Source organism: Carassius gibelio, chromosome B25, assembly GCF_023724105.1.
Source record: "Carassius gibelio isolate Cgi1373 ecotype wild population from Czech Republic chromosome B25, carGib1.2-hapl.c, whole genome shotgun sequence".
Taxonomy (NCBI): domain Eukaryota; kingdom Metazoa; phylum Chordata; class Actinopteri; order Cypriniformes; family Cyprinidae; genus Carassius; species Carassius gibelio.
In genome coordinates, this window is record NC_068420.1 from 18,430,060 (window position 1) to 18,498,039 (window position 67,980).

The 67,980-nt window shown below is 38.0% G+C and overlaps 2 protein-coding genes across 3 annotated transcripts; both read right to left on the reverse strand.

Moving 5' to 3' along the window:
* Positions 1–30,325: 30,325 nt before the first annotated feature.
* Positions 30,326–37,730, reverse strand: LOC128014447 (insulin-like growth factor II). The gene is made up of 4 exons (XM_052598026.1): positions 37,521–37,730; positions 36,137–36,287; positions 34,083–34,264; positions 30,326–33,225 (listed from the first exon to the last, which is right to left on the reverse strand). The coding sequence occupies exons 1-4, from the start codon at positions 37,587–37,589 to the stop codon at positions 33,004–33,006; spliced, it is 624 nt and encodes a 207-aa protein (XP_052453986.1). The 5' UTR covers positions 37,590–37,730; the 3' UTR covers positions 30,326–33,003.
* A 2,112-nt stretch (positions 37,731–39,842) lies between these two features.
* Positions 39,843–48,486, reverse strand: LOC128013814 (tyrosine 3-monooxygenase). 2 transcript variants are annotated; one of them, XM_052596985.1, is made up of 13 exons: positions 48,347–48,486; positions 47,340–47,543; positions 46,282–46,456; positions 46,100–46,188; positions 45,690–45,757; positions 45,551–45,601; positions 45,298–45,443; positions 43,331–43,466; positions 43,091–43,160; positions 42,957–43,013; positions 42,778–42,873; positions 42,554–42,687; positions 39,843–41,597 (listed from the first exon to the last, which is right to left on the reverse strand). In XM_052596985.1, exons 1-13 carry the CDS (start codon positions 48,428–48,430, stop codon positions 41,438–41,440), a joined length of 1,470 nt encoding a protein of 489 aa, XP_052452945.1. In that variant the 5' UTR covers positions 48,431–48,486; the 3' UTR covers positions 39,843–41,437. The 2 variants fall into 2 exon arrangements, 1 of the variants encoding a protein (XP_052452945.1); XR_008183414.1 differs by having other exon boundaries at positions 41,448–41,597; positions 42,789–42,873.
* Positions 48,487–67,980: the final 19,494 nt, after the last annotated feature.

A 67,980-nucleotide genomic window follows, 5' to 3' on the forward strand; every position in this document is an offset into this window, starting at 1 on the left:
TCACAATCTAAGTTGAATTACTGAAATAAATGACCTCTTCCATGACATGCTAATTAAATGAGATGCACCTGTAAAAACAGGAAAAGGGAATAAGGAAATATATATATATATATATATATATATATATATATATATATATATATATATATATATATATATATATATATATATATATATATATATATTAATAATCTCCTATTTTCCCCTATTTATTTTTGAGCTAAAACTGCTTAGAAGCACATTTCAACTTTAAGTAAAAAAAAAAAAAAGTTAATGTATTTAACATATTTGTGACTTTACATGTTATAAATGTGACTTATTTCGCAATTATTGCTTTATTTTTCACAATTTAAATTTTCTTATAACTTTGGTATTTTACCCATAAATTATTCTGTATTGTAATTTCTCAGTATGATAAAGGCATTGCACAAATGCCAAACAATTTCAATTTAAAAGGAACAAAATGCTAAATTGCAATTCAGAGAAAGATTGGATTTTACCTTTAGGTGCCATAGTCCTTTCAAACTATTTGAAATCGGTTTCCTCATTTGAATTGTACATACGTACGTTGAGCTTACAACTAAGCTCAACATGTTTCTGAGAACACTGTGGAAACCTCAAATATTTACTTGAAGCATCTGATAACAGCCAAATACTGAGAATATGAATAATGGATGCTACTAAATCCTAGAGTTGACGTTAATGCTGTGTTTGTGCCAGTAAGAGATATGCTAGATTGGTTTGGAGCTCATCTGCTCCACCCACGGCCTTAACGTGTTTCTCTTGGCACCTGTTGGAAACAACATTTACGAAACACACACTATTAATAAAACAAGAATTCTCCTCGTGTTTTCTTTGATTCTCTATGCTATCCACATAGTTGTTTTTCCCCATTTCCTTCACATTCTTTAATTGTTGAAATCTGCACTGTTCATGGATGATGCTCCGAATTCCAGATTTCGAAACGGTGCCTGACGCTGGCATTACTGGAACTCCTGGCCGCTTAGGAATGTGGAGTCGAGCGTTTCGAGAAAGTGATGTGCAAAAACAAGTCACCCTTATCCGTGCGCTTTTGGAAAGAAAAACACGGAAAACTGATAGGACTCCTGAGATTGTGAGGATATTTGCTGAGTAATATGTTTTTCTTCTTGGCTTCCACTGATTGTTTTCACAGAAGGGTCAACATTTTTTCAACATGTCTGATGTTATTTATTTTTATTTTTTGGCTAAGGTAAAAATGTTATGTTTATATAGAAATAGAAGAATATTATGGATGGTTTATGCTTGTTTTGAACATCATAATTTGTGGGGGGCAAACTTTCTAAATGCACAAAATCATCCCTTTTTTCTGGCTCTGTTACTGGAATCCAAGTCAAAACTAAAAAACATTTTCAAAACAAATTAAAGTAAGAATAAAACAAACAATATAAATCTGCAATTATGTTAATTATTTATAAAGCTAGGCTGAAAGTTGCTCTTTGCAGTGGTTCTATTTTAATAGCCTTGCTGTAATGGGTTTTAAAGGTACAATCTATAATGACAATAACAGCCCCACTTGCGCACCGGGACTTGGATTCAAGTTGTGAATTTTGACAGGCCCACTGTAGCTATATATGAGATTAATGCTATTTTTGAAGTTATACGTCACTGTAATACCAGTAATGACCTGTCACATTAAGCATTTATGGACTGATTTTTAAAAAATATGGCCTCATTTACACGTAGTTTTTAAATGTTACCAGTATGCACAGTTGGAGTTTAAAAACCAAGATGTTAATATTAACACCAAATGTAAAAGTGTGTTATTTAAACAGATGTCTTCATAGAAGAATGATAAGATTCTGATCTGGAACCTAAATATTTCCAGTGCTTTTTAATATGCGCAACTACCCATGGCTCTGGCAACCATTTTCTAAATTGTTACATTCTTCTGTTTTTGTTGAAACTCTTACTGTGATACCATCACATTTACCTCATAAGTCTAGAGATAATACACCTTAAATTCTATCAGAAAGACTCAAAAAGAAGGTAAACGTTTACATGGTATTTATTTTGTAAAGTGCTTATAGATGATGGCGAGTTCCAATAAATCATGTATAGGTATATAAAAGTTCTTTGGCATAGGCCTCATCCTTTGTCTAAATCCAGGGGATGCGGATTCTGATAATTGTCTGTATGATGACTGGCCATGTACTGTATGTGAAAAGCCATGATAGGCTGGACATGAGGTCAAATGAGAAAGTAACCACCACCACCAGTAGCATACTAAAAGGACCATACAAAAATAAAATGTGTAGTATTGAGATACCACATTCTTTGCATCAGCAATTACAGGGATTCTAGACCACCACATTGTTTTTTGAGGGATGTGATGGTTAGAAATCTCTAAACTGTAAAAAAAAAAAAAAAAAAAAAAAATACTGTGATTTTAACTGTAAAAATGCTACAGTAAAAAAACGGTTAACTTTCCATACTATATTTGGTGAATAATTGAGATTACATTTAACAATCACAATGGCCAGCTATCCAGTGCATTGTGATTGGCTGAATGCCTCAAGTGTGTGATGGAAATGTTACGCCCCTCACCACACTGTGATGTGTGTCCTGGTCAGAACACTGGCGAGACAGGACAAAAACAATAAAACCCATCACAAACAAGCCATTTCTTGCTTGCAGTGGGGACATAAATTACTCATTATAATGACTTACACTGTCTATTTATCTGTTGGGTTGCATCCCATCGTGTAAACATAAAAACCTTGTCTGCATTTGTGATCGGAGAAACAACAAACAACAAGTGCAAAAAAATATATAATAAATACTTTTGTCTCACTTACGGTATCTGTCATATATGTGGAAGCCTTTCCGGCGGATGACGCAGCACATATGAGATCTCTGAGATAATCCTAGTCTCGCAAGTTTGTTTAAAGGAGCAAAGGAATCAAAGTTTCCTTACTTTAGAAAAGGAAAACCAGTCTTCTCTTGGTTTATATCGAAATCCTCCAACAATTTTCTTTACAAATCTTCGGTTTGTACTTCTAATTCGTGACCAGCATTTTGTTCTGTTCTCTCTCCAAATTCGTCACCAATCACGCAATGCAACGTACTACGACATCTGCAGGAATAGCTTCCACATATGACAAATACTTGAAGTGAGAGAAAAGTGTTTATTATGCATGAAATTTGGGTATTTTTCTTATGAAAACACATTGATTTACTACAGGAGGCCTTTATTCACCTGGTGAGCGGTGTGAGGCATGTTTTACTATGAAGACGCACACTTTATTTGACGACTTGTTAACTGTTCAATTGCAACACCCACTGACTGCAATGATAGAGCTTGGAATAGCCAGGACAATTTTTTATATAACTCCAACTGGATTAATCTGAAAGAAGAAAGTCATATACACTTAGGATACTTCGAAAGGGAGTAAACCACACGCTAACTTTCATTACTGAGTAAACTAACCCTTTAATGATGGATTTCATTTCACAAGACTTAAACTGATGCACTGGGGTGGATTTTTGTTGTGTTTTTATTAGCTGTTTGGACTATTATTCTGACGGCACCTGTATACTGCATAGGATCCATTGGTGGGCAATGGGTGTAATGCTAAATCCTTTTTAGCTAAATAAATTTTAGTGAAGAAACAGACTCATCTACAAGTTGGATGGCCTGAGGGTGCATATATTTTCAGTACATTTTTAATTTTTACATTTTCATCCACTGGTTCTTGAGAAGCAAAAAAAAAAGCACTGTCTAGCAAAGTATTTATAAAGGGACATCAAATTTGGTAAAAAAACTTGAGGTTAACGTTATATTTTACCATTAAGCAATGCTATGGCACAAAACAACATGCTTTGCAAAAAAAAAAAGGAGGAAATGACCACTGTGGTTTAGCTGTCCTTTGTCCCTCAAAGCTAAACTGCCTGACTGTAGCATGCTGAGACTGATGTGTAAGAATCAGCAGCTTTTGACTGTCTGGTTTTCATTCACATTTATTACCATCTACAACAGCACTGGCTGACCTACTCTAACATAAATAACACAGCGTAGGTTTGGTGGAGACGAGTAAATGTTCACTTAAGGCCAAAAATTATATGCCACATGAACTGTACACACGCACAGTCTGTCTGCTATGCAGGAAATAATACATGTTTACCTGTCCTGAAAATCCAGTCACATTTTGGATTGATTGGCTTAATAACATTACTAACTATGGGTATTTTTACAATTATTGGGTGAAATCTGTGAGAAAGTAAAATAACATTGTTTATTAGTTGCACAAATGTTGAATGGTTTTTGTGCCTCTTTATAACAGGTCTGCTAGTAGCACTGCAAATAAAAGAGGTATTGACTATAATTTTAAACCTTTACTTACTTTAATAATGATAATTCATCATTCAAAGTACCAGTTTGACAGAAAGAAACTTATGAAGAAACCAAAATGTGAAGCTGGTAAAACGGCTAACTAAGGGCAGGATAGGTCAGTATGAATTTTATGCTTGTTCAGGCTAGACTGGTAGTGGTCCCTGTTATCTGAAAGTAGTGTCAAAAGCATTCATTATCTGTTGTATTAGCCTGTTACATTTACCATGGCCCAGCACAGTTAACATACTTCATCTATTCATCTCACAATATTTTGTAAGCTACTTGTGATACATAATTTCCTACAGTTCCTGTAGCTCAAACAGTAGTTTGTGGTGAGGTCAGTGCTAAAGTCATGGGAATCAATTCCAATGGACTGATAAAATGTATACCTCTGATGCAATAAAAGTTGTTTTGTCTGTCAAATGCAGTAAGGTGATAAAGACAGTATACTTATACTTTGTAAATAATATAAATAATGCCTTTTGATACAGTTTGAGGAGTCTGTTATCACTATGATTACCTGCTAAGAAGAGCACAACATAATGTAATTACACTGATTGTAACTTTTATGGTTCCTGAAGTGTTGTTTGAAAATACTTTCGAAATAAAGTTTATCTGAAGTGCTATTTATGACCCCCCTCATTCAATTTATACCTTAATTTATAACTGATATTCATTTTGAATGATGTTTTCTTGATAATTGACTTTTGGAGGCTTTAAGCATTGTTTTCATGACTATGTTTTATATAAACTGTGCATTTAATTCTTTTCAGCAAAAAAAAAAAAAAAAAAAAAGACTATAGTGATGTCATGGACACAGTTGGTTTCCACCAACTATGACATCACCCAGTAAAACTGTAAATAGCTTTTTCAGCTGCAGAATTGTTCATTTTATAAATTATTTCCATTTTATTTTCTATGTACTATATGTGTGATGTATTAAATCCAGTATATATAAATGTACAAATGATGATTATAATAATGATGTTCACTATTTTATATGATGTAAAAATCCAATGACACATTTTAATGTGGGCTTGAGATCATTTCAGATCATTATGTCAACTGTATATAGATGGCTCATCTCTTTTTGTTAATTGCCTCTCATGCGGTTGGTTGCTGATTTTTACATTCTAATAATACCAATTGCTCCAGAACAATCAGATACTGTGCTGCCACTCATCATTAGTCACAAAGTCTTGTGTACAGCTCACAAACAGAAAAGACGTTGTAATTCGTGGTGTGAAAGTGTACTGGCCAGCCCTTTATAGGAGCAGTTCTGGATGCTGTCCCATGTGCTTTAATGGACCATTAAAGTGAAACTGACAGTTTTCAGAGAAAGGGGTGGTGCAGGAAAAAAAACTCTATTCCAAAATCTTCCAGTCAGCCAGCACAATGAACTGAACCAATAAGCAAGCTGTTGCTATTGCTATACTTTGCTAAACTTACCACCTTGTGTAATCTCTTCGGCTCTGCTCGCCTTGCTTACTCCTTGAGGAATTTGAATGGGCAATTCCGGCACAGGAAGTGGGAATGCTAACAAGGATGCTAAAGACCACAGTCTGTACCATCACTTGCTAGTGCACCTCTTGAGATAAGGGGAGTGAGGTCAACCTGCTAGAGCCCTGCACAGGCCAAAACCTCCAGCCCTTACCTGGCCCTGGCCTATGGTGTTCAAGCCCTAACCCAGCTTCAGCCTGACAACGTAAGCAATTTTTCAGCCCAAACCTGACCCGACCCAACCCTGTCCCATATATACCCAGTTTGTTTCTATCTGTTTCATGGAATCCTTGTTTTATGTCACCCTGCTTTCTCATGTTCCCTAGTGTTTTTTGTGTTTCTTGTTTTTGGACTGCCTTTATTAATATTGACCTCTTGTCTGTCTGGACTACGATTTTTGGATTCTCCCTAATAAACACTGCATATTGGATATCTGTTTGTGTGTATGTTCGTGACACTACCACCACCAACAACCATATCCACAATCATGCCATATAAATACAGACTGTCCATTACAGAGAAGCATAAACATGCAGTAGGGAATATAACCAAACTACAAGATCCAGCAGCAAATAAGTAATTAAAGATTTATGGCTTACCGTTCCTTGATGTTATGTAACTGAAGAAAAATGTTTCAAAGAACTTTTTGCCAACAAGCTAACGTTAAATAAAAAATTATAAATAAATAAATATCTTGAACTGTAGACATGTATTCAAGTTCCTGGGAACCACCATCTCGGAGGAACTGTCCTGGGCCACAAACACCTCCAGCCTGGTCAAGAAGGCTCACCAGCGCCTTTTCTTCCTCAGGACACTGAAGAAGAACCAGCTGTCTTCATCCATCCTGGTGAACTTCTACCGGTGTGCGATCGAGAGCATCCTGACCAGTTGCATCACAGTCTGGTATGGGAACTGCTCAGTGGCTGACCGCAAGGCACTGCAGAGGGTGGTGAAAACTGCCCAGCGCATCACAGGGACACCACTTTCTGCTCTTGAGGACATCCAGAGGAAACGCTGTCTACGTCGAGCTCGCAGCATTCTGAAGGACTCCTCTCACCCTGACCACGGACTGTTTAACCTCCTCCCCTCCGGAAGGCGTTTCAGGAGCCTCCGGACAAGGACCACAAGATTCAGGAACAGCTTTTTCCCTAAAGCTGTCTCCTTGCTGAACTCTGCCCTCTGACACCCCTCAACACCCCCCCCCCCCACACCACACACATAGACTCCTCCCCCTCTTCAACACTGTGACTGATTTATTTATTTATTCACAACAAGCAAAAAACAGTAACTTGTTATTACTTGCACTACTGTCTGTACATCCAGGTACACTGTATAATCCATTTGCACATTGTAATATTTTCTATGCACTTTACTCTCCATTGCAATACTGTAAATTATGTTCATAGTTCTGCCTATAGTGTACATACACTTTTACATAGCCCATCTGTATAGTATGTTCATAGTACACTTATCTGTATATCGTGCTTAAAGTATTTAATATCTGTAAATTATGTCCATAATACTTACCTGTATAGTTATTGTACATATTATAGACCTTTATTCTGTACTTACTGCTTATTGCACTTCTGGTTAGATGCTAACTGCATTTCGTTGCCTTGTACCTACATGTGCAGTGACAATAAAGTTGAATCTAATCTAATCTAATCTAATCTAATGTATGGTGGTCATCATTCACTGTTTATTCACGCATGTTGCGAAGAAAAAGAATTACTGCTTCTTGCAGACATGCTCAACACATGATGGGTGAGTCTTAATCAACAAATTAATGGTCTCATGGTAACTCCAAATCCCAGTTGTCATATTCCTTGCAGGTTGTAAGGTGGAGGTATTTGTAGACCTCATTCACAGCTGTGTCATCACCCTGGGTGACTTGATTCTTCCACTCCAATTCAAAGTCTGACAACGCTCTTTTTATTTTGCTGCCGGTGAAGGAATATCTGCTGTTACCTCTCTAGCTGACTCCTCAGTGGCATTTGCACCTGTTGATTGATAGCTCACAATCCAATTCTTTCGATCTCACAAGATGGCATCTCTCAGTTTCACAGAACATCCGCAACTGGTTGAATTTTGGCCACAGAAATATTGCCAGTTTATGGAGTGGCTGAATGTGGACCTTGTGCCACAAGGTTCAAGGTTGGATATTGATCACATTCCAACTCCTGCTGGACTTCGTAGAAGGGGTGGAGAAAACTGACCAAAAAATCCAGAGCATCTAGGGACACATCAGCCATTCTCTGGACCACTCCACAACTCTTTAGCTTTTCATGTATTTCAGTATACACATCCTTGATAGACTTGAGCGTAAGAACTACAGTGCTGTAACATGTTTCTCCCATTTGCAAAACAGTCTTGGATAATTGATTTGCCAGACCACTTTGTTTCATGAACCGGACTACTTTCTTGACAGCCAGCTATGTTCCACCAACTTCTGGGACTGTTAATGACAGCTTGGTGATGCCCAAGGCATGTCGGGGGAACATGTTGTAGATGTGGTCCTGACAGTCCAAGCACCTATAAGGTCGAAATGCAGCAACAATATTTGAACCTTGGTCTGTTACCCATACCACCTTACTCATTACAGAGGCATCAAACTTGAGAACTGACACAAGCTTCTTCTGCAATTCCTTGGAAATTGGGAACATTGCAGTGGTGAGTACATTACTCTTCAACTTGAAATCTGATGTTATGAAGTGGCATGTGATCGCCATGTAACTGACCTTTGCGGTAGTCATCAGTCCACATGTCTGTGGTCTTTTCAACATTAACTAAATGCATCACCTCGGTTATCTCAGCAACAATTGCTTCTCTTTTTGTTGTTGCCTTTCCTTTTTCTGTCAGAAATAGTTGTGGGGTCAGGCAGCAACTTTTAAACAGACAGGAAACCAAAGGCTGCTCTGATGTTTATTAATTCCTGGGCTAACTTTATAAACCTTCCTCAGCCACTGTTTGGAATGGCTGTACATTTTTGCAGCAGAAATCCAAACACTTCAAGATGACTTGGGATCTGACATCAAGTGGCACTGGCTTCAACAAAAACTCGGACATTGGTAACTGTCAGTTTGTGCTAGCAGAGAAGGTTGTAGCGTAGCCGTACTTGACATGCCATTGTAGATGAGATGTTCCTGTTTTTTTTTTTTGCTGTCATGTGCAAGGATATGTTTGCAGATTATGCACTGCACATGACCAATTGGCTCATTGTTTGTCATGGTAATCAAATCAAAACTCTTCCAAAATGCAGCTTACTCCCATCTGGTTCACGGCACCAATATAAACCCTCTGGTTCTAGCATTTCTGGCATGGGAGTCAGGTGCACTAACAAAGACACTAAAGTATCAGCGGACCGAGGGTTACCTGTACAGTTATTACTAGTTTGTCTCTGTTATAATAATAATAATAATAATAATAATAATAATAATAATAATAATAATAATAATAATAATAATACGTTTTATTTATATAGCACCTTTCCAGAGCTCAAGGACACTTTACAATAAACAAACAACAATAAATGCAATTGACAAAAAGAGCAAACAGAACAACAGTAGGCAATTGAGAGTGCAAGTACAGTAAGTGAGAAATTGGGTACTGTTACACTCCTAAATACGTAAATGCTACCTAAGTAAATCTCACTCCCATCTGGGTCATGGCACCATTATAACCCCTCAGGTTCGACTCCACCTAATCGCTCCAAGCGGTATTAAAAATCTCAGTATCGATGGATTTAAAGTGACCAAATATTTGCAGATATCTAAACCTATAGTGACTGTTATTTTTAATTAACTATTAACTTCATTATTAAGCATTTAAGGGGTATGACCTGGTGAATTCATGTATCATATTATTCTACTCTAGACCTATTTATTACAAATTAATAACCATTACTGTTGAAAAAAGTCAAATTCACAAAGGTTGAAATGCAAAGAGCTGAATATCAAAATGATTATTAATAGGCCTTTATACAATAAGACTGTCAAAATATCAGATTTTAATTTCATGAATATTGCATCCAAAAGAATTCATAATAACAATATTACAGCAATTTTTTTTTGTTTATGTTGTATTTTCTCTCTCTTTTTTATTACTAATGAACTGCACTCAAAATATTAAAGTAGTGAGGCAAAGAAAGCTATTTTAGCCATAACTGTGCAAATGTGTACAACAAGTACTTACCTTTCATCTTTAGAAGTGGTAAAGTGTTAACTTATGATTTTAATATTTTATTTAGCTGGACAGGTAAATTAATTGAGGTAAAAGACAAACTGTCTGTAAGCAACATGGCTATATCTCTTATGGAGGTCAATCATCTTGAACGGAATAGCACTACCTTAAAAACCATAGCTCATATGGATTTTTAATTCCAAACCATAGATTCTTAAATCTTGAAATGGTTATTAAAGTGGTTTGAATGTCAAGAGACCCTGGAAAAAAATGGGAACAAAAGAAAACCACAGACATGGGACAATAAAAGAGATGTGTGAGGTCTTGCACAAGTTTTTGGTTGCACCGAATATTATTAATGACTCATCCAGTGACCACATGAGTTTTGGTCTGACAATTTAAACTGAGCTGAAACATTTTCAAATACCATTAAACGACTCATTGCTATGGTGGGAAAGTAGAGGAACCATTCATAATATTTCTTAGAGTTTTGTTTGAAACATTATCAGTTATCAGACCTTGAACAGAAGTATGCAACTTTGGTGATTATTTTATATTTTTGCCAAAATAATGTAAAATGCTAAATAAAAATGCATTTAGAAAGTTATTAGATACTCCAAGGTTCTATTCAGTGATAAAGATTGACTACCTTATCAACTTTAATTTGTCCACTCAAATAGTCAATATGCTGCCAACTGGCTTGAGGTTAAGTAGACATTCAGAACAGATATCCGTCACTTTGGCACTTTTCACCACTCAAAAGGCATGTGATATTCAATCCAGTTTAATCTAGATTCATTTTAAACTGGGTACATAATACTAAACCTGATAGCTAATGAACTCGCATCAGCATCTTCCATGAGAAATTACTTCACTATCTCATTTGTTTCTCCAGAATACAAAGAAATCAACACTGCTCATTGAGCAACAGAAGAGATCTCAACTTTTCATATTATATTGAAATATGCCAAAGGTCTGCAAACATAAGCCAAAGAATTTAAAAAAATAAAATAAAATAAATAAGTTTTATGGTCTTACTGTATGTCAACAAATTTCTCATTTGAGTTTAATTACTCAGATTTTACGAGAAACATCTGGACCAGTGTTCATACCTAAACACAACTGATACCTCCATTAAGTCTCTGGAACTATAAAAGAGCAAACGCTAAACAATACAATATTCTCCTTGGGTCAGTTTGTGGGCACCAAAATGTAATTCATCAAATTGTCCAAGCCAACTGTGTGTCCAACCAAATGAAAATGAATGGCTTTTTAATCAGGCGGTATCTAGTTCCCGCTTGAAGTTGCAAAACAATTCTTGAATTACAGTTGATCAATTTCAGTTGCACATTTTGTAGCTTAACACAGTAACTCTATCAAGAAATCTACCCATTTATCTCACCTGTTAATCAGCATAATGGTTAGACTATAAAGCAGCCAGTGATGTTTCATTGCATGTGTTAATCTGTGACCGCGGAGCCCTTCTGGCATCAAGCAACTGTACAATATCACCTTCAGTAGTTGCAGTTGAGTGGACTCGTAAACATCGCTAGCTCATATAGCTAGCTGTCACGCACACTGTAGGCATCTGCAAGAAATGTTGCAATTAAATGTTTTCTCGTCTGATGTTTTCATGCTAAGACGCCTGTCTTTATACTTCACTCCTCAGTTTTCCTTTTTCCAGAACCCATATAGATCCTTCATTCACGGCTGGTATTTTGATTGTGGTTAGTTTCGTATTTCCACAGCATCATTTTTAATCATAGTGTTTTTATGTTGATGGCCAGAACTATGGTTACTGTAAATATTTTGACCATGTTTGGCATGTTCACCTACATTTCGTTTCTCGTATCAAAACAATTCCCGGTTATTTAACCGCAGTATGGCAGGTAGACCGATAACTAATCTTGTGGTTGAATTTTAGGTCTGCGCTTGCTTAGCATCAGTGGCATGTCGTGGCCTTATGAGCAAAATCCACTTGAGGTCCATTTTTGTTTTATTTTTAAGATTAATCTAAATTCATGTTCCATATGGAACACCATTTAATCTTTACTTTTTAATTAACCAATGTTATCTGAGATATAATTATAGTTTTTGCTATATTTTTTATTAGTTTTTATATTTATAGGTTATGGTGTTTTGTCATTTTTACAAATTTTTGTTTTTTAATCATATATAAGTTTTTTAATCATTTTAAGTTTTAAAATTAATTTTAGTTTTAGTTGATTTAGTACATTAAACTAAACTAAATAAAAATGAAAAATACTGCCTTGGCAACTAGCTGAAATAAAATGAATACATTTTTTCTATTTTATTTTTGATTTGGTTTCAGTTTCAGTAAACTAAACCTGCAACAAACAATCAACATTGCCATATTTCGTATAGAATACACAAATACGTACAAATGATTGTTTGTTTTTATTAAATCTAAACTAAACATTTTTTACCAATAGCTGTTATTCACATATTATTATTCAAATTATGAATTATACAAATCATTTTCAGACCATTAGTCATCAAATTCTAAAATAGCCTACTATAAAAAAAATCCTTAAAAACTGGAAATTCAGTTTTGCTTCACAAGAATAAATTGCAATTTAAAATATATTCAAATAGACGGTATTAAAATAAGTACTCATGGACTCACCTCTGGCACCCATATTTCTTGGTCACCCCTGGCTCACTCTGCACAATCCCAGTATCGATACACAATACACAATTCGGGTACAAAATCCTTGATAAAAAAAAAATAATCTATAGAGAGAAAGGCTGATGGACATGGAAGTAGAATGAGTATTTCCTCACAGTAGGATTAAAGTGTCTCCATGGGTTAATATAACCATTCTGAACCATAAACTCAGAGAAAACCTTTGACATGGCAGAGGGAACTTTTAAAACAGTGCTTGATTTATCCAATCAGGATCAATAACACAGTTTAGATCTCCTCCAAATATCAAAAGATGTGTAATCAGAGCTGGGATCTTTGACAAGAAATCCTGAGCAAAGAGAGCATTATAAAAGTTAAACTATTGGTGTTTGTGAGATTTTCCCTTTCACAATTACATACCATCCATTCACATCAGAAATAACTTTCTCAACAGAACAGTGCACAGTCTTATTAATTAAAATGCCAACTCCTCTAGACCTGGAATCAAAGTTCGAATGAAAAATGTGTGATGACCAGCGAGTTTGTAGTCTGCATTGATCCTTAAGGCGCAGATGAGTTTCCAGGAGGAATACACTGTCAGGTTTTTGTAGTTTCAAATGTGCTAAAACTTTGGATCTTTTAATTGGACCATTAAGTCCTTTCACATTCCAACTCAAGAATCTAACTGAGCTTCTGATATTGTCCATAATGGTAGGTTAATATATAAGAGAGGAGGCCACAAGCAAAGAAAGAAAGAGAAAAAGAAGAAAAAAAAACATCAAAAGGAAAAGATAAATAAATAATAATAATAATTGGGGAAATCCCTACCATCCCCATCCCCCCCCCCCCCCACCCTGAACATCACTCAATTTCTTCTCTCCATTCCCAAACAATGGAGGCAGAACACCAAACCTCGGGAACCTCCGATGCTCAAAAGCCTTATCTATTTCCGTCTATGTTGTATGAAGTCACCCCCGAACATATGAAACAACTAGAACTGTTATTTCAGGCAACCTGAAAACATTGATCTAAACCTACCCGATTAACCATTTTTATTTATCAGAGTACAACTGCTTATAAGTAGAGTCCTTTGCATATGTATTTATACATAATACCTAGGAAGTTGAATACCGTTCGTTGAACCATTGCTGTGCTTCTTTTGGACAGTCAAATTGAAACTTCTCCTCGCCGAGGTCAATCAGCAGGCGAGCAGGGAATTTAAGAGAGAATCTCACGTTCTTCTCACGCAGGTTGATTCTCACAGCTGAAAATGCCGCCCTCCTCTTAGCGACGCTAGAGTTGAGATCAGGAAAAAAGAAGACCTTACAACTCTGATAGAAGAGCTGGTTCCAATTCCCACGCCGGACAGACTTTTCTTTATCGCTGAAGTAGTGAAACCGCACGATCATCACTCTAGGCCTTTGGTTCTCCCGGTCAGCCGAAGGCGCGGGACCGATCCGGTGTGCTCGATCCAGCAGCGGAGGAGTGGGGAAAATTTCTGACCCGAGCACGTCCTGGAAAAATTGTGACATGAACGTAACCGGATTGCTCCCTTCTGCTCGCTTGGGGATGCCGATGACCCGGAGATTGCATCGCCGAGATCGCGACTCCAAGTCTTCCACTTTATCAGTGAGTTGCTTGTTAGCCGAAGTCAACTTTAGCACTGTTTGTTCCAGTGCTACAATGCGGTCGCTGTAATCGTTCAAGTGCTGATCAAGTTCGTTAATGTGCCGTCCTTGCGATTCAATACTCGATTTAAAACTCTCAAAGGACGCAACAACGGGGACGAGAGCAGAGTCGATGGCCGATTTCACCTGCTCTGCGATGGTAGATGATAGCTCAGAGATCAGAGTGACACAGAGATTTTCCAGATCCAACGGCCGCTTGCCGCCATGACTCTCTGTCACGGTCGCTGAAGATTTAAGTTTTCGTTGCCTTTCAGAAGCCATAACTCCTTCCTGTCTACAATCGTTGAATAAGTAGTTTTAAAGATAAACCATCAAGTGTGCCTAAAGTTTCAGGCAGCCTGAAAGATATAATAGAACAACAAAGTGCTCGGGAGCTAACTTCAAACGCGTCTTCTCGCTCACATACTCAGCCGGAAGTTCGGGTACACAATTCTGTGTCTGCTTGGAGCACCCCATGTCATAAGTCTTGTTTTGTGTCTGCTTGTTCGTTTGTGCCTGTTTCTGTGTTCGAGGAAAAGGCAGTGAATTTGTCTAAAGTGCCTGAGGAGTACCAGGACCTGAGGGAAGTGTTCAGTAAGTCCCGGGCTGCTTCTCTACCTCCACATTGTCCTTACGACTGTGCCATAGACTTTGTACCAAGTAAGACTCCACCTAAAGGCAAATTATATTCACTTTCTGGGGTTCTTTTTTGAGGGGAAGAAGGATGGATCTCTGTGACCGTGTATCGATTATCGGGGGCTGAACAACATCATGGTAAAGAATATATATCCTTTGCCGTTGATGTCTTCAGCCTTCGAACGGTTACAGGGAGCATCCATTTTCACAAAATTGGATTTACGTAATGCTTATCATTTGGTCCGCATAAGTGAGGAATGAATGGAAGACCACATTTAATATCCATAGGGGGCACTTTGAATACTTAGTCATGCCCTTTGGGCTGTCCAACTCCCCAGTGGTCTTCCAAGCACTCGTCAATGACATGCTGAGAGATATGGTTGACCAGTTCATATATGTTTACCTGGATGACATATTGATTTTTTTTCATCTTCCAAGATCACGTTCAGCATGTCAGACGAGTGCTTCAGAGGTTGCCAGAGAATGGGCTTTTTTTGTCAAGGTGGAAAAATGTGTTTTTCATGCACAGTCTGTTCCTTTCCTAGGGTACATTGTTTTGTATGAGGGAGTGCGTATGGTTCCTGACAAGGTTAGGGCTATGATAGATTGTCCAGATTCCCATAAGGCCCTACAGAGGTTTCTGGGGTTCACCAACTATAGCCAACTAGCCACACTTCTGACCGCCTTGACCTCCCCCAGGATGACGTTCAGGTGGTCCGATACAGCTGAGGCTGTATTGGCCAAACTTAATAGTTCCTTAATTTCGGCTACCAAACTCATTGCCACTGATCCATCACGTCAGTTAGTGGTGGAGGTCAACGCATTAGAGGTGGGGGTAGGAGCACTTTCCCAACGTTCTTCCAAACACAAGATGCATCCCTGTATGTTTTTTCTCATCATTTATCACCTGCCGAATGTTACTATGACATTGGTAACAGATTGTTGGCAATCAAGTTAGCGCTGGAGGAATGGTGACATTGGTTAGAAGGCTCAGGGGTACCTTTTACTGTATGGACCGATCACAAGAACTTAGAATATATCAGAACCGCCAAAAGACTCAATTCTAGGCAGGCTCGGTGGGTACTTTTTTTTAGGTCATTTTGATTTTTCTCTTTCCTACTGCCCGGGTTCCAAGAACATTAAACCCAACTCTTTATCTAGTATTTTTGATCGTTCCAAACGCCCGTCTACTCCCGAGTGTATTTTACCCGAGACTCTAATTGTCTCCACTCTCAGGTGGGAGGTCGAATCTAAGGTCATGACGGCCTTAGAAGGGGTAACACCTCTGCCTGACTGCCCACCAAATCGGTTGTTTGTGCCAGAGGGGTATCTGTCCAACGTCATTCAGTGGGGCCATTGTTCCAGCATAGCATGTCATCCAGGGGTTAATCGCACCACCTTTTTGGTAAAGCAACGATTCTGGTGGCCATTAATGACTCGCGACATCCGCAGATTTGTCTTGGCTTGCTCAGTTTGTGCCACTCGTAAGACTTGCAATCGACCTCCAGATGGGTTACTTCAACCGCTGTCAGTCACTTCAAGACCCTGGTCCAACATCACTCTAGATTTTATTATCGCCCTCCCAGGGCAATCGTGGACCGGTCTTGAAGGCGGGTCATTTTATCCCCTTGCCTAAATTACCCTCCGCCAAGGAGACAGTGGTAACTGTTGTAGATCACATCATTAATTTACATGGCCTCCCGACAGATGTGGTTTCTGACAGGGGTTTGTGTCCGAATTTTGTAAATTACTGGGGGCGAGTGTCAGTTTACCCTAGGGGGTTTCATCCCCAAAGCAATGGACAACGTGAGAGAGCCAACCACGATTTGGAGAGAGTGTTGTGATGTGTGGCTTTCTACTAAGAATATTCCACTCCGCTCCATATCTAATAAATTGGCTCCTAAATTTATTGGCCCATTTACTGTCACCAAAATCATTAGTCCAGTGGCAGTCTGCCTCAAACTTCCTCCTGCGTACAGAAGAATTCCTGCCTTCCATGTGTCAGAAATAATACCATTCATTCACATATTAACCCGCCGGTCCTGGTTCCTCCCATGCCGCATCTCGTAGATGGGGAACCCACTTATTCGGTTAACCGGAATATGGATTCAAGAAGGAGGGGACGCGGATTCCAATACTTGGTGATCTGGGAGGGTTTCGGTCCGGAGGAGAGAAGTTGGGTTCCTGCTAGGGTCATTCTGGATCACTCCCTGATCGATGATTACAATTGACAGGTAAGTCCGTCGAGGAATGCCAGGAGGCGTTCCTAGGGGAAGGGGTACTCTCACATTTCATGAATTCGCTGTCTCTCTCTCAGCTTGTTTAGTGTGCTGGTGTGTGTCTGTGAACGTGGTCCTTTATCACGACTGATTAACAGCACCACCTGTGTCCCATTGTGTGTGTCTATTTAAGTGCAGTAACTGGTGACTCATGTTGTCAGATCATTGTGGATTTTCCCTGTGTTCTGTTCTCATGGCTGTGTTGGATTGTGGATTCCTCCTTCGTTCTTCGTCAAGTCTTTTTGTTCCCTTCACTGGAATCACGAGCACCTTCAATGGGATATACAGCAGTGGATCACAGAGGATCATCACTGTTGTCCACCGAGGTCCCTGCGTGACCCACCATCAGAGCTTGTAATCGTCGCTACTCTCTGTGTTTTAAGCTTCATTGTCTGTTTGTCTGACCATATATATATATATATATATATATATATATATATATATATATATATATATATATATATATATATATATATATATATATATATATATCTTGTCATTAAATCGCCTTGCACTTGCATCCTGTCTATGAGTCGTGATTGTCTGGTTTCTGGGAGCTACATATTACTGAATCAACTTTGTTGAATGTTTTAAATAGCATCTTACTTCTTACTCACTCTGGATTCTGGTTCTGGCTGTATTTTAGTTTTGCTTGATTTAAGTGCAGCATTAAAAAGTAGTTAAAAGTATTTTCTTTCAGCTAAGATCTATTGCCAAAATCAAGATGATGCTCTCTAAGAAAGATCTTGAAACCGTTATTTGTGCTTTTATTACCTCAAAGTTGGATTATTGCAACTCTTTATACCTGGGTTTTCCTAATTCAACTGAAAATCATCTGCAGCTAGTTCAAAATGCAGCAGCCAGGCTTTTGACTGGCACAAAAAAATGTCAGCACATAACTCCTGTACTCGCCTCTCTCCAGTTAGGTCCTGGATTGATTTTGTTCATAAAGCTTTACAATGTCTTGCCCCTCAGTGTATCAGTGATCTTCTTGTATGTCCCATACAAGTGCTTCAAGATCGTTACGTTCTTCCAATAAGCTACTTCTCTCTGTTCCTCGTTCACATTACAAAACTGAAGGTGACTGGGCCTTCTAAGTGGCTGCTCCCAGACTCTGGAACAGTCTCCCTCTCTACAGTATATTAGATCTTCCCCTTCTGTTTCTTCTTTTAAACTTTCATTAAAAACTTATCTGTATTTATGTTTTGAATGATGGTTTTTATATTTTAAGGTTTTGATCCAATGTGTTAATTCTGTTTCAATATTGTTTTAAAAAAAAAGTATACCTCTGTATAACACTTTGGTTGAAACTTCTGTTGTTTACAAATGTGCTCTATAAATTAATAAACTAAACTAGTGTGCACTCACCGAAAAATAATAATGTTCAAGAGTTGTTTACATTATCATTAGTTCATCCTCCAGTTTGAAAAACTCAGAATGTCTGCAAACATCACAGTCCAACATTATCACATTAGCAGCGAGATCAGCCAATCACAGCTCAAAAATTGAGGGACCACTTTACATTCTATTGGACCTTATAAGATTTTTCTCATCCAAATTTTCTTTTCACAAGCCACAATCTCTCTTGCTTCTGGATAAATACGCCTCTGCTCAGCATGTTCTTTCTGGTTGCACCTTCCAGCACATTTGGACTCAAAACTGCTGATTAGGTTACTAGAAGTGTTACACACCTGTTTATCACAGGTGCATACTATGCTCAGGGTACCTGTGAAAGTGACTCATCCCAACGTAAGCCCTAATGGCCCATAGTGTCTATTGCTCATCTTATTTGGAAAGTGTCCTTCAAATAGAAAAGTTGCACAGATTCTCTGTGTTAAAAACAAATGGCAACTAATGAACACATGTGGGCAGCCTGAACCACTGTAGTTTCTTTCAGGATGAGGATCTGGCCTCTGATAAGACTTGGCCAAAGTGCAGACTCTGAGAAGCATTACTCGTGGTTGGTCGGACGCACGGGATGCATTGGAGTCCCAGCCAACTATTGAATGCAGATTGGCAACATCTGACAAATTTTGGCGAGGCCAGAAAGGCCACCGTTGGTTTTCTTGGTTAAGAGCGTGGCCAGGCATTCCTGTACTAGCAACAGCTCCTCTAATTACTCCTGTCTGAAAGGAACCAAAAGGGGGTCACTTCCTTGAACCGAGTAAACTCTACAAGCTTCCATGTTTGTTTTATGCTCTTCCGCTTTGTTTAAACATTAAAGCATCTAAATTTCATGGTTTTGTTTCTGCTTCACTTTTTCTAAAGGGCCTGATTTCATAATGAAATCAATTTCACTCCACATCCCAGCCAATGCTGTGTTTGTTATAGCAGGAGCAGCACATAAAGACGAGATTGTATGTCTTCTGTGCTCAACAAAGCGATCTAATTGTCTGCTCCTAATCAACCAGTTTTGTGAGGAAGCCTTTCTAATTATGTAACCATAGTTTCTGACTTGTAAACAATAGATGGACATTCTGTATTTATGAATTATCTTTAAGACATGGGGTGTGACATTAATGAAAGTGGTTGATATGGTGCCTTCTTTACGGGTCATGCCCTTGTAAATGATACAATAGGTTAAATACAACAGGCTAACTGTAAGTTAAGTACAACAGGCTTACTATAAGACCAGTATATTTAAAACACCAGCCTTTTACCTGACCGGTGGTCAGCAACCTTTTGGGCATGAAGTGCCTTTTTTTTTTTTTTTGGTTTACCACTGTGCCAACAACCCCAACAGCCCCACCCTTTTTAATGCTTGCTTTATTTATACAGTGCACATGCATTTTTTAAATGTTCAGATAAAAATCGATATTTGTTTATCTTGCGAATAGTTTGATGCATTTTTCATTTTTTTTTCAAAAGTTTCTTTATATTCATTATCATTATTAATTTTTTATTAGACTTCGAATAAAAAATTTACAGTGTGACCATACTGAACACCACTGTATTTGTGTATGACAAGGTCAATGGGCTCTATATGTATGGGACATAACTTGCGTATTTCCGGTTTAATCGCTAAAGCTCTAAGCTCTAAAAATAACAGAAAAGATCCTGAATTCATTATTATAGATAATCACCCCCTCTCTGTTGTCGAAAACACTGGTTTCCGTCACCTCATGGAACATCTGGATACGCGATATAGTTTGCCATCTAGAACATACATTTCCAAGACAGCTTTTCCACCAGTATTTCGATCCAAAATGGCTGCGCAGTCAGTCGCAGCGGCTGCTCCGGGTCCTAAAAACTGTGTTTTAATGTCAGTTAGACTTGTCTCCACATCCTCAGAACCAGAGAGAAAAAAAACTGCACTGCAACATTTTTATTAACGCCAGTTCTACTGGAAATCAGTAGTGCATGTAACTATTACCCATCACAATTGACAACGGAGAAGCTGAGGCCTTTGTTTACTGTGGAAGCCAGACCCTGAGACAGCGGACTCGCCTACTGCTGATACCCACACAAGGAGGGGCCGCAAGCGGTGTGAAAGGGGATGCTAACGCGACAAGTGCGGAGCCATACGAGCTTGGCTAACCCTTACGAAAATTAACCATGGTTAAATTATAGTAAAACTGTAGTAACCATGTTTTTTTGGCATGTTGACCATTGTGATTTGTATGACCACAGATTTACTACAAATACCATGGTTAATTTGTGGTTACCATGGTTTAACTATACTAACCATGGTTTTTGGTTATGGTTAATTTTCATAAGGGAATGGGTAACCCCACAAGACCAGCTCTCCCAATCTTGCTGTCAAACGTATGCTCACTAGAAAATAAACTGGAACTAATTAAACTCTACACAGACTACAGTTCTTCGTGTTTGTTTTTACCGAAACATGGCTAAACAACAACAACAACAACAGACTTGACTGTTCAGCTGCATGGGCTAACCTGCTACGGAGTGGACAGACATACAGCACTGTCTGGTAAGACTTGTAGAGGCAGCTTGTGTGTGTTTAAAAAACTGCTGATCTACTGTGATTTTCACGCACTACCATTTCTAGGGTTTACAGAGAATGGTCCAAAAAAGATAAAATATCCTGTGAGCGGCAGTTGTGTTGACGAAAATGCCTTGTTGATGTCAAAAGTCAGAAGAGAATGGGCAGACTGGTTAGAGATGATAGAAAGGCAACATTAACTCAAATAACCACTCGTTACAACCAAGGTCTGCAGAATACCATCTCTGAACACACAACACACCAAACCCTGAAGCAGATGAGCTACAGCAGCAGAAGAACACACCGGGTGCTGCTTCTGTCCGCTAAAAACAGGAAATGGAGGCTAGAATTCACACAGGCTCAACAAAATTGGACAATAGAAGATTGGAGAACTGTTGCCTGGTCTGATGAGTCTCAATTTCTCCTGCGACAATCAGATGGTAGGGTCAGAATTTGGTGTAAAGAACATGAAAGCATGGATCCATCCTGCCTTGTCTCAATGGTTCAGGCTGGTTGTGGTGGTGTAATGGTGTGGGGGATATTTTCTTGGCACACTTTGGGCCCCTTAGTACCAGTTGAGCATCATTTAAACACCACAGCCTACCTGAGTATTGTTGCTGACCATGTCCATCACTTTATGACTACAGTGTACCCATCATGGGGTTAAAGCTCAAAACATCTCAGACTGGTTTCATGAACATGACAGTGAGTTCACTTTAATCAAATGGCCTCCATCATGTCAGTATGGACCAAAATCTCTGAGGAATGTTTCCAACACCTTGTTGAATCTATGCTACAAAAAATTAAGGCAGTACTGAAGGCAAAAGGGTGTCCAACCCGGTACTAGTAAATTGTACCTAATAAAGTGGCCAGTGAGTGTATCTGTATTTGTTTTGTTTTTGTTTTTTTTGTTTTTTTTCATTCTGAAGATGTTTTTTAAGAGACTTGATGACAGATAACGACCACTTATAATTGTATTATATATGATCAAATCTGACCTTTTATACAAAATTATTTATTTTTAATTGTTTGTAATTGCATATTTGTCATTTCTATTCATTATGTCTGACCTATATATGAAAAGAGTCTGTGGTTTTGAGACATCAAATAAGGCTTTATTTATTCAGAAAAATAGGTAATTATTTTGTTAATTTTACTTTTCCTTTTATTAGTTGCTGAACAATAATGTAAGATAAAAAATAAATTAGAATTAGAATGCATCTGTAAACATTTCACTAACAGATGCACTTTAATCGCAAAACAAAATAAATACATTCATTTTTAATTGCAAATGTAAGAAACAAATCCTAAAATTTATTTGAATATATATATAACGTGACGAGTGGGGCAGGGCCGAGAGCTGTGGGAACGAAGCAAGGCTGGTGGATTAATTGTAAAAGAACGACACCTAGACCACCGGAGGAGCTCCGGAAGGATAAAAAGAGGAGTTATGACAGTGAAGGACGGGAGAAGAACAGGGACGGGTTTTATTTTGTGTTTTGGTTTTAATTGTGAGCGGATGTCCGCGAATGGGCTGTCGTGCTGTTTTGTGTTTATTTTATCATTAAAATTTAATTTGAATGTTCACCGGTTCCCGCCTCCTTCTTCCTGTGATTATGAATGTTTTTACATTGTTACATACATACATATATACATAATATGTGTGTGTATAAAGATAAATTATGTTTGATAGGTATGATAGATTTTCATTACAACATGATTTTCATTAAAACAGTTAAAGGGGGGGGGGGGGGGGGTGAAATGCTATTTCATGCATACTGAATTTTTTACACTGTTAAAGAGTTGGACTCCCATGCTAAACATGGACAAAGTTTCAAAAAATTAAGTTGTACGTTTGAAGGATTTCTGTTCCAAAAATACTACTTCCGGTTTGTCACAAGTTTCTGAAAGTTTTTTTCGAGTATGGCTCTGTGTGACGTTAGATGGAGCGGAATTTCCTTATATGAGTCCTAAGGGAACTTCTGCCGGAAGAGCGCGCGCTCCCGTATAGCAGAGCACTGAGAGGCTGAGCACAGACATTCATTCACTGATCAGAGCGAGAGCATCGCGAAATGTCACAAAAGGAGGGTGTTTTTGGTTGCCAGGGCAAGACAACCCTGCACAGATTACCAAAAGAGAAACAGCTTTAAGGGACCAGTGGATGGAGTTTATTTTTACAGAGCATCAACGGAGTTGTGCAAGTGTTTGTGTTTGTTCCCTGCATTTCGAAGATGCTTGTTTTACAAACAAGGTCCAGTTTGACGCCGGATTTGCACATCGTTTATTTCTTAAGGATAATGCAGTCCCAACGAAAAAGGGTCACGATCGTGTTTTGGAATCGCATGCGGTGAGTAAAACTGCCTCAAATATCTCTGCGTTGTTAACTTAGCTATCAGCGCGTAAGCACATCAAGTAAACAACATGCGATGTTGTCATCAAACTGCACTTTCCACATGTGCAGCTTAAAAAAAAAAAAAAAAAAGACGACAAAGAAAGTGGAACTTAGTCATTTTCCAAAACCGCTAAGCAAATATATACAGTTTCAGTACATACCACATAGAGACTGATTGCTGATGCTGCTCTTGTTCAATTTCAGCCTGTGGATCTGATTCTGGATCATAAATATACGCTGAATCTGACTGTTAGCCTTGGTTTTTTTCGGTTGGTTTTGTCCTCAAGGTGTCACAGCTTCCAGACGCGCTCAACACAAAAGCCTACTGGCGATCGTGATTCTTTAGCTCCGCCCACACGTCACGCCTCCAGCCGCTCGTGTTTTTCCGGGAAAAATCGGTAAAGACTATCTTTATCTTATGAATATAATAAAACTAAAGACTTTTTGGAGTTATGAAGGATGCAGTACTACTCTATAGGTACTCAAGATTAACAGGATATTAAGTGAAAACGAGCATTTCACCCCCCCTTTAACAGTTACGCCTGTAATATGGTGAGATTATTATATTTTCATGTCAATCTGTGTTCATTTTGACAACGAACCATGCACTGTCAGCCTGTCACTTTAATTCAGCGCGTGCAGCACATCAGAAATAGACTCGGTGCGGAAACGATCTCTGCACTTCACCGCACATGGAACGCATCGCCGGACTGCATTCGCGCGCAGTGTGAAAGCGCTATAATACGGAGCCCGGGAATCAGGTGTATAAGATTAAAAAACCCGAGGCCCCATCCGTATATTCACCAGGCCCACCTATTAATGATGTTCTGTATCCGCCACTGCTGCATCAGCCTTTCTCTCTGCCCCCCATACTAGTATTGAGAGTGAAAGACTGTTTACCACTGCCTCCAACATTCTAGATGAAAGAAGGAACAGACTAAAAGCAGTGAAAAAAAAAACCCCAACAACTTCATAGCAACACCTTGCAATCACCTTCATATTCACCACCCAGTTTATATCTCAAAATTGCAACCAAAAACTCAGGATTGCAAGATGTAAACATATCAATTCAATTATATAGCAATTTTACGTTTTATTGATGTCAACCTGATGGAATATAATGAGAAATGTATTACCGGCCATTCGCAAAAGTTCACTGAGTGCACGTGATCGTGATAAACCTTTTGAAATATTCATTCATGTTGAAAAGACACTGTTCTCCAATTGAAACCTATTGTAGGGAAATGGAAGTGGCTGTTAATATTTAAACCACCACACTGCATTAAATTAAACAAGCAGGTTAACGTCTTGCAACATTTAACATTTCTCTCATCCTCTAATGACATTCTCATTGAGTCTTGAAGTGATTTATCGACTGCTGCCATCATTATAGCATGTTATAGATGAAAATACTCACAAACACACACCAGGTTGCCTACCGCCATAGTTCACTAGTTGATTGGTCACACATTAGTGCTCTGTGCATTAATGTTCAGCTTCTATGTGTAGCTAAAAGGAAAGTAAAAGGCTTCAAGAAAGAGCTAGTACTCCTTAGTCAGCTGTTCTGGACAGTAAACGGCCGACCACAGAGAAGTGCCACGCAAAGAGACGGCAGAATTACATGAATGAAAGCAGATTCATCTTTAAAGTTTATTGCACATTAAAAATGACCCTACTTAACTCACCATTTTTCATGTCACTTCTGCTTCTCTTACTAATTAATAAGTTTACAAGCAAGTCATTTAAAAGTAATTTGAATGTAAATAAGTAAATAATAATGAAGTGAAATAAAGAGTGGCAATTCCTCATCCTAAAGGGGTAAGTGTCGTTGGCAGTGGGTAAATAGTGGAACAGAGAAGGTGGACCAGGGGCCCTTGGTGAGGGGAGGGGGTGCCCAAAATGATATACTGATAATCTATAACATTAATATGGCAAAATTAAATGGATATATAGTATGCTACTAGGAATAATATTCGCAAGACTCAATTTTACCACTGTAATAATGTTCCTTATTTGTCTAGCAGCTTGTGCCATCCCATGTTAGACGTCCCCCTATCAAAAAGAAAAATGATTTGGTCTTTTAGTTTGGCAATGTCAGATGCAGAAAAGGAGTTTTACACTACAAAACATGAAGCCTAAATCGAAAAAAAGAGTGGAGAGAAAGGGAAAGAAAGCTGCAGACGGGTAAACAACTTTTGACTAAATATTTTTATTGTTAGAATGTTGAGATCCTTGTGAAAGCCTGCTTATCCATACACTACCCATGGAGACCACTTAGTGATGTTTTTTTTTTTTACTCATCACTAACATCACTAAGTGGTCTTCAACGAAACCCCCCAGCCAAGTTGATGCCTCAAAATCCACCCAAGACAAGTACCAGACTTGATCATTTGGGATTGCAACATCTAGTCCTATTATATAAGTTAAGTATTCACCTCAACGTCATTCTGTTTTTTACATTATTTTTTCTGTGGCACACAAAAGTGAAAAACATCCAGCTATTTCAAGGGCAATCCATGTTATCTGGAATTTCATCAAAGAATTTCCGCACACATATTTCACATCCGGATCAGTTGGTTTTAACAGTTTGAAAGTGAATCCTTTGTGAGTTGCACTTCATACATCTCTACACTATTAACAATAGATAATGCACCTTTTTTTGCTTGTGAAATTTCACCTCAGTTTCCCTAATGTGAACACATTTAGGGAAACGCATTCAAGCTTGTGTTCAATTTATAGGTGATTGTGATTTCACCATGCGCAAAATGTTTCTGGGTCAACATTCTTGTTGATCCTGGAACAACCTTCCAAGCAACCATTTAGAATTGAGGGACAAGTTTACAGGAAATGTCAGTTTTAGCCTCACATACAGAGTTAGGTGCTTCTATATCCTTGTGATTCAACTATAATTATAATTCAACTATAATTTCCCTCTGATTTTAGGGATATATTATGAACCTAACCCTAAAACCATTACACTGCTTATTAAGTATCGTTAAACTGTTCACTAAAAGTTGCACTTTCATAGCACAATTAAATAAATACATTAATTTTTAATTGCAAGTTTATGAAACAATTCATAATATATATATATATATATATATATATATATATATATATATATATATATATATATATATATATATATATGTGTGTGTGTGTGTGTGTGTGTGTGTGTGTGTGTGTGTGTGTGTGTGTATGTATGAATAAAGATAACTGATGTTTGATAGGTATGATAGATAGGGTTAGGTTTAGGGGTAGGGATAAGGTTAGGTCTATGTCTATGTCTTTCTTGACAAAATCATGGTGACCCAGTTTATATTGTGCTGTATTATGCTGTAATGACAAAATGGAATTGGTTTGGTGTCATAACCAGCATGGATATTATGAAATGTATTTCCATGTTTGTGTTGCATGGAAAAAATAAAAGCATATGGGTTTGGAACGACACATGAGGGTGAGTAAATAATGACAGAACTGTCTGTCTCAGGTTAAATGGTATTTTAAAAGATTACATTTGGTGTAATGAATGATTTTGTGTAATTAATAAGTCACACGCTGTGTCGGAAGGAATGACGGAGACTTGAATGATGGAACAATCTTTAATAGAATCCAATATGCAGGGTAACACAGTGAAAGGCTGTTGACACACAAAAATGACATTGTAGACCAGAGAAAGACAGACAGCACAGACTGGGACTTAAATACATAACTAAATAAGGGTAATTAGGACAAGACACACCTGCACCAAATGACTAATCAACAAGAGGGAGAAACTGGGTCACAGGGAGCACATGGGAAGAAAGTCCATAAGCGTGACATATCACCCCCCAACTCCGAAAGGCATATCCTTATTCTGTAGGCTCAGGAGGAGGATGGGCACCCGAGAGGGGACCAACAGATAGAGTCATGGTGGAGCTGACAGAGGTGGAGCCAGGATGGACAAGATAGAGACAGGAGGGGCTTGAAGCAGGTGGAGCCAGGTGGGATCCAGGCCACATACACAGACTCACGGTGGAGCCGATGGAGGGAGGAGTCATGGTGGAGAATGGGCTGCCAACTCCTAGGGGGCGACGGAAGGAGGTGGATCAGGTAGCGGGGGAGCCCGAGGTGGAGATGGAGATCTGTTGAGCCAGGGCATTGGGGAGGATCCGGAGGGCCAAGGCAGAGCATATGGCTCAGGCAGTGGAGGCGGGGTTTCGGAAGGCTGCAGTGGAGCTGGAGTGATAGAGGACTGAGGTGGAGCTGAAGGGAAGGAGGAGCTTGACAGGGACGGAGGGATGAGGTGCAGCCGGATGAGAGGAGTCCTGCTGGCAATGGATAGTTAACAATAGACCAAGGTGGAGCCAGAAGGACAAGGGAGCCCAGCAGAGCCAGTGAACTAATGGGGAGAAAAGGGAGCTAGGAGCCATAGTGGGGGGCTGCTGGGTCGATGTGCCGAGGCAGAGTCTGGAACTCAGAGACTGGAGCCAGAGGCAAGTAGTTTTCCAGCCCGCCAACGATGGAGACTGGCAGACCCACATGCTTACTTCGAACAGATGGTGGGCTGAGGGTGAGCAGAGGGTCTGCCATATGACAGCGGTGGAAGTGGCAAGAGTGAGAGGGTAGGTGGGAATTTTTGAGCCTCCAGGTTCTCAGGAGCAAACGCCCTCCCTGGGGCAAACTTGGGAACGGAAGCCTTTTCTGTGCTGGACTCAGGGACACGAGCCCTCTCGGGCCTAAACTCGGAAAGAGAAGCCCTCTCTGGGACTATTTCAGTAACAAGCACTCTCTGGGCCAATCTTGGAAACGGAAGCCCTTTCTGGGCCAAAATAGGGAACAGGAGCTCTCTTTTGGCTGAGCTCGGGAGCAGAGTCTTTTCTGGGCTGGATGGAGAAACAGGGTCTCTTCTTGGGCTAGACTCGGGATCAGCCGCCCTCCCTAGGCCAGACACGTGAACAGCAGACCTTTCTGTGCTCGATGTGGAAACAGGAGACCTCCCTGGGCTGGATATGGAAACAGGAGCCCTTCTTGGGCTAAATTCGGGACCTGTGGCCCTCCCTGGGCCATACAAAAGAACCGCAGCCCTCTCTGAGTTGGACGTGGAAACAGGAACAGAAGCCCTCTCTGGACTGGAATTGGCAACAGAAGTGAAAGAGGGCTCAGATGAAGGAGAGAGCAAAATTGGCATGTCCGATTATATATCTGCCTCCCAGTCTATTAGGTCCCCTTCAAAGTCCAGCAGTCCCAGAAACACAATAAGCTCACCCTCAGCCATGGTGCAGTGGGCAGAGCTCCTCTCTGCGATCTCTTTCCATGGCTCTTTTCCTCATAGCGGACATTGTAGATGGCTCTTCCACCTGGTCTGACATTACTTGCAGCTCTGGGGTGATCCTCAGCTCTGTCGATCCGCTCGACGATTGGCTGTCTTGCCAATCTCTTGATTGGTTTTTTTCTCTAGTCACATTTGATCTCGCGAGTGTCTGTGAGATCATGTGTCACTGTGAAATCATTCCTTCAGTAATCAAGTGTGTGGTCTCGTGGTCTCGTCAAATTGTCTAATGTTAGCGTTCAGAGGATTATAAAGCTAAAAATCGATAGAATTGTTTTCTTGTCTGTGGTCTCCCATGGTTTTAAAATCTGTAAAGATTAAAAAATCACCTAGTGTGCCAGATTATGCATGACAAAAGATCTATTAAAGCTGCTTTCTACAATTGCTTATCTTTGATTATTGCACCTTTGCAGGATGAGGTCATGACCGGTCATGTCTAGAAAGTAACCATCATTCAGTTAGATTCAGATACTGTTTATTTGGAGTCCAACAGCAACACTAGCCTACACTTAACATTTGCAAATCTAAAGAATGAGGCTTGTCATATAAACACCACGTCATGATCATCTTCATTTAGGTAGGCAAATATAGTAGAGGCCCAACATTTGAGTTCTGGGATTCTACTAATCTACTAAACATGAAAAGAATTACAAAACATTATTATAATGTAAGAATAAAAATATATATGTAGGTCACTATTAGGGTCAAATGAGCTAATTTGTAGCAAATATGTACAAGATACTCTTTTGAACATGATAACATCAATCATCAGATTCTCCACAAACTTGGATATCAAAGATGATGATGCATCTGCCAAAAAATGAATGGAAAAGCTCTGACATCTCAACACAGAAAACATTTTATTCATCAATAAAAGTGTGCGACATCAGAGAGATGTTGACAAATCATTATTTCATGTGAAAGTGGAGATGTTAACGTGAAGGCTGCTAGTTACATGTTTACAAGAGTTTGAGTTAAACCCCATACTTTCAGAAAAAAGGTACAAAAGCTGTCACTGTGGTAGTAATACTTCAAAAGGTAATAACGTACAATTTAGGTACTAATAAGTACAATTTATTTATATATTTGAGGTTCAAAAATGCATCTTTTAGGATACAAAAGTGTATCTTTTGAAAAGGTACAGCCTCAGTGATAGCTTTTGTCAGTTTTTTCTCAAAGTGTAGTGTGTGAAGCTGTTGTGCATCTGCTCCCAAGTGTCTGCTCACATTTTAGTGCATTTTATTTTCCGTTGGAACACTTTTAACGCAGATCGGGCAATGCAAGAAAAGATGCTAAAAGCATCAGGGAAATTCTGTGTAAGCCTTAACATCTAATAAATGATTTACAATCCAACCAGGCAATAAAAAAACATACACTTGCACATGACTGAAACATGTTTGATAAAATGTTTTTTATTGATATTAAAAATGAAAGTACATGAATTGTGCATTTCGGATGTCCTAGCGTGCAGAGGTTAAATCACTTAAAATACACAAAGGCTGCATGGGCTACTGATATTAAACCGTTACCAATGAAAGACAAAAGATCCCTTCATTTTTAGTGCAAAAGGATATGTTTTGCTTACACACCTTTTTCACATGGAAAGTTAAGTAACTAGGAAAGAACAATAGTGGATGTAGTGGATAACAACAGAAAAATGGCAATGTCTTCAGAAATTAGGGATGTTTGAATAATAAAAATAATTATAGTAATTATAATAATTGCACTGCTTCATCACACCTGATATGAATCAGATAAATATAAGATTATCAAGGCAGAGGGATGCACTGCAGGCACTTAGACCTTTAAGTTTCAAGGTACTAAGTGAGACTATAGTATCATTTTATGACCTTAAAGTTGGGACACATCGAATAATCAATACTGACTTCTTGGGCTTGGCTATGAAACTGCAAAAAAGACCTTGTATAGAGTTTTCACATAAATCCGCTGATATTTCCTGAGTATTAGGGTAACTAAGTACGGTAGCCCTTCAACAACTGAGATGAAGATATATGGAGGACTTGAAAAAACACCCCAACCGAAAGGAAATAAGAGGATTTAGGACACTTGTTGTAAGATGGCAAGATCAAGGGGATGTATAAACAGTCCACCCTTTGTGACATCATAATGGATCTTGGTGACATCATATTGGTTTTGTTTATTACTTTGATTTAATGCTGCAGTTCAATTACCCAGCAACAATAGAAATCATTAAACAAGAGACAACAATTTACCATCTTCCGTCAGGCTATTCTCGACCCCAAAAACATGGGTTTCTTTTGTGGATGACCTTAGAGAAGCCAACAAATTATGATATGACTATGAAAATGGCACTAAAGTGGCTAAAACTGTAGTGGGTTGTGTACAATCATGGCATATAGAGAGCGGGTTATCCAGATCCTTTAAGTTAAATACAAGTTTAGTTTTTTTTGTAGTTGTTATTGTTTTTTTATAAACAGAAATCCATTTGGCAGATTAAAAAGCCATGCGGGAGGGAGAGAAAGAGAGAGTCTTCCGAGTATGTGCCTATTTTTGTATTACAACATGCCTAAAAGATCCAGGCTACAGCTGCTGTTAAAATATTGATTTTAAAATAGCTCTGTGGCGAACCAAAAGGAAAAAAAAGAAAACAAATTTTTGGTACAAAGCATCTACAAAAAGCATTTACATGTAAAATGGGTAAAATAAGAGAGCATATAAAATAAAATCCATCAGTTGAGCATCAGTGCTATGTATATTACTGTATTTGGACCGATTTTAATATATCATTCTATAACAAAATAAATAATGCCTTTATACAGTGCCCATATTTGTACTTAAACAAACAAACAAAAAGAAGCTTGGCGGCTCATTACGCAAGATACAGCTCAGACTAAAAGAATATTACATGATGTCCCTGGAAACTAATTATAATATATATTTTCATATTTATTTGATATATATATTTATATATATATTCAAGTATTTGTTTTCAGGCAAAAGCATGTGAATACTACGAATAAAAGTTAAAAATATATGTTAGTTGACATTATTGCGTTTTTTCCCTTTGAATTTATATTTGTGCCTTTTTTTCAGAACTGTAAAATAACGTACAAAAACACAAAGCCTATTTTGCAACAACAACAATGTCACGGTACCAGAAACCAAACTGGGCTTTTTTTCTCTCCTTTTTTTCACTCACGAAAAAGAACATAGAAAATACAAACATCCCACTTTTTCAAGGTCACAATGTCTTCCTGCAGTGCAAAGCAGGGGTTTTGTGCAGCCATGCTCGAAAAGAGACAAGTTCTTCACCTCCAGGGATTCGAACATGATCCCTTCAGCGTCCCCACACTGCCCCTTCCTTTATTGCGACAGCAGAGCTGGGACCCAATGCATACTTCGCATCTTAAGTACACATCTGCATGCAGCAATATCCCTCATGCTCTTGTTTTCTCTTTCCTTAAAACGGAAAGTATAATAAAGTTTCAATGAAAAAAAAAAACGTGCTTTTCAACCCCTTCTCCTTTGAGTCCATTCCCAAAGCTAGCACCATGACATTTTTTGAGCTATGCGTTCATAGTCCATAAAAATAGTGCCTTTTATTTACTTAACAAGAACTTTGACGTAATCCGTGGCGATGTGCAATTCGCAGATTCTTCTCTGCTTTTCATTTGTGATTACAAGGTGCTGGAACAGGAATCTAATTTTTCAACAATTCCTTACAGTGTGGATGTCCCTTTATAGTTACAGGTGCAAACTAATATGTAAAAGGACTAAAAGAGAAATACTTTTGTCTCGAAAGAATGCGGTGGAATGGGTTCTTTCATGCTAGCTCAAGCTGTTCCTAGCGCTCCAATGTCCTCCGAACCAGCGAAACATTTAGCACTCCGCGGCTTCTTCATTCTTTCCTTTGCTTCTTCACCTGAATTGTGTTCCTCTCATTCGTGATGTGCCTTTTTGTTGGTGAACAAACTGCAAGAATAGAAACTGGAAGAGCGTTTGAGCATGTCTGGTGGGGAAGGAAGAAGGGTTGCTGAGGACTGCCACAGAAATGACGTCAGAGAGAAAAAGCTTTGATCCCCTAGTCTTTTTTCATCGACTTTGTGCAAAAAGGATGGGCGGAAGCTTGCTGGGAAGCGTGATGAGAGGCCTGTGGTGGTGCAGTTGCTCTTGGGCCCTGATTCTCTCCACCTGCCGCCTAAAGTTCTTGGCCCGCAGGATTGCGGGGACACCCCTCCGTAGCCTCTGGGCGGCCTTTCGTTGCCACATGTCGTATTTGGAATATTTCACTGTCACATGTTTTCTTGGGACCTCCTGTTACAAGAATAACAATAACGTTAGGAACTGACTATAGAGAAAGGTCAGAGTTCTCACAGATTCTACTGGATGATCTCTAATGAGATTCAAAACCCTATAAAACTCAAACCTCTCAACTAAAACCGTAAATGACTTTGCAGATATTTTGTCATAAATGGCCAAAAATCCTTCAACCACCAAGACAACAACTTGAGCATCCACTTGAATTTCTCTTGCACAATTATCATATTCTTTAGAGAGTTTTTTCATCAGTTACTCACCCTCACTTTTTTTTTCTAATTAATTTTCTTTTTTTAATCCGTACAGTGAAACTCAGTGGGGTTCATTGTTGTTTTGGACCCCATTGACTTTCTTTGTATGGACAAAAAAAATCATTAAAATACTTTCTTTTGTTCTCCACAGAAGAATGTCATAAAGGTTTGGAAGAACATGATGGTGAGGAAATGATGAATTTTGGACAAACAATTCTTAAGCATCTATTAACCATACTAACATAGAGCAAAACTGGAGAATGAGAAGTAGGGGGATAAAGGCAGTTCCATTTGTCCCCAGTGTACAACCATCTAGTCAACAACCAGGCCATTTTGAGAGACTGGTTTTGTAACCCAATCCAAGTGTGTGATGTCAAATCAACAGGAAAATGTCAAACTATGTATGACCTCTTCTATCATATCATTTTCCACTTGGTCAGCAGTTCTGGAGCAATACTTGCTTACTAGTTCCTTACTCTGGCTCACTGTTTTCTTTAACCCACATGCCAGAATGCACAAGTTCAGCAGAAAGAACAGGACGATCAAGATGGTGAACGTCAGAAAGTGCTGGAGAGTTTTTGTTGTTTCTCACGACCAACTTACATGTTTAAATGCGGGCATCACCGGGATGACCTGCAGGGTTGTGGCTGAAACGTCCCTCTCTGACTTGGCTGGTTTAGCGCAGTACTGTTCTAGAAGAGCTAGGTTACAACTGTTAAAACAGCACTCCTCCACAATCCCACGATTTTGAGAACGTCGACTGTTCGACCTGCTAGTTGGTCGACCTGCAGAGATACAAATAAAGATCATGAGTTCAAGACACTTTAGTATTGTTCTGGTTACATTTCAGACAAAATCACTCCATTCTGTCATTATTTACTCACTCTCAATTCTAAACATTTTTTGTCCGGGCAATGAAAGTCACCATTGACACCATTGACTTTTGTTGCAAGGACAGTTCCTCTGTTCCTCAAAGTATCTTGATCTTCAGAAGAAAAAAAAAAGATATGCAGTTTTGGAAGGATATGAGGGTGAGTAAATGTTGACAGATTTTTCTTCTTTTGAGTGAACTATTCTTTAAACTGTTTTGCTGGTCTCGGTTTGCTGGTGAGGGTTTAGATGGACAAGTCAGATGATGGTTAAGTTGGGTTTGGGGCTTTTGTCAAGATGGGAGGATAGCTGACAGACCAGCTAACTCTACTGGAAAGGCTTATTAAACAAGCCTAAGCAGGTTTGCTAGTCTTAAACCTACAAGCCTGGCCAAGTTAATCTGGGTGTCCAACTAGTCATCTAGCCTGGCTAGCTGAAAAGCAAAAATATAACAACAAAAAAAAACATCTAATACCAGCTAACCACCATAAAAGCCACACTGGAAGACCATCTGACCATGTTAAACCAGTTAAGACTAGCAAAATAGCTAGTCCGAACCATCATCGCAAGAAAGAGTTTTGGCTTAAACCGTCTAAACAGCCACCAAACATGCAAACACATTCAACAACCCTACTAACAAGTCAATGTAAATCAAGCTACAGTGGCCTGATTCTATTGTGAAAGCAGATTCATTGTGTTTTGACTGGGATGCATCTGCTGTGTATAATAAAGCCAAAATCATTGGCATAAAATGGAGTCTGTTTATTTGTTTTCTCGTCCGGATTGATCTTGTTATACCATCTAATTGAGCTGTTCGAAATCGGTTTCGAAGAATTTGCCTGCAGCACGATACCAGGAACGGAAGATCGAAAGCCTACAAATAAGCCAGTGAACGATTTGAAGGGCAAAAGTCTTTGCTTCTGTTTGGATTAGTAAATGGTGGATATCCTTTGACCTTGTACTTTGCCAGCTCAGCAGAGATAAAGAGAGCATGAAAGAGAGGAAGGGGGAGGGGTGGAAGAACAGACTTGGCATAAAAGAGTGAAGATACAGGACACAGTAATGGAGGAGAGAAAGCCGGTCCGGGAAAAGGAAGGAACTATTGATTTTCAGTCAAATATTATGCAAACGACTTGTGCTTCTCACAGCTGAGTTCTTGATTGTAGGATGGGAAACACTGAACAAGAGTGGATCTGGTGGATAGAGGGGGAAAAAAATCTGCGCTGGCCCAAATTGGATAATGATCTTTCGGGGTAGTCAGACTTCTGCGGCCAAAAGAACACAAAGGCCTTGTCTGTTTGTCAGTGCTGGCGTGAGGAAGATGTCAAATATTTAAAAAGTAGTGCTCTCGACCCCCTCCATGCATGCGAGAGGTGTACAACCAGCAGATGTATCTGATGTATCGCATTAAATGTATTGGTTAATATCTGTTACAAAAAAAACTAGTAATGAAGCTGTCTCAATCCATCCAGCCGTGTAAGAGAACAAACAACTCTTTTTTTTTTTTTTTTATTGAGTGTAGCCTGGGAACATTTCTGGAGAGGTGAATGGAATGCCACTTGGGTACTATTACTTTCCCTGTCGGAATGTGCAAGTAAACAACCAGGCCATTGTGGCTCGTTTAGCATCCCTTTCATATGCAAGCACAGATATCGTGATAGAATGCGCCCAGTCAGCACAAAATGCCGAGACTTCACTCGTAACTCTGGTCATTCGTGACATACAATTGGCAGGCTTTCCAACTCCTAAGCAAAAGCAAAGAAAATACGATGTGCAAATATACGTACTGAAATAGAATCCTCTGTCTTCACACACAAACTGTAGTGCATCCACCAGCTCTCCGCCACATAACGTTTCAGCTGAAGCCACTTCGAAGGCAGACAGGGTTAAAAAAAGTATGCATATGGGCATTCGAATGGACCAGTACATCTTCATGACCTGCAGAGATAAAAAATTTTAGTTAGTTTAGACAGCTTTAACTTGTGCACATGATTTCAATATATAAAGCTGCCGGTTTTTTTTTTTTTTTTGTTTGTTTATGAAGATGCCATGTATACCCAAACTTAATACTGAACGTTTTCCTTAAGTAACTATTATTAGCTTCCTCAAGGCATTGAATTCAGTAATGCTATCCTTCAGTGTGTGCATGCATTGCCATTGATTTTTCAATGATATGCTTGATTACATGCTCAAAATGTTTGTCAATGTACAGTATGGAAAAGCATGTCTATCTGACCTGGAAAGCATGCATTATAGTCCACAACAGGCATTTTGTCAAAGTAGGCTATAAAATGCACTATTTGTGCAATGTAATGCAAGAGAAAAGGCTATATATCTGCTGATCAATAATACTAAACATTTTCAACAACATTGCAGTGTTGTTGGTCAGATCTTGAGAAACTGTCATTTGTAGATTGTGGATCTCTCCTATGCAGTTCTTAATACATTCTGAGAATTTGTATGCATGCATGACCTTCAGCTTTTTCAATTATGCATGTCATTTTTAACCGTAAACATGATGCTTTAAGGTAAACCTGCAGATCAATTATCCTCAACATCGTCCGCAGGTATCTGTCATTTGTTCCTCCATGCAACAAATTCGCAAATGCAATTCTACAGATACAATGGAATTCAACATGCATGCATCGACTTTTTGATTATCTGCTTAACGTTTGAAGATGAATTGTTATCCAAGAGCTTGTATCTCCTCCTTTACACTCTTACACAACGTTCAACAAGTTGCAAGACAAGACTGCTCAAAGTACCCAGCTTATTCCTCACAGCTCAGCATATCATTCCCTTAAATCCAGCTCATTTAAACTGCTGTCGCCCCCTTGTGTAATTCCTTTCTCCTGTGCGCGTATCCAGAATAAAGTGCCAAGTCAGTTTGTAATTGGAAAGCGCTTTCCAAAATACACACTTGTAGCAAAGCAGCTTTGCAGAAATGCATAGGGTCAATGTTTACATGCCTTATAGACCTTCTTAAGAAGTTCAGCGCTGTCAAACTGTAATCAATTTAGAGTGACAAAAACATCTCCAATGCATTACGCGAACCGCTCGTGCAAGAGAAAATGCGTCTAAAAAGCGTTTCCGATCATGTCAGTTTCTGATTTTTAAAATAGTATTCTATTCTATTTTTTTTTTTAAGGTTGTAAATATGACTTTCTTTACCTTATTTGTGACACTGTTTGTTCTCAAGCAAGTATGGCAAAAAGAATTATGTTTTAGATGGTCCTCCATGTCAACCTAAAAAAAAAAAAAAAAGAAAAAAAAAAAAGAAAAGAAAATGCTGTGCTGTTGTATTTGGTTAAGAAGGTCGGTTTAGTTTCCACAGTTGGTGCTAAGATGGTGTGTGGAGCTGTCCCAAAAATCAGGCGACAGGCAAAAGTTCTCTGAGAGAAGTATTATATACCCAAACCCGCCCCTTGACACCCCCTCCACCCCCCGCCCCTCAGGCGCGCATGTCCGCGAGAGGTAACACTCGACGCGGTCAGTCAACCTCCAGCAGTCCGGACGAGTTCCCTGCTGCTGTTTTCCAAGAATTCCAGATCACAAAAAGGTGAATGAGCATTACAGAATATGTCATAACACCTTGTTTAAAATGTGCAACATGTTCTGTGCGTTTCTAAAATGTTGCCACGTCAAGTAAGTTCCTTAAATGATTTGAACAATGTACAGTATTCAACCCAAATCATAAATAAATACATGTGCGATTAAAACAGGAAATAAACAGGAAAATAAGTAATACTGTAAAATAAAATCAAAAATGGAATTAAATAAAAAGTGAAATATTTCAGAAATGCACACGTCATCAATATCAGTGTATTATCAGCGTGTGTGGGCTAACTAGCAGAGTTCCTGACAGGACAGTCGATGTGTAAAATGTTAGAATGGAAAGTGCCCCGGATGATAAGAAGAGAAGATGAAACGCTTCCTGCCGTCATTTCCTCTGATATCCACCTGCCTTATCGATCCTCACGCGAATGGTGGCTGTAATGATGCTAATTCACTTTACAGGCTGAACGTTCAGAGCACTGAGAGGATCATGAAGAATTAGCTGGACTTGAATTGAACTTAAACCGTTTTGATTGAATTACTTGGAAATGTTATCCATCACCTGGCAAAGCAATAAGGGCCATTATTTGATGCAGATGTTATTCTTCATGGACAATAGTCTCCATCTGATATGAAATGCAGGGCCAGTATGTCTACTACTGCCTTACTAGAACACCTCTTACAATTGTTTTAAATCAGCATTATCATGTGATCAATAAATGCATGCATATATATATATATATATATATATATATATATATATATATATATATATATATATATATATATATATATGCTACAGTCAATTAAATTGTTAGTCGTTTTGAATGCCATTGCATTAAGATTTCATTGGCTGTTTTTAAGATATGCATTTTATTAAAACATGTGCCTGGATCTGTAATGAATATTTGATGAAAACTCATTTTAGGACTAGAAATCTGAAATAAAATGGCATTTTAAATGGATTAGCAGCTCCTTTTTCCAAACCAAAGCTGGTTTTGCTGCTAAATAGCGTGAAGTCTGTGAGAAATTATAGAAATTGCAAAAGGGTGACTCCTTTTTGTGTGAAAATGGCGCCTCTGCTGGTAAAAAAAAAACAGAGGGTTCTGCTGCTGGCATGAATTATCAATGCACTATGTTACTGGAAGCACCATTATAAAGACATTAAACCCCTCTTCCTCTGTCTCCTATTATCCATCAGATGAGGGAAGCAGGAAACCCAAAAGATCTGTAGGGCCTTGCAATAAATCATTCACAGCATTTTCATCTTAGTCACATTGCCACGTACAATAATGGATAGAACTACCCGTGATACAGGACCAAGCAGTCCAGCACAAATCATGACAGGCCATCGATAAAAAGCTCAGGAGACTTTGTGAAGGCTACAGCCGGCATTATCGAATAATTAGCATGAATAGCTTTTGGTTTTAAACTCAAGTGACCTCAGTTTAATGGTTAAAATGATGTAAACTACAATCATCAGGAATGTCTCAGTCTTAGTTAGAGGAATATCCTACACCTACTGATTTACTACGTGACGTATTCCACTGTGGGATTCTTTCCGTCGTCGTAAAATGTATTTAGTGGTCGGTTGCGTATTCGAATGGCAGATCTTTCCCGCTAACTAGATCCAAAATCTGAATCCTCATCCCATTCCTAACCTCATGACATGACCCTTACAAAAGCCCTAGTCATTATGCCGTCCTGTCCGCTCACCCAGAAAGTGCTGGTGTTGAATGCCTCATGCTTAGACTACCATCTGGTGGTGGTTGTTTTCTTTCAAATAAACCATTTGTAGTTTCAGTCCGATGAGTTCATTCGGAATAGCCATGTAGTTTCTGAACCCAACATTCTCAGACTTATTTTTCCTGTAAATGAATTAATGGAAGGGGCGACTGAACTTAACATCAGAAAGTCAACCACAAGCACAGTTTGGGATATTTTTAAACACATTGCTTTATATTGGCACATCATAGCCACTTTGCACACAGTTTCCTTTTTTCTTATTTATGCTTAAACAATAAAAACGTCATTTCCATTTTTGCACCATTGTTTGCAGAGATAGAATAACATGCAAATTAAATTTTGTGTCTGTATTATTATTTTAAGAATAAATTTGAAATATTGATACATTCAGAATTTTTATTGATAAGACATATTTAATTATATACTGTACATATTTTATTTTAGTGTAGCGCTTCATCTTCATAAATAACTTCTGGCTTCAATAGCTTTAATGGCTTGATTTACTCTGGGTAAGATCTATCAAAAAAATATAATAATAATAATAATAATAATATGTCGTATTCACACAGTTCTTTTTTTATTCACAGAGTGATCCATCAATCCAGCCAAACGATAGTTCATGTAAAAATGAAAAAACAAAAAGTTTCATTTTCCATTGACCTCCATTTATTTATTTATTTTAATTTATATATTTATATTTGTCAAACCAAAGGCATTTGGTAACTTTTTTTTTTTTTTACTTTTTTTTTTAATACGCCCAAAAGATAGTTTGAAGAATGTTTTCAACTAAACAGATTTGGTTCCCATTGACTTCCAATCTATCTATCTATCTATCTATCTATCTATCTATCTATCTATCTATCTATCTATCTATCTATCTATCTATCTATCTATCTATCTATCTATCCATCCATCCATATGGTAAAATGAAATGAGAATAAAAACGGTTTGGTTACCAACATTTAAAATATTTTCTTGGTAGATATTTTGAAAGGTGTTGCTAACTTAACTGTTCGGTTTCCATTGGCTTCCATTATATTGTTTGTATATAAAATGTAAGTCAATACATGATAACCGGAATTGTTTGGTTAAAATATCTACCAAGAAAATATTTGGAGGAATGTTGGTAACTAAATAATTTTAGTTACTTTTGGCTTTAAGTATGTTTTTTGTCTATAAAATGCCAGTGGGTCAACAAGAACTGTTGGTTACCAATATATAATATATCTGCCAAGAATATATTTTGAGTAATGTTGATAACTAAACAGTATCGACTCCCATTGACTTTCAGTATGTTTTTTGTCTATACAATGGAATATTCTACAAACCAGAACTGTTTTGTTACCAACACATAATATATCTACTTAAGACTGTCTCTATTCTGTTGAACTTGAAAGAACGTATTCTAAAGAATGTTGGTAACCAAGCAGTCTTGGTTACCATTGACTTCCATTATATAGATGAAAAACCCCAAAACAATGGAAGTCAACAGGAGCCCGAACTCTTTAGTTACCAGAATTCTTCAAACTATCTTCTTCCATGTTCCACAGAAAGTCATACAGCTTTGAAACTACATGTGGAGGTGAATAAATGATGACAGAATTTTCATTTTTGGGTGAACTATTCCTTTAAGGTTTCTGGAATCAACTACCGATGTGAGGTTTTGAGGTTGGTACTCAGCGTTTTAAAAGCAACAATGTCTGTAGCAGCAGATGTAGACATAAACGCACAGCATAGCGATGAGACTGTCACATATGAAGCAGAGAGGAACAGGACGACTGACAGAATTAAGCCAGCACATTCAGGGCATCCGTGAGAATCTTCAGTTCATCTTTAATGGTCTCCAGCCCCTGTTGGATCTTCAGTGGGTTATCCAGCACTTCTATGCTGTCTGTGTACGGGTCAAACCGAACAGAAAATGGTCTCTTGATGCGGGTCACGTATGTTCTGTTTTAAAAGCAAATGAATATAATTATTGTCAACAATTAAGACAAATAAATAAAAATGTATAAAATGCATGAATCCTTTTTATTTTATCTTTGCGAAATACTTATAGAAAGTTTTAATAAAATAATCAGTAAACTAAGTTTATGTAGTTATGTAAGAAGAAGAAGAAGCCACATTGCAAGGCAATTTAAAATTAATCTAAAATATACCACTTTCTCTATATATCTGTAAAAATGTGAGCAGAAGTCTTTGATAAAAAAAAAATTGTTAATGAAAAGTTAATGGATATGCTATGCTTTTTTTTTTTTTTAGTTATTTGATTGCAAACAAAGAAGTAAATGCAAATGTAATTAATAAATATAATTTAACACACACATATATATAGTATTTATTTTTTTGTGCTGTATATGTTTTAATCATTAAAAAATTACATAATACCATTAATCTTTTATTATATATATATATATAGAGAGAGAGAGAGAGAGAGAGAGAGAGAGAGAGAGAGAGAGAGAGAGCACCTTTTATAAATAAATAATGTTGTAATTATTACATGTCAAATAATTATTATAATCTGTTTTATGGAGTATTATAATCATTTCCAAATATATTTAGACCCAAATTAATACATATTGTGACATGTGTTAAAATATATGTATACACACATAAACATTTTTTGACAATAATTGTAATTATAATTGTGCACTGTTATGTTTAAAAATAATGCTTTATCCCCATACATTACATATAAATCACTTACAGTACTTTTTTTATTATTATAATATTTTTTTTTACCACCTATTATATATAAATTAAAAAATAACAGCATTTGTTTTATGAAGCATGTTAATCCTAGCCAATTTTTCAAAAACTATTTTTAACATTTATTTTCACTGATAGCTATTTATATGATGGCCGAACCCACAGTACTGACAGCAAGATTATTAGTTGCAGCTCACCTCAGTTTCTCTGTAGCATCTGAGAAGCTTTCAGACACAAAATAGACGGGCTGGTAAGTCTGATCCTGGTATGGCTGAACAGCTACAATGTCCGGGTCAAATTCCCGTCGCTCTGGCTCATCTGAGAGAGAATGCTGAGAAAATGGATGACCGTAAAAGTCAAATGCTTTTACCATAAAAATCAGCAAAATAATTGATTTAAAAAATGACTGCCTGCCACTCACCACCAGCTCACCATAAGACGAGAGCAGTCCTGCTCCGTACGCTTTGACCGTCCCTGCCTGCTTACACAGTCCAAACTCCACTGTGAACCAGTACAGCTAAAAACACACAGCAGGACAGACTCACACAGTGCTGTGACTAGAGCTGCGTTTGAGAAAGATGTGGGATGTTTCATACTTACTGTTGACAGTTTCTCGATATCTTCATCAGAAGCTCCAAGAGAGGCCAGACCAATACTCTGAGAGAACAGAATTCGCAATACAGTTCGAAATGGCACGGAAATATGAGATATGTAAATACACTTCAGGTTTTTACCTGAGAAAACTGTGCAAATGTTCTGTCAGCCAATATCGGTACATGTCCGAGAAGTTCATGGACACAATCCCTGGAGAGGAAAGCATTCATTTATTGTGATTATTTGTGACCAATGTGCCATTGTTTCCATAAAGTGAACATTACTTTACTAAGCATAAAGCCGATGTCTGGATGTAAATCAAATGCATAATTGTATAACAGTTGTCATAAACGTAGACAGTGTGAAAGGAAGTGTCTTACGGCTCAGGCGAGTGCATGGGGGAGGAAGCGTGCCGTATGTATTGTGTGCACTGGAACACACGGAACGCCAGACTGGCCAGAAAATCCCGAGCGGAGAGTAGACCTGCCACCGGACGCAGCTGAAACCCTGTGCGCTCTTCATACAGGACGGAGAGAGAGAGACTCACCACCAGCATTCAGGGTGGCTTCCAGAGTGTTAGTATGTGGATGCTAGGGTGCTCTAGATTATTTGTATGGCATTGCTAAGCAGGTTCTCTAAGTGGTTACTTTCACGTTCCTATTACTACATTTTGTGATGGTGGGTTGCTTCTGGGTGGTTGCTAAGGTGTTCTGTGAAGATGCTGTTGTTGTCAAGGTGTTGTTATGTAGTTGCTCAGGTGTTCTAAGTGACTGCTATGATACTGCTATGCTGATGTTCTGAGTGGTTACTAAGACAGTGATATACCATTCCTGCAGTCTTCTGAGCGGTTGCTGGGGTGTTGTAGTTCCTTTGGTGGTTACTAGATGTTCGGGGCGGTTGCTAGGGTGTTGTGGTTCCTTTGGTGGTTACTAGATGTTCGGGGCGGTTGCTAGGGTGTTGTGGTTCCTTTGGTGGTTACTAGATGTTCGGGGCGGTTGCTAGGGTGTTGTGGTTCCTTTGGTGTTTACAAGATGTTCGGGGCGGTTGCTAGGGTGTTGTGGTTCCTTTGGTGGTTACTAGATGTTCGGGGCGGTTGCTAGGGTGTTGTGGTTCCTTTGGTGTTTACAAGATGTTCGGGGCGTTGCTAGGGTGTTGTGGTTCCTTTGGTGGTTACTAGATGTTCGGGGCGGTTGCTAGGGTGTTGTGGTTCCTTTGGTGTTTACAAGATGTTCGGGGCGGTTGCTAGGGTGTTGTGGTTCCTTTGGTGGTTACTAGATGTTCGGGGCGGTTGCTAGGGTGTTGTGGTTCCTTTGGTGGTTACTAGATGTTCGGGGCGGTTGCTAGGGTGTTGTGGTTCTTTTGGTGGTTACTAGATGTTCGGGGCGGTTGCTAGGGTGTTGTGGTTCTTTTGGTGGTTACCAGATGTTCGGGGCGGTTGCTAGGGTGTTGTGGTTCTTTTGGTGGTTACTAGATGTTCGGGGTGGTTGCTAGGGTGTTGTGGTTCTTTTGGTGGTTACTAGATGTTCGGGGTGGTTGCTAGGGTGTTGTGGTTCTTTTGGTGGTTACTAGATGTTCGGGGTGGTTGCTAGGGTGTTGTGGTTCTTTTGGTGGTTACTAGATGTTCGGGGTGGTTGCTAGGTTGTTTCTATGAGGACGTTCTAAATGTTCACAACAATGGTGTCCTAGGTGGTTGCTATGGCATTACTTGGCTGCTGTAGCATAGCTCTGGAATTCAGGGTGTTGGTGTGTGGTTGCTAGGGCGTTCTCGATGAGTTGTTTGACATTGCTTTGCCGGTTTTCTGACTGGTGGGTTAATAGGGCGTTGCTCTCTGGATGTTCTGGCTGGCTGGTTAGAGCTGTTGGTAGAAAGAGTGTTCCTATGTTGTTGCTAGGTGTTTACTAAAGTGGTCTGGGCAGTTGCAAAGGTGTTCTAGGAGTTTGCTCTAGGTGTTCTATGTCATTGCTAAGGTGTTCTGGGTTGTTGCCAGGGTAGTACTGTAGGATAAAGTTGCTAAGTGGTTGATGTGGCATGGCTGTCAGGTTGCTAAAGTATTCTAGGTGATTGCTAGCATATTCTGGGGTGTTGTTAGGGTGTGTTATTATGTAGTTGATGGTTGGTTGCTGTGGCAATTCTATGAGGTTTCTAAGTGTTCTAGATGGTTGTCAAGGTGTTGCTAGGTACAGGTTCTGTAGTTTTTACATACTGCTACTGTTTTCTGTTACTTTTCTCTTACTGGCAGTGCTTATGAACATTTCTAGTAACAAACGTGATTTGTTATAATAAATAAAATGCTGAATGACTTATGGGTTGTTCTGTTTTCTGGCTGCGTTGTAATTGGATTGGTACCTTTTAAAAAGCGGGACACATCCTCCAGCTGAGGGATGTTATCAGGACTGTAGCCGCAGTGTTTCTCCAGTAAGCAGAAAGCCTCTAGATGTTCACTGCAAGCATGGGTGGTGTACAAATCCCTGAGGGTGGAGTAGACCTCACGCCTGCACACACAATTGGTTGCATGTGAGAAGTCTGAATAAAAAACACGGCGTGAGGATCTCTGGCTGCGTATCATCTTGGGTTGTTTGTTTATTTCAATTGAACAAACCATGTTTCGATCTCCTCTTCTGTATATTCCACTCTGGGAATCGGTTCTCCACTGGAAAGAGAGACAACTGTGTGTCAAAAATCTGTGCCAACATTTCCAGACATGCAAATACTGCATGGTAAACATGGTTGCAACATACTGTTTGTATTTGAAGGCAATGTCTCCAATCATCTTCCGGCGTTTTCTGTAAATGGGGTCAGTGAATCCCTGCAAAATAAAACCAAAAACCAGTGCTTGTTATAGAACATTTTGAGGCTTTTTCACTCGTTTCCTGCCATTGAACATCGCTATCTCATGGCCAATTCATGCATAGTTTAATTCCTACAAATGTTCTACCTCGTAAAATACTAATGATTATACACAATTCGTATGAATTCATACGAGTGAGGCTGTACAGATTTGTACGTTTTTGTCAAAATTATCAAAATTGCTGGCAATCTTTTTAAAAGCGCAGGCAGGGAAAAAATTAAATATGAAATACATTACATATTTTAGGTAAATGAGTGTATATTTATTTTAGAAATAGAGAAGAGCTAATCCAACACTTACTGGATGATCCTGATCCAGATCCGGATCAAATTTGGTGATGAGATGATGGCATTTATTCAGTTCAGCGATTTTTCTTGGAAACCAGTGAACTGGAAAATGACAAAAGTAGAAAAGCTAAGCATAACTGACATTCAGATAAGCAAAAGATAAAACAGAGCAACGTTCTGCTTTAATAGACTCACATTTGACCTCTTTAGTGGTTTTGACGTTCTCTGCACTTCTCTTGAGAGAGCTGACCAGTGTGCTGACGTCTGAGAGGTGCACCTCACACTGAACATAATACTCCAGATCCTCCAGACCGTCCTTCGGTTTTCGGCTCGGTCTGGTCTCAAGATGATGGATCTTGGCTTCAAATGTCTGTGGTGTTCAGTAGTTGAACAACAAAATAAAATGTAAGAGAAAAATACAAGAAGTGACAGCAATAGCACTTGTTTGTTTCATAATGTTCAGTTTATTTTATGTGAATGCGTATGGATATATATATATATATGTGTGTGCGTGTGTGTGCGCGCATGCGCGTGTGTGTGTATGCATTGAAAGATGTGTACATATATGTCTGCATATGTCTAGCTTTTATTATTGTTTCTTGTAGTCTTATTGAATATGTTTTGAATATCTATTTTAATACTTGAGTATTTTGCAATTTTTCTTGCAATTTTATCTTTCAGTGTACTTTCTGCAATAATTAAATCTCAGTATTGCTAAGTAGAAAAGTAAATGAACTAATGTATAAAAAAACTATTTATACACTTGTTTTTTAAAGAATCTAAATACATAAATAAATGTTCACACACACACACACACACACACACACACACACACACACACACACACATATATATATATATATATAATATTATTAAATCTAAAATTAAATTAAATGATTTTAGTTACTTAAAATCATAAATCAAGAATATTTTCTTCTCTTCTACAGTACATATTTTTAAAAGTATTTTATGTTATAAATTAATAAATACATTTTAGGTGTATATTATTTCTTTAGTATTTTATGTTACTCAAGAGCATTTATCAAGAAAATAATAGTATTCTTCTTCTTATTAAGATAAGTAAATCAATTAATAAATGAATCTTTTAGATTTCTATATATATATATATTATTTATTTTTTATTTTTTTTCTTAAGTGATTCATATTTGATTCTTATTTGAGCACATTGTGATTCTTACTAAAATAGAATTTCCAAGATAATTTATTTTACGTTTTTCCTCAGGAAATCTTACCTCAAAAACCTTAAGCGTGCGGGACAGCGCTGGACTCTTTGAACTCCTTAGAGAAAAGAAGAGACTGAGCAAGGCTTTTCCATCGCTCTCCTCAAACACGATCTGCTCGCTGAGTCCCGCGGACTCCGCCGCTGCGGCCGCCGCCTCGCGCTCCTTGCGCGCATCCTCGATCAAACTCTGCCGCCTTCCCACAAACTTTTGAGACTGTCACAGAGAAGAGCACGATTCATTTAAGATCACACATTTCTATCCATTTCAAACTTCAATCTAGACCAGAAATAATAATAAGAATATAGCCCTGCTTACCTTTTGGACATCTGATGGAGGTGATTTACATCTCCAAAATCGCATAAGAACGTCAGTGCAGTCTATGTAATCCTGCCATATAGCTCAGACTTAATGAATCGCTTATGATCCAATGATACAGCCATAGACTGTATTCCTTGATCACCGCGTAATGCTGTGCGTAATGGAGAGTCCATTTACGCACAGCAAAACAGTGATCTGTAGGGATAGAGGTGCATCAAAAATGCTACACTATTTTGAATAATATCCGAAAAGTTATTTCACAAAATATTACTCAACTGTATGCATTTAATTGCATTATATAACATTAAACTAAATAGCACTTGCAAACAAATGCGAGGCTAACTTCATGAATTCTATAGATTGTTTTATTTATTTATTTATTTATTTTTTATAGGCTAACAAGAAAAATGCCACTTGGTTCGATGTCTTGTTTTCTAATGAAATAAAATTCATACATTTTAGATGATGCAACATACTTAATTTTGGGATTACTGTATTTGCATACCTGTATGAATTGTCATAAAAAAGTACATTTATTTCCATGACGAGACTCCCGTGGAGTTTATTTTATTTTATTTTTATTTTTTTATCATAAAATATTTCGAATTGGACGAGGAGGGTATTTCAAATTAGTCATTTTTTTATTCTTAATTCTAATGCTATTAATATGGGTGAAGCAGAGAGTTGAAGACTCTTACCGTGATGGAATCGGAGCGCTCGAGCTCAGACGCAGCTCTCCGGATGCTCTTTGTGGAAGATGTGGAGCTGCTTGAATTCGGCATGTCTGAACGGAAGAAGGGATCTTGTGCTCTCTTGGGACTGCAGCTCACTTACTTCCATCTGCAGCTTTCTTTCCCCCTTATTTATAGAGATGATTTCTCCTGCCTGACGTCAAGCTGGCCTCCGTCATTTAGCATCCTGAAGCTCCTCACACCACTCTCGTTCATAATTTGATTCCGACTTTGCTATACGTAACTGTCTGTTTACATTGCCAGCGCGTGTCTCACTAAATCATCTGCTAATTATCAATGTAAGAATGAACAATCTGCACTGTAAAAATGTGGTTACCTGCATTTGTTACCTTAAACAGCATTTTTTTTACCTGACTTGACTTGAAAAGTTAAAAATATTGTATTACTTCCTATAAAATGAATTAAACAAGTATATATATCATTCATAATCTGTAAATGAAGGTCAGAATCTCTCTCTCTCTCTCTCTCTCTCTGTTTCATAGTGTGTGTGTGTGTGTGTGTGTGTTTTAACTGTGTTAGATTGTGCTGAAAAGCATAAAATATATACTTCAAAGTAATTTATGTGGCTATAGAGAATGACTGAAATAAATATTATTTATTTTTAGTTAATAACATAATAGTTAAAGCCATCCCAGTTATATTTAGTGTAATATTCAGAAATGTAGGCTGGTTGATTGATTGGTTGATTGATTGATCGATTGATCAAAAATTAGATTTGTCAGCCATTCGGCATCATTAATATATATTACATATTTCTACATTGTTTTATATTTACTGTCTGAAAAATGTAAACCCATCTTAAATATTGTTCAGAAATGTATATTAATTCATAAACGCATTAATTTATTTATGATTATGGGGCAGCTGTGGCCTGATGGTTAGAGAGCCAGACTAGTTACCAGAAGGTTGCTGGTTCGAGTCTTGGTGCTAGCAGGAGTTGGAGGTGGAAGGGAGTGAATGAACAGCGCTCTCTACCACCCTCAATACCCATGGCTGAAGTGCCACTAAAGCCCCAGTTGCTCCCTGGGTGCTGGATATATAGTGCACTTGGATGGGTTAAATGGGCTGCCATACTTGGCAAATCTAACGACTTTAACTTTTCATTAAAAAATGTGATTTGCCACCAATTTAGTGCCCTGCATTTCAGCCCGGGCTAACGGGCCATACTTTTCTACGCTCCTAGGGCCGGTCTTCGGGCCAATGTTCACCTTATAGTTCAGACACGGGCCGGGCCTCAGGCCGGTTTTAGGCTTCTCCTAATTTTTATGTTTTAGACATCCATCAATTATTGATTAAGAAAAAATGCTGCGCTGGTGAAAACAATACTAGACCGTACTGCCTCTGTCAAGAGTGGCTCAACAGTGTTTAATGTCCCGCCGGCAGCAGCATGTATGGTGTGTGCCGTCAGTGCAGCTGAAGAGTTCTGCGTTCAAATGCACTCAACAGACTAAAGCTTGTCACAAAGCACAGGTGTCCTGACATTTTATCCTACCCGTTATATCGTCCTACCAGGGTTTACTGCGCATGCACACATCAACATTGAGTCCCTTTTCTCATGCTAAACAACATTTAATGTATCTGTATTACTGTAAGGGTAGGTTTAGGACTTTTGGTTTTCTATAGCTGTATCCCTTCTAGCTACAACCGTGAATATAACATAATTACTGTATTTGCATTTCACTGTAAGGTTTAGGGTTGTGGTAGGTGTAGATGTTAATAAACCATCATTTTACAGATAGCATTTTACGGTGTCGAATTACCATAAATGTGTCAGGGGTAAATAGTAAGGAGATTTTTTAATTTCTTGTAATAAACTAGAGTTTTTAAGTTGGCAATCCTTGGGTGCATTTTCTAAAAGCATTGTTAGACAACTATGGTCGCAATTTCTGTCATTACCAACACACTGCAGTTCAACATTTCAGTTTCCGGAAACCATAGTTCAAATGAACATACAGCGTAGTAAACTTACATGGAACTACAGCTATCGACCTGTGGTAAAAGCATGGTTTCTTGTTAGTAACAAAACATATTAAATTAGTCATCGGGTGCCATGTTCAATGTAGCAGCAATTTAGAAATCTTGAATCAATTAATGAGCAGAAGTTATTACTCCACCACATGCATTTGACATAATTAAAAACAGCCCTAAATTGTTGAACTAATGTGGGTCAAACTACGGAGATGCGACCATGTTCGGGAAACAGTCGTGACCGGCTAGTTAGTTTCCACAACACTGATTAACCTACTATGGTGGTTAATCAGTGAATTGTATTGGAAATACACCCAACTCGCCATCTCCTCATTAGACGTGCCTTTAGAGAGAAGTGCATCTTTACCGATTATGATTATAATAAAAAAGGTTTTGTTTATGATTAGTTTTATTTCGTTAAGTGGTAATTTAAAGCTTTCTGTAGATATATTTATCTTGTCTGTGAGTCATGTATTCGCCGAGCTTCGATTCATTTTTGTGAAACACTCCTGTTCAAGACAAGATGGCAGAAAGCACAACATGTTTGTTTTCTTCATTTTATAAAAGCACAACATTTTGTTGATATTGTGAGTGCACACAAATACAAGAAGACCCTTTACAGTTCTGAATGATGTATTACTCCAATCTTTGTGAGCGAAAATGACGGTGTAGGCTGTAAGTTGTTTCCACTGAATAGAAATGCAAGCGATCTCACTGGCAACTCCTTGTCTTGCAAAGCGCGCTTTAGCTTCTACGTTTTTCTAAATTATCTAAATAAATAAAAAATGCATAAAATGAAACGAAATATAATAATTTTGCCATTACATACAAAACTGAACTTTTTAAATAGCTGAAATAGCTCGGGCCGGTAATTCTGATAAGCTGTTCGACACGGGTCGAGTTAGGGCCTATATTTGGGGCTCATGCAAGGCTCTACACCAAATTAGCATAATTAAAATTGTTATTTACAGTATACAAAACAGCTGAAAATAAATTGTTTTGTGACATTTACAAATTCATTGAAATTTCCATGACAGTTAATTTTACAAGAACCACTGTTTCACTTCCCTTTTTTAAACCTATAGACCATACAGGTCTAGTTACTCATCTATAGGTCTTAGACACGTGGCATTTAATGTTTTTAATTAAATGACAGTCAGCCTGGAGCAAGCTGTGGTTGAGGGCATGGTGATGATGATAAAATAGGACTACTTTAGATTGAACCTCCCAACCTTTGTTATAGAAGCCAAGACCCTTAAACATTATCCAGTCACCCTGAGGGTCTAACATTTATGTTACATGACATGAGCCAGATCTGGTTACTTTCAAATGTAATCAGTTACCCTGTTGAATACAAATCAGTTTCCAACTTAGTGGGTTGAGTTGCGCTAAAATGGTATGCAATTCAGAAATATACATTTCTTATCAAAATAAAAACAGCAAAAGAGCTCTTCTAATCCACCATAAAAGCATTCATGTGACTGACAAAATGTCTTCACTTTCAACAAAAGTCAACTGTGGAAAATTAAGTCACTTTATCAGCTCAACCGAAAATCCATGGTCATTTTCCTCAGCAAAGGTAATTGTGATTAAAAGCTGCCAGTTGTTTTCTGTCTTCTACCTAAACATCATGTGTTCTTTCCAGCCGTGAACAGTTTGATGTGTAAATTGATTAAAGTCGCCATGTGCAGAGCCCTGTGGTCCAGACGCTAAAAGGATTACCAGCAGTTTCAGCCACATGTGCAGCAACAGCTGGAAAAGCGCTTGGGTGCTGGGGGTTTGTAAGATAAAATGCTAAAGAGTACTTACGTACCCTTGGGCCATGCGCTGGAAGACTGTCCTTTACTGGGAGGGGCAGAGGAGAGGAAAAGATAATGCATGGTGACATTAAAAGAAAGCACACTGATTTTCTGCACTGTTCAGTCAGTTTGAGGATGAAATGCAACTGAACTTGTGCTTCTCTGATCTTTAATGATCTGTACATAAGAAGACAGTGGATGTTGATTTGGATAACAGGTCTAACAGGCATTTCAGTATTTGCTGTTTTCATACTGTGGCTTTTGAAAGTGAAGAAGAATGAAGAGTGAAGAATGATGAAAATATGTAGTTTTTATAATAAACAACAACAGCATTTGGTTCTGGTCCTCAAATCAGTTCTGCCTTTTTGTGTTAAAGTCATGTCAGAAAGATTGTACGTATGTAGGAGTTGAATGCACATAAACGGAATGCAAATTACTGTGAATTTAACGGTAAAAGACTGTAAAAATGAAACAGAAATATCCAGTTAAATGGTTAATGGTAAGTTCCCCTACTACATACAGTGAAAAACTGTTTGTATACCCATATACTGTATACCGTTTTTGGATGTGGAAAAAGAACATATAATTTACAGTGAATAACAATAAATTGACATTCACAGAATTCTCTGCTTTACATTTCAGATCTGGTGAAATCATCATCCTAATTGTACAGCATTGTACGGAGCCCCACACATGACATGCAAGAAAAAATAAATAAATTGTGCGCACGATTTACTAATTTGTTCCCTCAATGTACTAAAACGTGCGCACAATTACTACTGTGTTCCCTCGATTTACTATTGTGTTCCCTTGAATTTGCTTAATTGTGTGCATGATTTAGCAAATCGAGGGAACGAATTAGTAAATTGTGTGCACCATTTATTAATAGAGTGAACGAAATAGTAAATCGAGGGAACGCAATAGGAATCGTGTGCACATTTTAGTACATTGAGGGAACGAATTAGTAAATCATGCACACGATTTAGCCTTATATTTTTTCCTGCATGTTATGTGTGGGGCTCCGTTGCATTGTTACACAAATGCCTAAAACTTTTAACAGTACTATAGCTTTGCAGGTTTTCTTGAAGCATCTTGGAGACGTTGCAACAGTTCTTCTGGATTGAGTCTGTCTCAGTTTGTTCTGTTTCTTCATATTATTCCAGACAGACTGGATTATGATTAGATTAGATCTCTGTGTGGAGCACTGGCTGTTGTCAGACATAAATCTCTGGATTATTACAATTAATGGCAAAAATTAATATTTGGAAATATAAACTAATATTTCCCACTGACAAACTACAGCAAAAGATAAAAATAACTGACCATTTTACACTGGTGAAAATACCAGTGTTCCAATGATTTTGGCCACCAGTATATATATATATATATATATATATATATATATATATATATATATATATATATATATATATATATAAAACAACAATAAATGTCCAGGTAATGGAAAAGATTCAATTTGTGATTCAAAGCTGTAGTACAATACCACTGATTATCTAATTGGTTTACAAAAACATATCTTGGGAACATATCTGTGTTTGCTCTGAATAACACATGGATATTAACTGACGGATATAGGCACAATGGTTATCCATGAACCACCTGATGCGCTGACTCACCGTCGTTCACGGCCAATTTCCCCACACTGCAAATTGAGTGTCTTTGTTCTAAATGCCGTACCGAACTAGGTGGCATCACTTTGGCATTCATTGTGCACTGTTTATTCATTTTTCCCCTTTTCTGTAAGTTACAGAAGAACCCACACCGGCATAGGGACAACAATTATCACAATTATGTATTGATTGGATGTTAGCCTCCTCCCGAAGGGGCCCGCAGCATAATTGTTAGACTTCAGACAGAGTAATTGCAGCACGCTCACAGCTGGCCGATTATTCTTCATCCCCCACAATTCTTTTCTCTTTCCTTCATTCGTTCTTTCTCTCGCTTTTTTTCTTCATTGAATGTTACCTTTCATCTCAACAGTGGTCATTAAATACACAAAATGGGAGGGACAACCAATAAATATTCTATTCAATGTAATCAACTGTATTACTTATTAACCATAACAATGAGTATTTTTAATCAAATGCTGACAATAACGCATGAATGTGACAGGTTTTATGTTGTAGTATATCAGGTCTGTGAAACCTTTGGGTGACATATCTTGCTGTAGGTTTGTCTTGTTCACTGTGGTTTAAATGTATAAATCATGTTTCCTGATACACCAGTTCTTAATATCTATGGAAAACAAGGCTTGTGGCACCTGTGGATTGTGCTAGACATACTTTATTGAGGAAACATTACTCTAGCAAATTGAATACCACTCCACTAAAAATTTAATTATTTACCATATTTAAAGGCAGCTTTGAGGGTTTAAAGGGTTAGTTCACCTAAAAATGAAAATTAGGCCATAAATTACTCCCCTTAAAGTATCATACATAGGTGTATATGACTTTCAGACGAATCCAGTCAAGAGTTATATTAAAAATTTATATTGTTGCAGTAAGCGGGTGTTGCAGTGCTTCAGTCAAAAAGAAGTTAAATAAAAAGTGTCCATCCAATAAAAAAAGGGTCTCACATAGCTCCAGGGGGTGAACAAAGGCCTCCTGTAGCGAATCGATGCGTTTTTGTAAGTAAAATATCCATATTCAAAACATAATAATCACTTTAATCTAGCTTGTGCCAACAGTTGTACACGAAAGCAATTCCTGGCTGATGACATATAAGGTCGGCATGGAGATTTTAGGGTTAAAATTAAAATGCATTCATCATTTGACCCTCATGTTGTTCCAAGCCTGTGTAACACAAAAGGAGACATTTATTAGAGTGGCGCAGGTGCTCTTTTCCATAAAATGAAAGTGGACAGTAACTTTACTGCCACGCCTAAAAATGTTAAAAAATTACCGCAAAAATACTTTTAATACTGTCAGGATTCTGGACTGTCTGTGTCGTGTTTTGCCCCTGTTTCTGTTTGTCGTTATTTGGTCATGTTCCTGTCCTCATTTGGTTTGATCCTATGCATCTGTATTTCCAAAGTTATCCATTAAATTTAAGTCTCAGCCTTTGCCTTCAGTGCTTATTGGGTCCACTTGTTTCTATGTGTTTTTGCTCAACTCCGTTTGTGTTCTGTGTCTCAAACGGTCTTCCCACAGCAGTGTACTGTGACAAATACAGTCTTATATGTATTTTAAGACACTGACAGAGCTTCGTCGGAGGCTAAAATTGATCTCAAAGACCATTAATTTACATCACCCTGGGTTATCAAAAACTCTCTATTTTACCCTTTGACCACAGAAATCCTATAGGTTATCAGAAATTTGTCTCTGACATCAAAATTGTTAACCTTGGACCTGGAATAGTGGAAAAACTATTGTTCAAAATTGCACACTTGTATAATACTTGCAATTTCTCATTAGAAGCACTTCATGGTTTGTGTATAGCCTTTAAATTGAAAATTTTGAATTTATCAAATTTATAAATTAGGAAAGAAACTTACTTGAAAAAAATGGAAGGATGGTTGGATGGATGGATGACTAAATACTAACTTTTGTTGAGCAGAGTGCAATGAAAACTTATTTTTGAGCAACAAAACCATATCTGTAGTATGTGTTTTGCTGGTTATGGTGTGGATGTAATTACCCGTTGGCATAATTGTACTTCAATGTGTCAAAATACAGCTGCCAAGCACAACGGCTAATCAGAGTGCACCTCCGTTAGTTTTTGCACATGTTATTTGTCAGAGGTGGTTTAAGCCATGACTGCGGTTGTGACGTGACAGCTTAAAATCTCTATAAGGACCTTGTAATTGATTTTGATGCTCTTTAGTAACTGTAGTGTTTATTTGAAGTGTCTTTAAAAACTGAAAATTCACATATTGTGAATATATTGAAAGGGATAGTTCACCCAAAATTTAAATACTGAGTACTGTTTACTCTCCCACAAGTTGGTCCAAATCTGGTTGAGTTTCTTTCTTCTGCTGAATACAAAATAAAATTGTGAAGAATTCTAGTAACAAAACAGTTGCCCATTCCAATTGACATAGTATTATTATATATTTTTTTTCATACTATGTAAGTCATAGAGGTATGGAACAACATGAGGTTGAGTAAATTAAGGCAGGATTTAAATTTTTGGGTGAACTGTACTTTTAATGCTCATTATGTACATGCATGAATGGTTCCAGTTTGATCAGTGAGCACTTAAGGAAACAACACAGTGTTCTTGAAACATTATTATGGAGTAATGTGTACTATGTAATTACTTTTCTGAAACCTTTCATTTTGACTTTAATGAGATGATACTATTTTTGTTATTGAATTGCCACCTATTTTGAGTATAGCCAAAGTGGAAGATTATATTTAAGCATACTTAGTGAAAAGTCCACAAGAGAACATTAAAAACAACTCAAATCTTTAAAATAATGTCTAATACATGTATATATTAAAAATGTATGTAGTTAAGAAGTTATGGTTTAATAATTGTTAAATAATTATTGTAAAATATTATGTAAAATAATGTAATGATTAGTTTGTATTTTATTAATATTAATAATTAGTGTTAGAGACTGGCCATATTCTATGTACTTCATGTACAGTGGCAGTACAATGTGTCTGTTTTGTTTTGTTTATTTATTTTTATTTTTATTATTATTATTTGACATGTACAACTTATAAATGAATTAATATGTATTTCATTAAACTGATAATATTTAGTTAAATATTATTAAAGTTAGTTATACATAATTGTATGTTCAATGAATTATGATGTTTTTTTATTTATATGTTTTTAAGCTGCATTTCTTGTACACTGAATAAAAATAATTTTCACTTCAAAATTGCAAGTAATTACAGGAACGGCAATTAACACATTGGATTTAACATGAAATACAACTTAGAATTATTATTATTATTTACTGTAAAATTTAATTAATAAAAAAAAATTAAAATAATTTATACCACAATATGGATTAAATATTTTACAGGGATTTGCTTTTTGCCTCCAGTGCCACTGGTGTGTCATATTTGATCAAGAACAGGGTCTTCACAAGTCATATCAACACAAACAACTCATATGCACCATTATATGTCGATCAAAAAAGTTATTTAGCTTGTCTGGGCCCATTCAGAGCAGAACTTTTGTTTTGCTGTAGATAATAGTCGAGTACATTTATGTTGCAACTTAAACCCAGAAGACACATCAAATGTATTGTACTCATTATAACCGCTCTCACCTGAGGGGATATTTCGGTCCAACAGCTCTGCCTCCCCTCTCCCATTAGTCCCAAACCTTCTCCACGAGTGAGTGTGTTATTGAATTTACCTCCTGCCGCAGGCAAAGATGAAGCTGGATGTGATAATTATGACCACCCTAAACCCAGAGACGCACCTCCTAATTAAACTCTGACATTTTCTTGCCACTGAACACACACACTGTTTTCCTCAGTCTTATCTCCTTCCTCTTGCTCTTTGTTCTCAAACCAGCTCTTATGATAACGGGGGAAACAACTAGAAAATGTTCTTTAATACCTTTCTTGAAATGTTAATGAGCTGAGAAAATGTTTGGCATAATTCACAGATAAATCCACAGCACTTAAGTACAGCAGGAATTTATTTTGCTGTTGAGTTTTACCCTCGAGTCATGAACTGACAGTAGGCACATTTCCATTACAAATTTGTGCAAATCTTTGCCAATATTTTATAAATGTAAAAATTATATTTTATATATATTTTATAAAAGTCATGGCAATGGATTTTGATGGGATTTTGACGGATTTTGGCTGAACTAGCTATTATATTTAATAGAAGGAGGTGCATATACACATATATTGACAGAAGCAGTGTGGACAGCAACTTCTGGGATGTTAACTCGAGTGGCCTCGATCAGCTCCGGTGGCCGTTTCAGAGCCTTAACATGCTGCAGACAAACAGTATGCAGTGTAAATATTCTAAGCATTTCCTGGAGAACCACTTCATGCGAACTTAAAAACTATTTTGCGATATATGGGCATTTCATTACCAACCATCATGCTGTTCCAAACCAGTATGCGTTTCTTACTTCTCTTGAACACAAAAGAAGAATGTTGAAGACTGTTGGTAACCAACACTGGCTTTTACAGTATTTTTTTCCATATATGCGGAAGTCAAGTTCCCTTTCAAGGGAACTTCAAACTACATCCTCTAGGGGTTGCTATGGGGGAATGCCTCGTCGTGACACGTGTCTAAAGCATACATTGGAAAAACACCAACAACATGTTGGCCGGCGACAGCCTATGACGTCACTACCAGTGTGACTATAGTATAAATAGGCACCAGGAGAACACTTCATTCTCTTCTTCGTCTTCATTGCCGGTTTGTTTGAAGCATACAGCATTTAGGAGGGCATATTTCTCGCCGTAGGCTTTGCTCTGATACCTGCAGTTCACACGGCTCATGTACAGAGGGTGTGTGTGTGTGTGTGTGTGTGTGTGTGTGTGTGTGTAGTGAAAAGCAAGCGTTCAGCTCTCGAGGGAGTTGGATGCACACTTCTGTGCTCATTGTGATGCATTCGCAAGACTACTAAGGGGATGTGACTATTTCACCATTTACCCAAGTTTGTAGACAACATTTGCATGTGTGCGTTTGCCTCCTGAGGGAATAGTAATGCATTCCCGGCATCAGTTTTGCTCGCGCTTGATTTCTGTGGTACACTAGCGAGTGGGCAGAGCATGTTTAGCTCCCGCAGGAGCTGAATGCATGCTGCGCGTTGCGTCGCGGAGAGAACATGGAAAGGATTTCTCCCTATCAGTAATTTCCTCTTGTTTATGCTGCACTATGGCTTGAATTGTTTAAAAAAAAAAAAAAAAAAAACATAATAAAAACTCCACAGATTCCATCATACTAGTTATGCCAACATCGCGGGGATGCATGAGAATGGTTGTGAGAAAGATGCCACCTGTTGAAGAGAAATGGCCATGCTATCTGTCCTTGGGGGAAGCATCTTCTCTTAAGATGTTAGTGTTTTAGGATAATTCTTGCCTATTAAGCTTAGATACCTCTGTCGAGACAGTGGTTGAGCAGATCAGGAAGGCCAAGGTGTGTGCAGCGGCCTTCAAATCCTTAGTTCTACGAAGGTCCAGGTCTGAACCCGTACAACCCAGGATTCCTGGACCTCCTCGATCTGAGGATCAGAAATGGGCACAGAAGGATAGTGTCATAGCTCGTGCCCCCCTGCAGGTAGGAGGAAATTGCAGGTCAAAAGGTGGGAGGCAAGTTAAGAGATGTGAGCCAAACGAGGCATCAGAACTTTTGTCTGGATTAGAGTGATACTTGAGTATCTACTCATTACCTTCAGGGATTTAACATCTGCCTTATCTTCCCCTTCCTATTTCCCCTGTGACCACCATCTTGCCACCTAACCGAGGTTAGGTAGGAACTTTCTGCATTACAAACCCGATTCCAAAAAAGTTGGGACACTTGAGATTACAAATCTCATTAACATATGTTTTATTCACAGTAGAATATAGATAACATATCAAATGTTGAAAGTTAGACATTTTGAAATGTCATGCAAAATATTGGCTCATTTTGAATTTCATGAGAGCTACACATTCCAGAAAGGTTGGGACAGGTAGCAATAAGAGGCCAGAAAAGTTAAATGTACATATAAGGAACAGCTGGAGGACCAATTTGCAGCTTATTATGTCAATTGGCAACATGATTGGGTATAAAAAGAGCTTCTCAGAGTGGCAGTGTCTCTCAGAAGTCAAGATGGGCAGAGGATCACCAATTCCCCAATACTGCAGCGAAAAATAGCGGAGCAATATCAGAAAGGAGTTTCTCAGAGATAAATTGCAAAGAGTTTGAAGTTATCATCATCTACAGTGCATAATATCATCCAAAGATTCAGAGAATCTGGAACAATCTTTTTGCGTAAGAGTCAACACCGGAAAACCATACTGGATGCCTGTGATCTACAGGCCCTTAGACCAGTGTTAATTTTGACAGCAAATTAGGATTTAGTCTTAGTCTTAGTCTTTTGAATAACACACCATTTAGTTTTAGTCACATTTTAGTCATCTGAAATGTTTTAGTTTTAGTCTAGTTTTAGTCGACTAAATATCATAAGAGTTTTAGTCTTAGTCTAGTCTTAAGTCTTTTAGTCTTAGTCTAGGTTTTTTTAGTAGAACAAAGTCAACTTAGTTGACTTGACTAAATGTTTCCATCAGTCTGTTATGGAATGGTATTTATAAAATAAACATAAGGCCTGCTCTCAACGAAAAATATACATGCTCTCTGAAAAAGATATGCATTCGTCCTGAATGATATGCAATGCATATGACATTCAAGATGAAGTACAGTATTATTGAAATAGACAACCACCTATATTATATTTGTATTGTATGTTCATTCTATTTCTTTATTTGTGCTATTTACACAAAGTTTACATTTTTTTAAGTTTGTTTTTGTTCATTTAAAATAGCACTGCATAGTCTTCACTGTAAAATAAAATACACAATCAAACCAAAATGTATTCAGACACCTTCAACGTTTCTTACAATATCACAGTTTATTTGCTGTAGTTTAGAAATTGGTAATAAAATATGACAATAACTCAGGGTTAAACTGTGTCAGAACAACAAATTCATCTTGATAATGTCGGATGCAATGCTTAATTTGGTTCAGTCTGTGGTGTGAAAAGGTTGCATTAGCAATTAAAGAAAGAAATACTTAAGCAAAACATGCTCAGGTCCCTAATAATTTTTATTTATTTTTTTGTATTTTTTAGTCACTAGTAAAACAATATAATCAATGCTATCTGATTTTTGGATTGACTTTGGATAAATTCTTGTTAAAACTACAAAGTAATTCAATCAAGAGCAGTGAGTGATTTACTCTAATTTTCATACATTAAAGACACTGACAGCAGAGCTAGTAAATTAGGCGCGGTCACTTTAATCTGATAAATGTCACCGTCCCGTATACGGGACGCCTAAATTTACTTCAATATATTACAATTATATCCTAATCTAATCATGACAAACTATATATCGTTGGAAAGGTCTAAGACTCCTAAATAGATATTTGACCACGTTTTGTTGTTAAAAAATTATGAAGGAACAGTAAAAGATTAATTTATAAAAAGAGTGCACCTCAAAACATATACATCATAACTGGAGTTCTGACCTTTGTTACAAAAAATCTATTCCGCTTCCTTTTTCCCTATCACATATTTTAGTAATCATCATAAATTATATATCATTTGAAAGCTTATATACTCCAAATTCATCTTATGAAAACCATTTTGAAATCGAACACTGCGTTACCATGGAAATCGTACTTTAAAATCTTTTAGCGTGGTCCTCCCCCTTAGTGGGAGGGGTCATATTCCAAATATATTACGGTCTTTTAGAATCAAAACGTTTCATAATCTTGACAAAATACATATCGTTGGAAAGGTCTGAGTCTCAAGATTCCATATTTGGTGGTTATTTTGTCATAGACATAATATTGAGAGAGAAATTGATACATTTGTGACAAACAAATTAATCCAAAAAATTCAATGGAGTTTCAATGGCCCCCGGTGGCTTTTTGTGGTATAACGCCTAAACAAAATTGCATATGAACCTACATTTTTTTCATATCAACTTCAAATTTGGAACACAACTTATTTAGACATATGGCTTTAATTTTATAGCAATTTTGGATTAAAACATATTTTATTAAATATTTATTTTATATAAAATATAATAAAAATAAAATAATAAACGTATTTACAGTCAATTTAAACTTCTATAACTTTTTTATGCTTTCATTTTTTAAAATGATTTCACTTCTGCAATAATCTGCAGATTGTCTTCTTTAAAAAGAGACCAACCTTTGGTCTGTATTCAAAAGCGTTTATGATTTATAACAATTTAAGTGTGAATAGTGTACTTCCACGTCTATGTTCAAATATGGGGGTGACAGTTAAAAGGTTAAGAGACAAATGCATCCATTATAAAGATACGCATCCGATTTCTTTCCAACTCTTTACTTTCACTGAAGACATAACTACAGACTTTTTCGAACACACTTTCCAAGACAGGTATTTCGTCATATTTAGTATGTATTTGTTGTCGGTACAAAAGCAAGAAGACTTTGAGACGCGTCTCTGCTTGCTCCCTGAACACCAGAACACCGCGTTGCTGAATTGAGCTCTTTCACTTTTCGCTCTTTTTCTTATGTTTATTTAAAATGCGATTTGTATTTGTTCGTTCAGGTGCAGGAGGACGCAAATGTCCTGAAGGAGAGCTCAGTTCAGTCTTGCGCGAGTCACCAGCTGCTCAGTTCAGCTTTCCCGCATCGCGGGGCTGAAGCCAACTTGATGTGTTGAATGTTCGGAGTACGTTATAAAACGTATTCTTAAAATACACATTTCTGTTTTAATAAATGCTCATATTAAAACATAGCATTACACATAAGTAGGTACAAAAATAATCAGTGATACATTTACGACCCCATAAAAATTTGGGTCGCAATGGCATTTCAAAAAGTCGCAGTGTAGTTCCCTGTGTAAACAACTTAACTGTTATGAAAACGTCCTCGAAACTGTGCGAATTTCTGCAAACTTATCTTTGTTCTCTGTTCTGTGTAACTGCTGCTGCGTTTGTTTAGCTGTTGTGCTTGCATTTGCGCTGCTTTTAAAAATGGCTCGGCTGCTTCTGCATAGATCAACCTACCCTCAAAGATTCACTCTGATTGGATCTCTTCTCCATTCGTCCCTCCCATATATTTTCGTCTCATTTTTATTCGTTGACTAAAGTGTCAGTTATATTTCGTTACGTTTTTCGTCATCATATCTGACTTTTTATTTAGTTTTTATTTAGTTTTCGTCCGTGAAAAAGGTTAGTTGACAAATATTTTTCGTCATAGTCTTCGTCAATGAAATTAACACTGCCTTAGACGGCACTGTATCACATACAGGAATGCTACTGTAATGGAAATCCCAACATGGGCTCAGGAATACTTCCAGAACACATTGTAGGTGAACACAATCCACCGTGCCATTCGCCTTTTGCCAGCTAATCTCTATAGGTCAAAAAAGAAGCCATATCTAAACATGATCCAGAAGCGCAGGCATTTCCTCTTGGCTAAGGATCATTTGAAATGGACTGTGTCAAAGTGGAAAACTGTTCTGTTGTCAGACGAATCAAAATTTGAAGTTCTTTTTGGAAAACTGGGACATCATGTCATCCAGACTAAAGAGGACAAGGACAACCCAAGTTGTTATCAGTGCTCAGTTCAGAAGCCTGCATATCTTATGGTATGGGGTTCCATGAGTGCTTGTGGCATGGGCAGCTTACACATCTGGAAAGGCACCATCAATGCTGAAAGGTATATCCAAGTTCTACAACAACATATGCGCCCCTCCACACGTCGTCTCTTTCAGGGAAGCATTTTCCAACATGACAATGCCAGACCACATACTGCATCAATTACAACATCATGGCTAGAAGAAGGATCCGGGTACTGAAAAGACCAGACTGCAGTCCAGATCTTTCACCCATAGAAAACATTTGGCGCATCATATAGAGGAAGATGTGACAAAGAAGACCTAAGACAGTTGAGCAACTAGAAGCCTGTATTAGACAAGAATGGGACAACATTCCTATTCCTTAACTTGAGCAACTTGTCTCCTCAGTCCCCAGATGTTTGCAGACTGTTCTAAAAAGAAGAGGGGATGCCACACAGTGGTAAACATGGCCTTGTCCCAACTTTTTTGAGATGTCTTGATGCCATGAAATTTAAAATCAACTTATTTTGCCTTTAAAATGATACATTTTATCAGTTTAAACATTTGATATGTCATCTATATTGTATTCTGAATAAAATATTGAAATTTTGAAACATCCACATCATTGCACTCTGTTTTTATTCAGAATTTGTACAGTGTCCCAACTTTTTTGGAATAGGGTTTGTAGTTTCCTATGCTGTACCTATGATATTTGGTTCGTTCTATGGCTTCATAGTGACCACTTTACTGATGGTCCGGCCTGGAGGCTTCTTTGGGACACCTCCTGAGAGGGTCACCTCACCTCCAGAGCAACTCCCATGGAAATGGTAGAGTTGGTACTTAGTGCTCGCCAGCTCAGCACTTCCCTCAGCATGGTGGCATGGCTGTACTGTTCTCCATAGTGACCCCTAGGGATAGGCAACTCCGGTCCTGGAGGGCGACTATCCTGCAGAGTTTAGCTTCAACCCTCATAAAAACTCACCTCCCTGTATCTATCTATTTAGTAATCCCAAAAACACTGATTGTCTTGTTCAGGTGTGTTTAATTAGAGTTAGAGCTAAACTCTGCAGGACAGTGGCCCTCCAGGACCGGAGTTGCCTATCCCTGCCCTAGAGGATGCAGTTTGAAGTTCCCTTAAAAGAGAACATCTCAGGTTACTTATGTAACCATGGTTCCCTGATTAGGTTTTTTCCATGCTTTGGACGAAGAAGTGAATGACGTGTTCTCCCAGTGCCTATTTATACTATTGTCGCACCGGTAGTGATGTCATAGGCTGTCACCGGCCAACATGGTGTTGGTGTTTTTTCAATGTATGCTTCAGACACGGGTCACGACGAGGCATTCCTTCATAGTGACCCGTAGAGGACGCAGTGTCTCGTTTCCTACTTAGGGAACCATGACTACATAAGTAACCTGAGACATTTTTCATTTTTGGGGTAACTGTCACTTTAAAATGTGCAGTGTGTTGTTAGGGTGTTCCCCAGTTGTAAATATTCAAGTGCTAGGTATATTTCTTAGAAACTTTAGTCCATTAGTGATTAAAAATGATATGACAAATATTTGAATTAGTACTGCAATCTATTATATTACACATGTTGGTGTAATATAATTGGACTACTTTTAGATTACTTTGACCTAACTTGTTTATCACATTAATTTAAATAGAATCTTATTTAATTTAAATATACAATATTGTACCATACTGATAAAAAGGTTACTGTAATCTGATTACAAGTATTTTCAAATATAATTACAAGTATTAAATATTTGCAATCTGATTACGTAATCCAGATTACATGTAATCAGTTACTACCAGCACTGCTTGATTTCCGACTCATATTAAGATAATTCTGATAATATGTGAAGGCAGGATAATAATAATAAATTTAAAGACATAGTTCACCACAAAATGTAAATTTCTTTCTTCCATGGAACACTAAAGAATATATAGTGAAGGGAGTTTCAACGGTTTTGTCCAGTAAACCAGTGGTGTAAGACAGTGGTTCTGAAACAACATTGGACATCACTGAATTTCATTAAAAGCATTTTCAAAGTATCTTTTTATGTTTTTTTAACAAAGTCACACAGGTTTGGAACAACATGAAGGTGAGTAAATGATGGCAGGATTTGAATTTTGAGGTGAATTATTCCTTTAAACTAAGACTCCAGTTTATTCATGGTTTTGAATCATAAAAAGGACACTGGGTCTTCTAAGTAATATTGTTTACCATTTTTGCATTCGGACAGTATTGAGTGACTAAAAAATTGTGAGAAATTACTAGGTAAGACAGATCATTTCTAAAGCAGAGGGCAGAATGATGTTTACATGTGGCGATAAAAAGCTTTCTGTCATGAAATGTGTTAGGCGACACAACACAAATAAGACATTGTGTCTGAAATTGCTTATTGGAGCAGATGCGAGTAAATTGCCTCTGAAATGCAGCATGACCGGAGAGCCAATGCCGTCATAAGGCTGGATCAATGGCTTTTCGGTAAACATGGCAGTCTGTGGCTGTGACGTGGAAACAATGGGTGTTATAGCTCTCATTGACAACATCCACTTCTGGATAATGGTTCCAGCTGCGGCATGCGTCCACGCCGGCCACCTAACCTCACACAAGTGGCTTGAGGTCTCATCAAGTCTCCCAGGGAACCATTACTGCAGAATTAGGCTGAAGAGGACCTAATGGAGACCAGGGGATGCGCAGACAGGCAGTCCATACTCTACAATCTGTTTGTATCAATAATGTGATCTCTCATTTTCTCCCCCTTCAGTCCAACTCGATTCCACCATTAGATGTAAAAACAGTGAATATACAGGGCAGGAAACATTTGCCAGACAGTTTCGATTTCCACATCCGTCAATAATTTTAGTTGAGTAAACATAAATTGGGCTGAAATTCATTGTAGCCTCCTCTCAATTTGTATATGCAGGGAGGACTGGAAAGGCCCGGCGCAATCTCAGTCTCATCTCTGACCAATAGAGTTGAGGGTCACGCAGACATCAGCGCTCGAGGGCTTTTGCAGCCTTTATCGCCTTTATCGGAGTCAACAGAGCCAAATGTATTTATGGGATGTGAGACAGTCTGAGTACTCACTGCCTGACCTGACCCTGGAACAGAGGAACCTGACATTTCTTGAACTCTCAATGAAATGAAGAAGTGCTGTTTATCGAATGTACAACCCTCAACCTTACCAATTCATTCACATAAATCAACAAACAATTTACATTTCCTGAAGGAAATCCTGGCACTTGCAGGAAAGCAGTAGTGTTTATTTTTTGCTGGCAGAAAACAAGTGTCATATAATTTTCATTCCAGTGATTTCCATTCCTGCATATGGGAGTTCGGGAGAGCAAATACACAATCTCATGCAAATTTTACTATAATCTAAAGTTTTAGTTTGGTGAATTTTGACCTGCAAAATTGCCATGTAAAGACGTGACCAAATAAAGGGCAATACATCATGGCATGAATTAGTTTGCAAACTTTAAACACACAGGATTGTAGCATTGCAGGTAAGTGATTGTATATTTTTACATTTTGTATTTTTAATCAATTGTTATATGTTCAATTTACACTTAAAAGTTGTGTGGTATCACAGCTGTTACAGTGTCTTATACATTTTTTATTCAAAGTCTAATGGGACTGTGGGTTAAAAGTGGCTATATATGGTTAAACAGAAGAGCATTTACAATTCAGTATGAAATTAATTCATGAAAAACTATAACAATTTATTTCAACACTGATTAATATATTGTTATAATTAAATCATTAGAGTTTTTGGCTTCAAAATCCAACAATAAGCAATTAATTGATAGAATCACTTTTAACTCAAAATTTAACTTAAAATGATGAATTAATTGTTAGAATTACACTTAATTAGACAGTCCCACTCTCTCTGCATCAGATGCCTTGATCCGTTAGCACAAAGAATCGTTACTCCTGGAGACTTCGTGTGCTGCATTGGATGGCTGTGCTTACTTTTGTGCTCTAGCAGGCCCATTGCACTCCACAGTGCATTACTGCTTCAGCTTTCTTTCGCTCAGTCTGGCAAGTGCAGTCTTCACATGCTGGGTGAGCAAAGCCATAAATCACTGGGGGTCTGTGACCCGACGGCAACCCTCAACCTGGTTCTGCCTGCCTGGCGAAGCCGTTGCCTGGTGTGTGGCCGTTGCGGATGCTACAGCCACTGGGAGCCAGAGGTGAGGGATGGGTGACCGGTGGGGACCAAAGGTGAGTGAGCTATGAAAGAGCACAACAAGCCCTCCACCAGAGGTGTTACCCCTCCTCATACACCCCTAAATGTGGCTTTGTTGTAGTACAGGGCAACTATTATTAGTCACAGAGCTGCGAGGACATAACTTCCTCTTCCAAAATGCTGGTCAGAACTTCATGGAATCCCTAATGTGCCTAATGTGTATTTTCATCAAAGCAGTCCTGATGAGTGCATTCCTTGGGGCCTAGCGCCTCCTTTGCTGTCTCCTTCACTACAGTACATACCTGAACTGGTTCCATTTCTCAGTTGGATTTCCAGTTAGTGGTC

What these genes read in the sequence shown, in the direction of transcription:
- LOC128014447 (XM_052598026.1), bottom strand. Translation starts at nt 37,589, where the DNA reads ATGGAGGACCATCTAAAACATAATTCTTTTTGCCATACTTGCTTGAGA. An exon ending in CAAACAGTGTCACAAATAAG is followed by an intron (nt 36,288 to 37,520) that starts GTAAAGAAAGTC and finishes TTATCTCTGCAG; the next exon opens with GTCATGAAGATGTACTGGTC. An exon ending in AGACAGAGGATTCTATTTCA is followed by an intron (nt 34,265 to 36,136) that starts GTACGTATATTT and finishes GTATCTCTGCAG; the next exon opens with GTCGACCAACTAGCAGGTCG.
- LOC128013814 (XM_052596985.1), bottom strand. Translation starts at nt 48,430, where the DNA reads ATGCCGAATTCAAGCAGCTCCACATCTTCCACAAAGAGCATCCGGAGA. An exon ending in TGTGTCCCGCTTTTTAAAAG is followed by an intron (nt 43,467 to 45,297) that starts GTACCAATCCAA and finishes TCCTGTATGAAG; the next exon opens with AGCGCACAGGGTTTCAGCTG. An exon ending in ATATCGAGAAACTGTCAACA is followed by an intron (nt 42,874 to 42,956) that starts GTAAGTATGAAA and finishes GTGTGTTTTTAG; the next exon opens with CTGTACTGGTTCACAGTGGA.